This window comes from Nothoprocta perdicaria, unplaced genomic scaffold, assembly GCF_003342845.1.
Source record: "Nothoprocta perdicaria isolate Ctin4 unplaced genomic scaffold, notPer1 scaffold_195, whole genome shotgun sequence".
In the NCBI taxonomy this organism is placed as follows: Eukaryota; Metazoa; Chordata; class Aves; order Tinamiformes; family Tinamidae; genus Nothoprocta; species Nothoprocta perdicaria.
In genome coordinates, this window is record NW_020455149.1 from 424,855 (window position 1) to 496,943 (window position 72,089).

A 72,089-nucleotide genomic window follows, 5' to 3' on the forward strand; every position below is an offset into this window, starting at 1 on the left:
AGACATCCAGAGTACTTCCTGAAGGAAAARAWAAAAAAAAAAAAAAAAAAGAAAATCAATTATTTACAAACCAAATTTACTCCAAAGTTTTGCATGGGGATTAAGAGGGACCTCTGAAAGACAAACACACGTTACTACAGCTAGCGGAGGGCAACAAACAAAGTGAAAGCCAGTAGAAACACATCCTGAAAGGATTTCTCTAAACAGCAGCCAAACAACTTGCACATTCCTCAGGGAAAAAAAAAAGAAAAAAAAAAAGAAAAAAATACAGAGAAACTAAATAACCAAACAAACCAACCTCAGTAAAAACAAAACCCCAAAGATCACGTGTTACTCATAAAGTGCTTTGCATGGACAAGGAGAGCAGTTTTCCTTGTGCTTTTCCTATGGGCTCAAGAAGCATACTGTAGACTAATGGGTAAGGAACCATCCCAAAAAAAAAAAGGGGATTTAAGCAAAGAAAGAATGAAAGAATGTTTTAAGCAAAGAAAGAATGAATTTCCTAACGGTTATATTTAACAGTTACATTTTAGCAGAACAGTTTTCTGCTAGGGCGACCTTGTGGAACAAAACTAAGGATTTTAAACAAGCTCTGCAAGACGAGTTGCTCTTGAACCGCGTGTACAAGCCCTGGCAACAGTTTCTTCCAAAAGAAAACCCAACAAACCTCCCCAATCCGCCGTTTCCCGCCTGCGCTCCGTGCACAGCCGGGGCGGAAGCCCCCGCGCGCGGGTGGCGGCACGCAGGGAACGAGGCGGGAGCGAGCGGGCTCTCCCGGAGCAGACATCCGTCCCCGTTCTCCCCGCGTGCCGCCTTCCCCCTGGGCCGGGATGGCTCCGGCCGCTGCTGCGCTCCGGCACCGCTGCCCAGCGCCAACGCGCCGCGCAGGGGCTGTCGCTGCCGCGCGGAGCCCCGCCAGCCTCCGGAGGAAACAACGTACAAAGAGACGAACACAAAACCCCTACAGCATCTGAAGACCCACAGCAGACAAGAAAAAAGTTGTGCTTTTTTTTAACGCATCCTGTACACAAAATCAGCTCAATTCATGTTCCAACATGAATCACTTCATTCTCCCCGTGACTCTCAAGTCACTCGCTATTGCTGTCTTGCTCGTGTTCGTGGAACCCACACGAATACACAGTATTTCAGTGGCGATTCCCACGGATCCTCAGGCGAGGCCGCGGCACGGCCGGGCTCCTCCGCGACACCCCGGCACGGACACCCCTCTTGCCCCGTGCGTTTGCCTCCCTCCTTTACTGGCCACCCTTCCATTTGCCGCCCTCGTGTTGTGCAGAGACCGCCCAGGCCCGGCCTGGCCAGCGCCGACCCGCTTCTCCGAGCCGGGATCCGTCCCTCACGTGGTCTGACTTGCCTCCGCACACGTGAGGTACATTTAATGCCACACACCAGAGAACGTGGCAGACAGAGCACATCACCACATATCCTACCAGAGGTAAACCACGTGGTGGTTCCTACCAGAGGTGAGCCACGTGGTGGCTTTTTTTTAACTTTTCTTTTTCTTCCCTGACTGGGTAACTTGTCAGAAAGCTACCGACCACTTGGAAACCAGGACCGGAGAACAGGGAAAGAAAGCACTTGATTGCAGACACCGCCACCTTCATCCCAGTTTGCGAAGGGTACAAAGGGGAAGGACGCACGTAAAGGGAGGAAGAGCTCACAGGGAGGAAAGCGATGAGAGGAGGAGCAGGAGTCGGCGTGGATCCAGCAAGTACCGTTTGGTTTTGTTTTAATCCGACAACTTGCCGTCAGGACAAGGTGCTCCACACGTATGCACGCACTGAGCGGAGGACGTCGAGCTAACAGGATAAAAATCCTTTTWAAAAAAAGAAAAAGCTCTCAAAAGTACCAAAACATAATTTTTGGAATGTCTAATTCTAGGGGGGGTTTGTATTTGTATTCAATTCAACCTGAGAACTTTTTTTCCCCAGTTACGAAAACATTACATATTGGTAAGGTACCTGGCATTAACCTGCACCCTCTTTTAAAATAAAACTTTTAAAGTAGGTACATACACCATTCACAGTCTGTATCGGGAATTGTACAGACTTCAGATGCCACAGCAGCATCTCTGATAAATACATTGTATCAGAAGATACAAAAAGAAAAATGAAAAAAAAAAAAAAGAGGACAATCTCTCCATTTTTTTTTTTTGTTAACTTCAGTTTGTTGCTGGACCAACAAAAGAAGGATTTACCTAATCCTTCTAAAAGATGCCATATATGCACACACCAAGAAAATACTGGAAAAGGAACAAGGTTAAGGTTGGTGGTTGTTTTTTGTTTTTCGTTGTTTTTTCGAAAAAGTGATAAAAGGAGATCCAAGAGAAAAAAAAAATGAAGGTGCAGCAGCATCCCCTTTTCCTTTGGATTAACCGCTTGGCCTTTAGCCGAGTGTCTTCTCCAGCTCCATGCCCCCGCAATTTTACTTTCCCGCCAGCGCCAGCCCGAACCAGAGGCAGGTGTGGATGCGCGAGCCTGCAGCGCACCGAAAAGGGGATGCTGCGTTGTCCGTGAGCCAGCGAGCACACACCGGGGGGAGGAGAGCAGAACGGAGGGTGATCCTTTCCATTAGCGCTCGTCAGACAGTCAGCCTCTGAGGACACGTGGTTAGAGGGAGGAAGCCCCGGCAGAGCATCCCAGCAAGGCTCCCGACGTGCAGCAGCAGCAGCAGCAGCTCCGTGCCCTCGCGCCCGAGCACCGAAGTCGAACCGCGAGGGCCCTCTCCTCTCTCCGGGGAATGATGCCAAGGGCACAGGCAGCCACTGCGGGTCTCCGATTGCATGTGGTGTTTTGTGTTGGAGGAGAAACACTGGCAGCAGGGTGTTCTGGTTCCTAAAAAGGTACTTGGGTTTGGTTGGGTTTGGTTTCCCATTGTGTTGGCCTGGCAGTTCCATTCTGCTCCGCTTTTAAGCTTATGGATATCTTTTCTAGATTACTTTAGGTGCTGAGGAGCAGAATAGAGTTTGGATGTTAAGAAACTGTAGGAACACAAGACTTAAATAACAGAGTGGGTGCTGCCATGGTGCTGTGGCTACTTGAATGCTGCAAATTCTCCTGTAGAGGGAGGACAAGAGCTTGGTTTAAAAAGGTGATTTCAATTAATTAGTGGTCAAAGATTCTCTCCAGACTAGTTGAACATTAGGTTAAACACAAAAGAAGTTAAAAAATGCAAACTGTTAAAAATAAAGCATAAAAGACTACGTAGTGAAAGAACATTAAATACAGAGCCAGCACATCTTACTGAAAAAAAGAATTTCTTACAAGCAAGCTGTACCCATTTGTCCCAGGACAGAGGTCTGAAAGTTCAAGCCATGTCTAATTCATCGTGGATTTAGAAATAAAATGTGCCTGTTTAATTGGACTGTAAAACCCCTTTTGCACATACAACTGTCCAAAAAAGTGACAGCTGCACTAAAGGTGTCAGCTGCCAATGGATCTGCGGCGCGGTGGGAAGACGGATTGTTACAAAGAACTGCTCTGCACACACGGGAACCTTCAAGGACTGCATGCAGAAAGGTGCCTGAGTATTAAACTGCTATTAAGAGTATTTGAGCCTGGCTCACACACCAACAGAGCGCCCTAATGCGAGGAGGGAAAACCAGGGGGAAAATAAAGCAAAAAATAAGGGGGGAAAAAAATTACAAGACAGTCTATTCATGGAGCAGAAGGCAGGGATCACTAACGTGGAGCTCAACCCTCTGCTTGCTTCGGAATCAGTGAATAAGYAGCAACTCTGCGCGGTTGCTTTCCCGTGCTGCCATCTCACTCAGCACCATTTATTCAGGTGTGTTAATCAAAAGGACACAAAGTGGTGGGAAATGCTATGCACCCATTCCGTCCCGTTGGCCCYGGAGCGCAGGCACTGTGCGGAGCGGGCGGCGAAGCCGGGGCAGGGGCTGCAGCACAGACCTGCGAGCGGCGGCTGCGGAGCGGGGCTGGTCAGTCCGCAGGAGGCCCGGGGAGACCTCGTCGCCCTCTACAACTACCTGAAGGGAGGCGGCAGYGAGGCTGGGATCGATCCCTCCTCCACAATAGCTACYGACAGGACAAGAGGAAATGGCCTCGAGCTGGACAGGGGAGGTTCAGGCTGGATAACAGGAAGAATTCCTGCATGGAAAGAGTGGTGAAGCACTGGGACAGGCTGCCCAGGGAAGCGGTGGGGTCACCATTCCTCCTGGCAGTGTTCAAGGCCATGTGGATGAGGCACTCGGGGACAGGGTTTAGCAGGCAGGGTGCTGAAGGGCTTATGGTTCGACTCAATGATCCTGAAGGTCCTTCCCAACCATAATGGTTCTGTGGTTCCGTACAAGGGAGCAGGAAGAAAATCAGCAAGCAGGGCCGAGAGGGGGCTGTGAGCGAGAGGAAGCAGGCCGGGAGCGAGGCTGAGGCCTGGGCTGCGGCGGCCCCACGGGGAGCCTGAGGCCTGGGCTGTACTGTGTTATTTCTTCCTGTTCCTCTCTCTCTTCTAAACCCCTTTTTAAGAGGGGAAGGGCAAAAGATCATCAGATATTGCCATGGGGGGCTTTATTTTCTCTTTTCTTAAGAATGACATTCATGCTTAACTTCGCTTTCAAAACATGCCCTACTTAATTTATTTTTCAGCGTGCTTTCCTAAACTGCTGATTAAAGATCAATTTATAAACAAGAGATCGCTCCCTCATTACTCATCTTGTCCTTCAGCCCATTTCTGCTAATAGTTTGGCTTTTAATAGTTGCCCAGGGATTTCAGAAGATAAAAGACGAACCATTAATTATGAAAGGGCAATGGAAAAACAAGACCAAAAGTCAAGAAGTATTTCAAATGGTGCAGTAGCTATAAAGAGGTGATTTTCAGACTTTTTTTTTYCCATTTCATTTTAGCAGAGAGKTTTTTTTTTGTGATAAGATCGTGCTAAGTCTCCCACTTCAAAGTCCAGATGCTGATCTGGTCTCAAAGCAAGTAGGTGACCAAGATAAGTCACATGTTTATCTAACAGGGGAATTACGTTGACTGCACATGTGGTTACCAGCAACAGCTTTCCTTCCATGAGGAATGTAGATGGCTCTGACCGTCTACGTTACAGGAGCCCTCTATCCTGCTAGGTTTTAACAGAACTTTTTGAGGACTAGCTGAAAAGTATTTTATGTCATCCATTCTGTTTTGGAGATGTAAAATATCTGTAGCTGGTCCCTCATCCTCCGTAGGACACCCCATCGGGCAAGCACAGGTAGGCTGCTCCTGAGATGCAGGATGCCCACAACCAAGCGACAATCGAACCACAAATTCACTGCTTTCTAGTTGGACAGGAAGATCTTGCCTGAGAGCAATGAACGGATGAAATGATGACAGTTTTGAGAATACATCTGACCTACCTTGTCCTGCATGAATAGGATCATCCCAATTCTGTCCTGCAATTTTTTGGATGCTGTTCTACAGCAGCCAGTGCCAACCCAAGATGCAGAGACCTTCCCTCCTGGCCTGAGCAGCTCCTCCCTGCAGTGCCACCCTGGAGCTCACCTGGCAAACGCCAAGCGGGGGGACTTCTCTAATGATGTTTGAAGAACTGCTCTCTTCGCTGTGGTGGSAAACCCGTGCACCCTGTGCGGAACTGACTCGTTATGGGATCAGAGAGGATGTGCCAGYGCAAGGCTGGGAGCCAGCCCGTGCTCACTCTGTCAGCTTGCTGTGCTATAAAGACACCTATCTGAAAATCTGGGAAGTGAAAAGACATGAGGCTATTTTATCGATTGAGACGGGCATGTGACAGACACCCCTTTTTTGCTTTTTCCCTTCCACCATGCAGAACTCCTGAAATTTGCTTTCAATGACAACGAGAAATTCATTTCCACATGCTGTAGAGCATTTAAAAATCTACATTTCTTACAGACGGCTTTTGAGTTAGTTGCTACAGTCTTTTCATGTTTGTCGTATGCGAAGCAAGTGGACACTATTTCAAATGCAATCACTCAAAAATCTACTAAAAGATTAAGTTATCTCATGAGCCCAAATGATATACTGTAAGGGCATGTTCGGAGTGGAACAAGTTGCCCCTTATCCCTGGAAGGATTTAAAATGCAGTTTACAAGTGTCCCTTCTGAGAAATTTATAAGTTACGTGGGCTCCTGAGGTCACTAAGGGATATATACCTGACATCTGAATTGCACCCCTTATCAAAGAGCAGATGTCATGCTTTTTCAGAAGGATCCCAGTGAGAAGATGCCCTTCTAGGTCCATGCCAGTTGTGTCCACTGGAGTAGAGAGCAACCGACCTAGCAAAGGGACAGTATTTCTACAATTAATCTGCTACTTTGCCTGGATTACACTCACAGACACAGAAAAAAAAAGTTTGGAGAAAAAAATATAGTTTTCCTTCAGTTCTTGTAGCAATCTTCCACACGGCTACTTTCCATTGACTAAATAAAAACTTGGAACATACTCTGATGTGGATAGCTGGTATCCTCAGGCCAGGAGCAGACATTTTTTTGTTTCTCTACTCACATTACCCAGATGAAGAGATGTAAAGATAAAATGAATCTCACATGGTATAAACTGCCTCTCCCCAGAAGCCTGGGTCCTTACAGACCAGTTTAAGACCTACAGGCATCTGCTCCTGAATTATACAGCTGGGCTGCAGTCTTTTTTTATGAATCCTGACCAAATCTACAGGTAAATTTAGGCATTTTCTGCCTATACATGTTCCAAAATTCTACTGAAACTGCAATTATAAGCTACATTAGTTCAATGCCCAAATGCCTTTTATGTCTGATAAGGGCAATGATCATCAAAAAATAGCCTCATTTTAGGATTCATGAATGCATTTTTTTACGAAGCAAAGACAATGTTCTTGTCAAGGATGCAAGAATAGCACTCATTATCCAAAAAAACCCCTCAAGTCACAAAAGAAAAATTCCAACACTCTGACAACAGATGCAGCAGGAAACGGGGCCAAATATATCTAAGGATGGCAGCATTCTTTTCCATAACGTAGTTCCTATAACTCTGAAGAATAACCTTAACAACAGCAAGGAAAACACTACTCCTGGGAATATCTTGCTTGAACTTCCCGGGCAGACCCTAGAAAGAGCGGGACAGGGCCGGGCAGTGCTGATGCTTCTGCACTTTCCTGAAGCCCCGGGGAGCCTTTTCCGCAGGCGCTTCCACCTCCTGCTCCGCCTCGGCACAGGGATGGGCTCTGCAACCCACACTGAGCGCCGACCCCAAGGCCTACAAGTCACTTCTCTCAGCTCTCTGAAATGGAAAACTTAATGGATAAAAGGAAAAAAAAMCCACCTAAGTCCTGTTTTCATTTTAAGATAGGCCTGCCAGGATGAGGTAGAAGTATCAGAAAGACAGGAAATAGATTTCTTAAGACAATAATAACTTTCATCTTCAATAACTGTTTCCATAGAGCTGGATTTCTACAGCTGAATTTTCTTGCACAACATAATGAAATAAAGAAAGCTTACTTCCAAAATTGTTCCAACAATAGAAGCCAAAAAAGCCATTAAAACCAGGTTAGAAAAACGTAGAAATTACCTATCTCTCCCTAAATGAATTCCACCTCCTGCTTTAAAAGACTTAGTAGCCAGGAAGAGAGCAGAAAACTTTTTTTTTCCTTAACTTCTCATCTAATATAAAAGCCTAGTGCTAGTAGAAGTGCAAAGAACTCTATAATAGCCATTAAGGGCACTTCTGGCCCTTGAAGGCCTAGCAAAACTGCAATAGCTTGTTTCTGGTGCAGAATAATCTGTGAAAATGAAAGGCCTAACAGTTTGAAACACTTGATTGCATAAAGGTGTAACACCACAGTTGTTACTATTTTCCTGTTTGACTCCCAAGATTGGGAGTCACATAACCTGAACCACTGTTCCAAATTACCAGTTCCAGAAAACAGGTCCAGCGAAAAAGCGCCTTTCAAGCAAGCTGAYAAGATCTCGCTGGGTTTTCTCGCTTTCTCAGGTCGGTTCCTAGTCTGACCGACTCTCTTCCAGTCAAACTAGCAGCTTTTGTATGATCCCTCACTGAACAGTGTGTGCTCAGCAGTATTAATAATATGGAAGTTACTAAAATGTTTCATTTTAAYGGAGTTCATGGAATAATATTGATTTCTGTGAAAACAGCTGTGTTTTCAAATGGTCTTTTTCTTTCTATTGGGGCGCTAGCAGTGTATTTCTTTTRAAGAATTTGGTACTGCTTCAGACTTTTTTCTGACATCCTTGCTAAATGATGGTTATGTGGATCATTATAAGCAACAGCAATTCAGCAAAATAGAGATTCGGAATTCCTTCTATGTTGCCTTGTAGGAAAACCCTGCGATACCTAAACTATAGCACATCAGAACATTTAGGCAAAACCCCTAAACAAATAAAACCCAAAGCACCACTCTGCAGGAGGAGATATTCTCTAAGCAGCACTATTTTAAACCTCAACTTTCAGAAAGTCACTAATGTCTTTCTTTGCATTCCGTGTTGTATCTGCTAACTTCTGTTGACCACAAGAAGTTTTCACTGGTTTATTTCTCCACCTCGTTTCCCACAGATGAGACARTTAGTAAGTGAATAATCTAACGTCTATTGCTCAAATATCATGTCCTCAACTGGAAAAAAAAAATGAAGGCAGCTTGTGCAGATGAAACTTAAATACATCACTGAGTAACTAACTCCAATCAGTAAACCTGCCAAAATATGACACAACAAGCAAAAATGAAAACCTGTGACCTCAGGATGACTTTTGCTTCTTTTGAAGTGACTTTTCCCATTTCTCCTAAGTGACCTTACAGTTCTTCTTGTGCCAGCTGGTCCCAAGGCATCCCTCACCGGCACGAACTTTGTGCTTTGGACACCTGATGTTGGACACTGCATTAGGCAGTGCATTTTCATTCCCTCAGCCCACCTTCACGAACAGCTGGTAGGAACCGAGCCCCTCCATGTGTTGCCCCCGTGGGCACGCAGCAGCACACAGACACACAGGCACACGCTTTCACACGTCGTYTCAGTGCACTGGAAACCCACCGTATCCCCCTGCCTGGATGGGCGTTTTGGGAGAAGCACAAGCATAGAGACTAAAATCCTCCGTCTGGAAGCCAGCCCGGTTTAAGGAGGGCTCAGATGCACTGCGGTGAATTTTTGGCAATGACCGGGCCAGAAGCTCAATGGAGGCAAGAATCTGAAACGGGGAGAAAATCAGCGATCAGAGCTCGGGTTCCAAAACTGTGAGCAGTCTCATTCCGGCAATGGCAGAACACCAATTACTTACAGATAAATATTTATACACACATTCAAATAGAAACACTTAAAAACAGACTAATACTTTGCACTCTGATATTTAYATATTCTCATAAGCCTGAAAAGGACATTTTGGAAGGCACATTTTCCCCTTTAGAAAGACATACTAATTTCTCTCTGTGAGCTTCATGACTATCTTTACCCCCTTGCTTAYAGTACCTACATCATCCCTGCAAATAAAAGTTGGAAGTGGTTTGCTTAACATTTAACTACTATGAGGCCAGTAGGGGGAGCTCTGTATTTTTGACATTGATTCTGAATATTTATTTTTTTTTAAAAAAGCCATTAAATAAATAATTTTGATTAAATAATGAAAAATAAGCCAGCTCTTAGAATCCATGCCTTTTCTTAGCAGGGATAATAAATCCAGTTTTGTGGCAAAGTTATCACAAATCTAACTCTGAAATATTAGTGCCTTACTACAATTATTAATTCCACTATTGCTCAGTATAATTTTCTCCAACACATAAACGCTTTTCCAATTATACAAGAAATTTTAATACCTGCTTTTAAGCTTGAATATGAACATTTCTAACTAAGTAGCATTAACCAAACAGTTAGCTACCAAAACAGGACTCTTATGAAGCCCTGTCAGAACACTCAATTGATAAAGAAACAAAAAACCCCTTGACCTGGCTAACAAGCTCATAATTGACCTTTATTTTTTTCCTATTTGGGATGTAAAATCAACTAAGAACATTTCCCACCTGTGGAAAAAGGGGTCTCTCATCTCTTTTCTTTTTTAAGCATTCTGCCATTAGTCTCTTCATAGCTTTTGGACAGTTGCTCCGTACTTTGCTGAGATCTGGAGATAGGTATCCTCGTCCCACCATAAATATTATCTGCATTTTAGGGGAAGAGATGAGGGGAGATGAGTGCATTAAACAGTGTAACAAGTAAGAAACATGATGAATCTTACTGGATTTTTCTAGGCTATTTTATTTCTACCAGCAAGTTTTCTACTCCTAGAAAGTAGTATCTGCTGCTGCAGTCACCAAGTTCCTGGGAGCAATGCTGGCTGACCTGCCTAGTGCAGTGCAGAGAAAAATGCAGAGAAAAAGTTACAATTCTCCTCCTTTCCTTTTTAATTAACCAAAAAAAAAAAAAAAAAAAAAAAGAGAGAGAGAGATTTAGGTGAATTTAGGTGAAGCCTAAATGCTCATAAACAGTTGCCATTTATAGGAATAGCCATCTGAGGCACAGTTCCTGGGTGACAGAAACAGTTTAAAAAAAGGCAACTCCATAACAGGAACAAATACCTAAAAATAAAATACTAACTTGCCTCATATTATAGAAGTTGACAGCAAGTTCATACCTAGTAGCATTTTAGGAAACATATGGACTCTAAATATCTAAAATGCCCTTACCTTTTGAATACAACCCCCTTATTCTTTTTCACCAGAGAAGCTTCTTTCCATCCCACACTTCCCCAAATCCCAAACAAACTAAAAGAAAGCAACAACAAGGGAGAGCCTGGCTCTTCTTTGTGGAAACTACTCCAAGTCAGGTTTGGTAGTGCATTTAGAAAGACAGTATTTTCTTTTTACAGCAAAAACTTTAAAACTGAGAGTTTGCTTTAGGCCTGGGGCTAAAACTTTAGCACAGACCTGATGTCACTTAACAGAAAGTACGAAAATGAAGTGTTAAACCTGGTTTGTCTTTGGGGTTTTTTTTTGCMTATATGAAGAATATGAAAAAAGTCAGCAAACATGGTCACGTCAAGGCAAGGTCAGAGGCAGAGCAGCTTCAGTTCAGCAGCCCCCTGACACCAACTCGTCCTCCCAGGGGAGCCAAGCCGAGCCCCACTGCAGCTGCAGCAGGGGTACGACGCCTCACTGGTTAATGAAATGGACCCATTTCATATCTCGACACAARGGCAAAACAGCACATAGAAGAGTAGTTTGCCTGAGATGTTATTTATACCCATGTAATTCTGGTCTTTTCTGAACTTTTGAACTTATTTGCATCTGGATTTGCATGGAGAGGGAGCATGAAACTCCCACATGGTTTATCTAGAAGTTCCAAAGTRCCACAGCAATGTTTCATAGTAAAGACTATTTTATCTTATCCCTTACTACTTCTGCAAATACATCTAGCAGCATGTTAAGAGTTAGTTTTYACTCTAAAGCTACAGTATTTTACTGGGAACTACTCCAAATTCTTTAATATTTTTGATTCCGTTTTTTTTATTAATACAGAGCAACTTTAAATACCTAAGGAGAATGCCACCACAAGACCAGCCCTAGTCATTCTATGGAAATCTCTTCAGGTCAGAGACATCATGATGTGCAATGAAAATGGCACTTTGCTCCCCGGGATGTCTGCTGCGAGGCAGCAGTTACTGTGGACGCTCAGCACCTGCTCTGTGGAAAGCTGGGGCTGATAAAACCCAACACATCAGGTCACGTTCGGTATCTAGGCCTCACTTGTGATCTAAAACCTGTCTCAGTACTTGGTTCTGGGCACCCACATCTCTAGGGCTYGTGATGCAAATCTCATAAGGTGAAAATAAAACAGATACTGCTTTTAAAAGGCTGCAGCCATCTGGCCAGGAATCTGGACATTTCCTTTCCTTCAAAAGAAATGAAGTGGAGAGAAAACAAGTTGCTCCACATTTGATGAATCGGGATGAAGYGCTCTGACGCGCAGGGAAGCAGCCTTACAAAATGGCATTCTCACATGAACGTTGCTATGGTTGCAGTTCTCAAGTACTGACACCATCAAAAAAAAAAAGAACAAAACAAAACCCGAGGGAGGCGAATCCAAATACAACGTAAATACATCATCACTACCYAGACATGGAATACTTTGCACCAAAGGCCTTGTCGCATACATCTCGTTTCCAGACTAGAAAACTGAAATGAGACAAGCCTTCCTGAAGATGGCTCTCATATAGCAACACACAGGTGTGGGGTATCTCTAGACTTATGGAATATTTGTTSACAAGTAATTGTCCTACAGGACAGACACACACTGAAAAGTCAGACACTTTATCAAGCAGTATTTGAGAGGTGCTGGAATCCTCAATACCCATTAGATGGTGCAGGCGTTTTTGGAGACTGAAATAAATACAAGACACTCAGTGAAATGACTGCTGCTCYGTTTTGCTGCTCCTATTCCTGAGCTATTACTCTGTGCAGTTCAGGAGGGAAAAAGAAAACGGGGGGGATGTGGGGAGGGGAGGGTACTGTGAACATATGGAAAATCACTTCTCCTTTGCAGAACTGTTCTAAACCAGATTACTATTAAGAAATATGTTCTCTCCCTAATAAGTATCCTGGCAACCGGCTCAGAATGTGAAAACCTATATTTGAGGTAAAAAGAACAAAAAATAACTCAAGAAAAGTAGGTGTACTGGTGCTATGGGGCTGAGGCAGAGGTAAAAAAATGTACAAGTGTCATCTCCAAAGCACCAGCATGTGCACAAGGCTAAATCATTCTCTGCGTGAGACCACAGTTGGCCTACAGTAATAGACCAAGAAATTAAAGTCAAACCATCCCCAAACCCCCTGCCCCCTTTACCTGGTCCCTGTTGTTGATGTTTGAGTATGGTAACTGTCCAGTCATCAACTCGTACAGAACGATGCCAAACGCATAGACATCCGACTGAAAGCTATAGGGGTTTTTATCTTGCATCCTGATAACCTCTGGTGCCTGTACCATAGAAGAAAAGAAGCAGGTTTTGTTTCACCTTGTCACGCTGCATCTCACACATCAGGTACAAAATACAGACTGGTCCAAGGTGCAAGGGCTRCTCTTGGCTTCAGACGTTACTGGGTCCTGGCACAGAGGGCGCTTGGACACGAATCCTAAGATCCACTGGTTCTCTTTAGCTTGGTGCCTTTGTCCGGATGRGTTCTCTTTAGCTTGATCCCTTTACGGTTATATGATATAGAGGCTAAGAAACTATCCTGAAACTTGAATTATAACAACATTGAAAAATACTGAAAAAAAMCCCACATTCTTCAGGGATAAAAAAAGAGGAAGTTGAGTTGTACAACAGATCACAAAAATTCTTTTCATGAAGAGTTGCTCTTCACTGTAACTATGCTTGGATACTTAAAATGTTAACAGCAYGTTACTTTTGGCTGTTTCCCCCAAAAAATCCCTTTTTGGGTGTTTTTAGATGATTCCCCTGCTCCTTCGTAAGGAAGCTTTTCATGGCTTTTCTCATCTTCTCCTCAGCTCTTGATTAATCAGATTCTTTTTCCTCAGCTACAATTTTCCTTCAAGTTTTAACCCTCAAAACAGAGCATAATATCATCTAAGTTTTTTGCTGACTCCTGGAAAACATGTGCTTAAAGAAGAACTGAAAAGCATCTATTCATTTCATCATTACTGCCTGGCCTTTCCAGCTGAAGATGTGTCCATGTGCTGGTAGTTGAATTGCTTAAAACAAAAAGCCATTTCCCCACGACTTACCATCCATAGAATGGATCCAGATAGTTGTTCAAACTGATGGGACCCACTCCATCGTGATTTCACTGTAGCTAGACCAAAGTCACCTATTTTAACTGTGAGGTCTTCATGAAGAAAAATATCTGAAGAGGAAACGTTAAGGAAAAACGAACACACTGTACTGATGCTAAAGATCAGCACAGGAGCTCTACACAGCTATGGAACTGCAGCATTATACCTACGTTTCCAACATGTACCACCATTAAAGGAAGTTATAATTCCTCATGTRATACACATTCTAAGCAATCAGCACCCTGAATTAGTCCTTTAGGATTATAGATGTAATGACTGGACTAGGACTCAGCAGACTACGGCCCAGATGACTTTCTTGATAGGCATAAAGGGTATTCCTTACTTTGCTAAATGATTTTACTCCTTCTCAGTCAAATTTTCATACATGAACAGGTTTTCACATTAGTAAGCTCATTTCTGGCAGACAAAAAGAAAGAAGATTGATGTCATGTTCCAAGTCACTTTGGTGGGAAAGGATACTATTACTCTTGAGGTCTCTGTGGATGATTGACTTGGCATGCAAATAACTGAAAAGGAACATCACAGACTGGGTGAGTTAAATGATATTTCACTAACCAACAGCTCAAAGTTTACCATATTACTGAAACACAAACTTCACACATTCAAAACGCACACGTTTGTCAAGGTGGTAGAACCTGTTACCCATGACGGTTCCTCCTACAGTCAAGAATAACAACAACAACAAATTGTATTTCCAGCTCAAACCTGGTGCTACTGAACAATTAAATCAAAACAAAACAGAAAAATACCTATTACACAGTGATGTTTTTTGAGCAATATTCGAACCAAAATCAGAGCATTTCAGTGGGTTTTGACATGCCATTCAGGCTTGGAGGCTCTGCGCCCCAGGCTTTGTGGTGACYGTCAGACACCTGGAAGAAAACTCACAGCTGCAGGCGAGCTGTTTTTAAGCTGTGGGATACAAAGTGCTTCTCGGTTCCCAGAGTGCACCCCACAAATACACTGACCTCTCTTTATCAGCACGGGGCTGGAAAGAGATTTCCTTGTTGGCGACGGGATAAAGAGGCTGCAGGGAGTACGGAGGAGCGTCCCTGCCGCACGACACAGGCTTAGCCTAGGCCAGGCAACCAGAGAGCCTCCTGTGGCCCTGGTCTGCTCAGTGAGAGGGGCACAGTCCGGCCAGAGGAGCCCCAGCTCAGTGGCCACTTCGATTCCCGCTTACAGAAGGGCTGCTGCATCGTCTCTGCCTGCACAAGGAGCCTGGGCACACTGGCGGGCCAGCAGGAGCTGCAGGGCAGTTGCTGGAAGCCCCTTCCCATCCCCTCACACACCCACACAAAAACACAGTATTTGGGTTATCCTGTTTTTGAAATGGCACTATTAATTTCAATCATTTTACTAKTTTTCTTGCTGGAGGGTAATTTCTCTGATCTTACACCAGTGGTCTGATTTTGACACAGAATATCAGTTTAGTTCTGCAAATTTTTACTCTGTATTGTTTATGGGAGTAATGATTACTCCAAAAAGCATCTTAGAATAAAATAAACGTTTTCTCCAAATGCTGAAATCTATTATTTTATTCAACAGAGAGCTACAATACTTAAATGAGAGGAACTAACTATAAATTGATTCTTTTCACTAGTAGGGCTAAATTTTTCTAAAAAGCTGTATTTTACCTTCTACTATCTACTATAAGACTATCTGCCTTGAGATTAATATATGCTACAGTTTTAAACAGGAAAATTATTAAAGGGAAAATATAGGCTCTAAGGAGGTAATGAAGGTAATGCAAACTCCAGATTCACTCTTGTTTTACATAATTCATCACTTTTCAATTTAACAGATGTTTAATATTCAATAGATGTTTACTCATATATAAATAACAAAAAAACTTTATTCACAAAGTAATTAATAGCTTATTCACTACTTTAAAGTTAATGACTTGGTTCTTTGGAAAGGATTCTTAAATAAGCTATTGGTAACAATGGCTGTTCCCATTAAAGATAAAAATGATTTCTTGCTACCATTTTGTTTGTCCTGGAAGCAGAAGACACACGATTTCACAGCTTACAACACAACTTCAGAACCTTAAGCTTAAGTTTAAGCATCGTCGCAGCCTTCATTTGCAAGCAAAGAGCATGATACTTACTCCATGCCTTGTGCAGTCTGTCGTGCAATATCAATTAGCTTGATCATTTCAAATTTGGTCTCAATGATGTGTAGATGGTGATATAAGCTGGACCCCTCACACCATTGTGTAACAATAGCCAACTGGGGCTTTGTTGAGTAACCCATGAAAAGCAGGATATTCACATGTCGCGTTTTCCTGTTGGGAAAAGAAAATGTGGAGGAAATCACTGAAAAAAAAAATAGGTGGAGCTATCACAGCCTAAATGAATTTATTCTAAATAGAAGTTCTTTAGTAGAGCTCAGCTTTCCCTAAAATAACATGGCAACTAATTATTGCTGAGTTATCTGCTGAGTTATTGSAGCCTTTGGTCTTCCTTACAGTGGTAACAAGGAACAGCTATTGTGGAGCAAGCCCTGCTGCCTCTTGCATCTGCAGGCGACCCAGCAGGCGACTGATAGAAGACACTGCTACTGCTGGGTCCATGTGGGCACAGCAGTGGTTTGAAACCAGGCCCGCTCCTGCGTAACCTCCTTCCAGCTAAGAGATGCTGCCACTCACACAGAGGACATCTAAAACCAAATTGCAGTCTTGGAGGCTTCCAGAAAGGACAACCTTTTCCTTCAGAAAACAAYGGTACATTTTCCTGACAAGGTTTCAGGTTTTTCTTAGCACTTTGTTTGATATGAACATATGTGGAGCCACCATGAAAGCGAGGATGGAAATGAAAACTGAGGATATGAAAAATGGATATTCTTGTACTCCAGTAGGATACAATATTCTGTAAGAACTTGGTTCCAAGCAGCACTGGAAGAAGCAGTAAAGCCTGAATCAAACTTCTGTCATAGAAGAAGTTACTCCAGGCATAAAAAGTTCAAAAAGAACAGTCTAGAGGGGGTTATATCAGCGGTTTCAAAGCCCGAAAGAATCTACTGATACCTTGTGAAATATGAAAGATCCTCCTGACTATCCAATGACAGCCTTAGTGTTGTCAAATGGGACTGGGGAGGAACTATTATTCTCTAAACAAGCCAAATAAAGATTACCAAGACGACACACTTCTGGATGCTGGGGTATTTCCTAACTTGCTCAGTGTMTGAGGAAAAAGAAAGGTATTTTTCTTTCAAAACAGTTCGGCACTAGTACCTTTTTCAGGTTCAAGGATTTGTCAAGTGGTGGTGAGAGTAACTGCAGAGTCAATAGAAATCAGCACTTTCTCACAAATTCAACCTCAAAGCACAAAAAAATACTGTTAAAGTGTAAAGGAAAAGGGACACTTCTAAAAAAAATCTAGCTTGCTTGGGTTGAAGGACAGGACAGCTGACTACCATAAGTGCAGAAATGATCATCAGCAGGGAAAGGCTGGAGTGCAGCTAGGAGGTCTCCAGAAGACATTTGGACTAGGAATGAAACGCAAGATTTCTGACATGAAACTTTGGTTTCCAGTAACTTCTCCTGAACAGATATGGCAAAAACTACGCCCAGGTATTGGTTACAGCACAGCCCTTTCAGCCCCTCCTCTTGCAGCTACAGGTTTTGAGCTTTTACAACATTTCTACAGGGAAGGGGCTGACTGTCCCCTTTTCACCATGCATCTGACTGCAGATGCTCTTTCAGAAGTGGCACCAGGCTCAAAACACCAGTTTCCCAGAGACAACAGGTTTCTTTTTAYTTTGTTTCCTAAAGCAGAGTTAGTGCCAAGACAGTAACTGGGCAACAATTGTCTTCTCCAATAAATATTCTACTGTATTGTGTGGACGGATCTTTAAGGAACTGAACCCAAGACAAATACTTTCTCTGAGAAAGTACAAGCAGGAAACATGAATGAAAAATCAAGGAGTTACTTCATGAGAAATACATTTAAAAAACAAAATAAAACAAGAAGAGTCACTTCCTGAAAAGAAATAATTAAACAGTGGAATCTATGAGCAGCGGTGCTGCTGGAAAACAACAGTTAATCACGCTTGCCTTCAATGCCAAAGTGTACACAAAGAAGAAAGAAGGGCCTTACAGCACACACTTAGGCGTGACTGCGCCCTGTGAATACTGTAATACCAAAAAATTGGTGCACTCACAACATGACTGTACAAACACACGCAGGGGAAGGAAGAATTAGCAGTGAATACAAAGAAACATTTAAAAATTGCGAGTCATATTTTCTGTTCAAGGTGTCGTCACAAAAAAGGAGTAACACCAATATGTTCTAACAGAAATACAAAATGTAATGTTACTGAAGTGTAACTTATGGTTATAAGCCATTAAAAATATTCTTACCTGAGCACTCCTACTTCATTTTTGAAAGCCTGTAACTGTTGAGGTGTAGGTGCTGTAACATTCAACATTTTCACTGCCACATCACCTTAAAAAAGCAAATTTTAAAAAGTGCTGTTGGTACAGAATCTTAAGTTGTGAAAATGCTACACAGAGCAAATACTGAGATACCCTCTTTTCTAGCAGTGCTGAAATCAACCACCGTAATGGAAAAATGAGCCTCCCCCTSCACCTCCCGGCCCTCTTGGGATTCTAATTCAGTGAGCTGGATACTTCAGCTTCACTCGTAACTGTGTTTCATCCTTACCCTGAATATTACATCATTCATCAGGATATACAGAGTTTAGAATTGAACACACTGCAGTTAATTTAGAAAACATTCAGATAATGTCACTTTCTTGAGCCTAACCCTTCGCCAAGACAGCCACATACCATGCCACTTTCCTTTGTAGACCGTTCCAAAGGATCCAGACCCTATCCTTTGTCCAACTGTGATCTGGCCATCTGGTATCTCCCAATCATCACTTGAATCTCGCCGACCAAGGGTTTTCTTGGCACAAACAAAAAAAGAAAGGAAACATTTTAAGGTCTGCCATTCTAAACTCTTTGCTAAAGACCAGTATTTTATCAGTATCAGTATTATATATCATRAAAATCTTGAAATAGCTTTTCTTTCAAATATTGCATTTAACTGCAAAGTAAGTATTTAAATGCTTGAATTACAACTCAATCTTTATTCTTTTCAAGCTAGGCATGTAAGAGTACATACTAAACAATCTCCTGACGTGAAATATCTTTCATAGACTTTTGGCAATGTCAAAATTAGCAAAAAATGAGAAACTCTTAATAAAAAAGATGTTTCATCACTGAGTAAGAATTAAAAAATTAACAAAGTTAAATGTGAACTTTAAAATACGGCAATTTTTAGGTACAGCTACATTTGAGAATCACTACAGAATATTCCCTGTTTGTGAAATACGGTGGGAGAAGTTAAAACTTAGCTAGCTTAGCTAGCTAGCACTAAGCAAGAAGCACAGCAAGGCTTTGGGGTGCAACGCGGTTACTGGTGAGCAGTGCCATAGGTGCTTACCATTCTATTCCTGTCTTCCGAGGATGAGGACGACTTCCTCTCCCGCTGGGGTCCTGGGGATTTCTGTAACGCTTTCACATTGGTGAGTGACCCAGGCAAGGAGGCGGGAGGCGTTGCAGACAAACCTGCAGCTGAACCTAGATTTCAGAAACAGCACAACTTTATCTGTGCTTATAAGAAGGCGGTTTGTAAGAACTTACTGAGTGCAAGAATCRTGTTTAAGATGCATCTCCAAACATCAATGTAAATGTTAAGGGGGAACAAATACATACTTCAGGAATGTTGTGCTAACACTAAATCAGCACTGAAGTCTCACTCGGGCAACAGGAAGAGGCAAAGTCTATAGCAAACATCCCTATATACCAGATAGTCCTCAGTCTCTTGTTTGCGAACTATCAGAAAGACAATGTTTCTTTAAGTAAAAAGTATGTATTTTTTAATCCCACCAGTTTCTTTGAGAAGAAAAATAGTAGTAGCATTTCAGTTAACAGCAGCTGCTTCTCAGGACTTTTAGTAGCTAACCTTCTGGGAGCTCAAGAAATAGCTGAGATACTCTACTTTGGAATTAAAATAGACTTAATGCAAAATATATAAATGTTTTCTAGCTGAGTCTCCAAGTGCCACCTCAGAAATAAATTGGCTGTTTTAAAGTTCTGTTAGCAGAGAGCTCTTACAAATAAAGGATTGTAGAAAAGATTTTTTTAAGAACAAATGCTTTGGTTAGCTATTTGAAGCATATTCTGTAAAATACAAAGAATACAGTACATCTGTAGCATGCATGTTTTATAAGCAAAGCTATGTAGGAAAATGTCACTCATAGGGGCTGTGCTTCACAGCTCCAATGCCTCTTTCCAAATAGAAAAATTCAGTTGTGCTGCCGCTGCTTTTAGAAACACACTACAGTTATTAACAACAAGATTATGCTGACAGTCCCAACGCAAAGGACATTGAATAGGGGCAGCTGTTAATTACATTTATGCTGCTCTGCCAAACAGAGTTTGTGACCCTATGAAGCCCCCAGTGCCTTCTCCGAGCCCAGCCCGGTGGCAGAGGGCCCAGGTGGTGCAGACTGCTCCTCCTCACACTCCTCCACAAGCTCCTTCCTACCTGCAGAGTCTCCCGGGGCCAACCCGAATTCAGATTCTGCTTTAACTTTTATAACTTGAGTTCAGTCACTCTGGGGGAACTGATTCATCAGACTACACTAATCATCATCTCTCCTTATTTAGCTAAAATCCATACATGTGGAAGTGCTCAATGACAACAGAGCAACACGTGCAACCCATAAAATTTGATCCCCAGGCTAACGTAGCAATAAAAATGCATGTTGGGCATAATGACAACATTTATATGTTGGGCATAATAACAACATTTACAAGTTCTTGGGAGCCAGCAGGTTAAAGAATGGTTAAAGAAAGCTTAAAGGACTTTTTCCCAAGCTTACTCTGTTACAGCTTTGCTCTGTAGTGTCAAAGCTCTACTAGAACAGAGTTTCAGTACAGGTAAATAGAGGATCCTATTATATTTTTAAATACAAATAAATACTAGCACAGTATTCACCCTTCACATAGCACATGGTGAAAAAATTACAGTTTTCTGTTCATAGTAGTATCAGGAGGCTTGTTTTCCAGGATAATCCTGGACTTAAGTTATTACTTAGAGCTTTGATGCTACGTTTAACCCACTCCGTTCCACAGTCAGTTTGAGTGTTGGGAACACCTATCTTCCTCCAAAAATAAATCTGGAAAAAATTTTGAAAGTTCATAAAGTGAACATCTCTTGATACACTCTGAAACAAAAGTCTTTGAAACAGCCAAGGTGGTAGCATTTGAAAACCACACACTACATGCACTGAATTACCCACTCCTGCATGTGTGCAGACACGAAAAATTCAGATTCCATGCTATTATACAAGAGTCATTTTTCTTCCAGTATATGAAATTGTCAGATTTCTGGGATTTTGTGAAATACAACCGATCCATTGACAGCTTTAGGTCTGAATTATTTCCAAGTCAATAATGTGAAAAACAGAAGTTGTATTTTCTGCAGTTCAGGACACAAATATTTCACTGGAACTTTACTGAATAAGAAGTAATAAGAGGCTGATCTAAATCATCCTGTGTTCCAGTGCAGTAATAATAAACCTCTCAAAAAAGTATATACTAGAATCTGGCATTACTTGAAAAGCTTGAGACCTAACAAGATATCAATGGAGATGTCTGTAATTCACATTTTATTTCCTAGATTCCTTTTCAAAACAAGGACTATTGCATATAGAAAACTGCACTCAGTGCTAAAGCACTGAACTGACTTAAAATGAACAGTCAAGGAAATTCTAAGTTAAGGATGCCACTTTAAAACCATTCCAACGAAGTCCAAGAACTTTTGTTTAGAAAAATGATGCTAAGGACCGTACAAAAACCTCAACTACGAAATTCCTTGCTTTAGAAGATTTAAGTCAGATTTTGTATTTACAGTCATTTTCAAGCATGAAAAGGTGAACGTGAGTATGTGTGAAAAGCACATTCAAAGCATTCCAGCCAGGCCAAGCAGAAAAACAAAACAGAGGTGTTCCGATAAACTCACACACTTACATACACACGGTGTGAGGGTGAGGCACAAACAGCATCTGTGGTTTTACTTATTTTGTTTTGGGTGAAAACAAGAAAGAAGAGCCCAACTACCTCTGAACACTGGGCCAGGCTCAAAATCAAACACTATTTCACTGGGGACAGAATGAAGGAGGGGACTGGGAGTCCGGGATTGGTATTTCCGAAGACAGCGCATCAGCTGGTTCAAAGGGGCTGTTAGAGAGAAAGAGACGGGCAGGCAGAGACAGAAAGACAGACACATAGAAGAAATGAAAGAAGTCATGGGAAATAACTAGGATGCTTTGACTCCTATTCATAGATTGCTTCTGTACTTTGAAGGAGGGGGGGGAAAAAAAGGTCAATTGTTGAAAACACTGCTTCAGGAATGGGCACAGCCAATTGTTCTGAGATGCCAAGCAGACAGTTTATGACCAAGAGTTAAAACCAACATGCTAGCACAACATTTAAATGCTGGACAAAATGGGCAAAACTGCGGAGCGCCAAACCTATCAAGACATATGACACAGTTAAAACTGGCACCTTTAAACTCATGTGGCTGAAGGGGTAAAGGACTTTGGGTTKAAAAGTGTTCTGTTGCTGGCACTAGAAAATAAAAATACGGCTCTCCCCACACAAACCAGTAGGTCGGGACTATCCTACTGGCTAGCAGGCTCCGATGGGAGAAGGAAAAACTGTGATAGCTCATGCTACAAAACCCTGGAGATRAGGAGGGAGTGCATCACGGTAATTCCAGCTTTGCTTATGGCTGAAGCACATCGTAGGTAATAGGAGGTAACTGTGTTAATAATTTGGGGGTAGAGAAACTGTCACATGTCTACCCTTTTTACTGGATACTGCTGTATCATTTCAAAGGAATAAACAGGGCAGGAGAAGCCCTCACAAGACCTGTGTCCTGTGGGAGAACTTTGCAAAACAGACCTGTGCACAGCACGTGAAGAATAACACATCTACCTTCTGGCACCAGCTCTGCCTTTGGGGTGAATTAAGGCTGCGTGCAGCAGTGTTGCCGCAGGGGACACGAGGGGACCCGATGGTAACTGAAGGCCCTAACAGAGCCTGGTTCCTGGCCAGCACAGGCATGCACGAGAGCAAAGCAGCATCCTCAGCGCGGGCAGAGGGGGAGAAGAAGCGGAGTATCTCACGCTGCTCTAGGAGGCAGCAGTTCATAAGGCAGGCCCATCTGCTGTGCCAACGGGCTTCAAAGCAAAGCCCCTCTTGTGCCCGTGGGTGGAAGGGCAGCAACAGGCATTAAAATCTTTAAGAAAGAGTCGGGAGTCACAGCATATCTGCGTGCAGTCGTGTGAGCGAGACACTGTGTGCGAGCAAAAACATCCTGAAGTGGAAGTCAATTTTAAAGCTAAGCCGCTTTCAAACTTCTTCTCCTTCTGTCTCCCCCACTCCCAGAATGACTGGCAAATGACTCGAACCTTTCTCAGACAGCTACTAAGATTATGGACAAGCAAACGGAAATTCACTTTTTGTTCTAGTCATATTCCCCCTTGTGTCTGTGTTTTGCAGAAGGAAGGAGACAAAGGGAAGGGATAAAGCAACTGCGGAATTAAATACAGCACAGGAGCTAGTTTAAATACTACTTACCTCCTTCTCCTCGCAAACCCTGGTCTCTAATCAAGTCCTATAAATAAGGAAAAAAAAAACTGTTTCCAAACCCCATATTCTTACTTACATTTCAGAATAAAGAGGGAAACTGGGGAAATTAGAATCCAAGACTATTTACACTGTCCAGCAAATAAAAGTTGTTTCTTATCTGGACTTACTAACAACAGCAACTCAAAGAACTAGCCATAAGAAGTATTACGTTTTTCAAAACTGTTTAATWTAAGACAGACTCTCCCAGCAGCAAACTGAAAGGCACACAACAGACGCTGGCAAGAAAATGATGATTTAATCATGCAGTTGGCCCAAATGCAAGAAGAAATATTGAACCAAGCTTTCTAGTTACACTGCTGGTCACACAAAATAGCTGAACTTGYATATTGGAAGTTGGGGCATCTATTCCCTCTATTGAGCTATTGAGGTAAATAAATGAGTTCTGCTTTTTTTTTTTTTTTTAGTAATAAAGTATGTCATTTACATACTCAGATGTACGTGGTTCTTTTCAGAAATGACTAATTGCCCTTCACTTGCTGTCCACTGTTAACYGAATCTTTCACAAACTACTCACAGTGCAAGTAAACCACACTAAAAATAGCAGTTTTCTCAACAGAAAACAATTCCAGCAAATTCCATCTGTAGGTCCATTTTCATCATTAAGCTTTTTGTTTGTCTGCTGTTTATTTTTTACATCCGAGTACCTAGGCAATGGCCACACGAGTATTTTTTTCCTTCACAGGCTCGCTGTGTCGCTGAACTCACCGGTCCTGCCTCTCAGCTGCACCCAGTGCCACGCACCACATGCAAATGACTGTGCAGCCAACTCTGAATAGGCAGCTAACTTATCAGCTTTCACTCAAAGCAAAAGCAGCTTTGTGCTCTGCAGTGTCCAAGGGAGCTTCAAGACTGCTCACTTGACAAGTGAATAATTTCTAAAAAGTGGACTTGGGGGTAAAAAAACAAATCCTATATGTGAGCTAAATTGCAATGAGAATGCCATAACCAACATTTCGAAAGGTGCTGGCTGGCATTATACCTAATATCAATGGTTATGAAGTATTACAATTCAGCACCCAGAAATTTCAAAAATGAGACAAACACATTAACTGTAGTAGTTTCTGGATGCTTTATAAATCATAAAAAACCTCGTTCCTGAAATCCAAAGCAACACTCAGTAAATCTGAATCCCGCTTACAGCAATAAACACATCTCTTTCCATGTCAGGGAAACTACTCTTAAGCCCAAATATTTWWWAAAAAAAAAAGATTATCTCATATAATCAGATATATAAAGGCATAGAAAAGCTCTATAAGATTGGCTACTGGCTTTTAGATTCTTAATATAGAGGTACAGCTAGCAGTACAAGTCTTGGGACTATTCTTAAGAAATAAGCAATGGATTACGATAGTGTGGCTCTGAAAAAACAAGGAGAGCATTGGCAAAATATAGTTTCTGGTCTTGGAGAAAGGGTTATTTTCACTCTTACAGCTCTGACCAGCAAAAGCTGTCCTATCTGGTATCTATGAAGAGCCTTAACAGGCCACAAAGAATTAGCTTAAAAATTCACTACTTTTGTGTGCATATTAAAAATTAATGCACTGCTATGGGCAGGAAAAATAAAATCCACCATTTCTGACCCAAACTTTTCATGAATACTTACATCAATATTGACTGGCTCGATTGTATTGATGTGAACATTGGGGGCTGAAGAGGATCTGTCGCGTTGCCCAAATTGATTCCGATGGTCTTCATCTGCTGGTCGGAAGGGCTGTGGGATTGGAATGGATTTTGAAGGAGAAGGACTAGGGAGAATTGGTGGTCTGAGAAACAAAGTCAAGGAAAAAGAGGATTTAGGTCTACAAACGGCTTCAAATACTTCATAGTGGGTGTGGTAAATCCTTTTCAACTACAATAACACATACACAAAAAAGCTGGTCTAAAAGCCTGCATAAAAACATTTGATAACGAATGATCTCTATTTCCCATAGGAGAAACTGCAACAACCCTCTGCTGCATAAGCTACCCAATTACATGGCTGTGAAAGTGCTCTRAGTTTCCAGAAACAAAATCAAAAACAAAAAAGCCTAACAAATCCACATCGTATCTAGCGAGTAATATTAAATCCTCATGTAAAAAAATAATATGGTCCAACATGCACAGCAGGCATTGAGATGCTCTGCAGTTTATTAAAATCATACACTTTTTAATAGCACCCATACAGATCTAAGACTGCTTAACATTTTACATCAATATTACAGTCAAAATATTTAACAAAATAAACTTTAAGGATGGGAATACTGTGCAGTAAAGACAGACTAAAAACAAAATATCGGTCAATCAACAAAGTTAATATTATGTCCTATGTAATATGAATTATTAATATCAAAGTAAATATGAACATATTACCTTTTAACCTCAACCTTCAGAAAATAATTTTGAGTAGTGGGACATTTGAAACATTATTTACAATGTTACAGCTAATCAATGCAAGAGAGTTGACTTGAAAGGTAGCGTTCAGACGATATAGATGAGTTTTTTGAAGAAACGCAATTGCCGCAGGTCACAGGTCTAGCTACAGTATTTAATTTATAGGACCATGAATCACGTTTAAAAGGTAAAACACCTGAAAAACCTGCTTTTCATTTGTAAGAAGGCAGAATGTCACTTATTTGGTTATCCTGCTCTTTTGGTAAAGTGCAGTAAATCAGCATTCATCTCTCACTCAAGTCAAGGTCAATCGCTGTTAAGTCTAATGATTCAATTTAACGGATGTAAGGCAAAAGTTCAATGAGAAACGTGTGTCGCCTTGTTGAAAGGGATCTTTATGCTTAAAATATCCTCGAGAGCTGACACCGACGTTTTCAGGAGGTAGAGARAACACAACTCCCAGGGGAGCAGCCAAGTCCTCTAGCCATTAAACTCCTCCATGGGCTCCCATGCCCACACAGGCAATGCCCACAGGGAGCAGCTACGCACACAACCCATGCAACAGCCTAGGGCTGCAAGGGGGTTTTGGCAGCGTCTGCTGTAAGCAAACGCTCCCCGGCCTCTCCAAAGATATTTAAGGGCTACTAACACTCTCAATAACATACCGGAGGCTTTTCTCAGGAATGGATCTGCTTAAAAGGAGACTACAACCCTTTCATGACAGATTTTAAGCTGTTTGGTACAGATCCTCAATACAATCAGTACCCCAGAAGTATCTCCTGTCTTTTCCTTCCTGGCCAGGCCTCTTATAATGAAGCACAGGGCGCTTACCAATGAATCCAAATAACAGTCCAGGAAGTCCTATCAAAAAAAMCTGCTTAGATTATATTTCTGGAGCAGAACAGCGGACAGGGGGAAGGTAGGGGCTTAACTCTTCTTTTTTGTTGTCTTGTTCTTGAAAGATAGCACTCTGTTTTCAAATGACAGAATATGCATATTTCTATCCTGGGAAGTGATGAACTGAAATTGCCACTAGACCAATTTTAGAGGAAATGCCTTCAACAGTCAAGCACTAGGCTTGGAAGACGTTCAGAATTTCAGAAATGTCTTTAAAAAAGGCAATAAGTGTAAATATGTAAATATAAATGTATATGCAAATATATTAAAATTTTCCTACAATGCAAACGAGTGCAAACAAGGAAGTTTTTAAAAACATTCAGGAGTTTGAAAAAAAAGCACAACTAGAACCAACCTCTGGAGATGGGACACGGAACAGATATGAATGTGAGACTTCATAAAGGCTGATGCTTAAAGACCACACTTTCACACAAAAACCAGTGTATCAGAAGCCGCATAGAGAGTTTTCAGAAGCATTCAGATTGCCCTGGACAGACAAGGACTATCGTTGCTGGAATAGCTGGCTCCTGCTTAAACTTCCTGGGACTTCTTGCCAGCAATGAAGTCTAAGGAAACGTSCAGCGAGGGCCACCAGGCCCAGCGCTGGGTGACTGCGAGCGCACGTTCAGGCTCGGCCACGCAACTATAGCAGAAGCAACTAGACCTTCTGCAATCATGAGTAAGCCAAGGGAGAAAAAAAAATAAATTCAATTAGCGAAACATGGCTTCAATTGCATTTGCCTTTAAGAGTCCTACGTGGTGAGCTGCTAAGCGAAATCACTTGCATTTCTGATCACAGGTCATCAAATGCAGCATGCTGCTATCAGAGGGCATGCTATGTATGCCGTGTCGTATTTTAAAACCATTTAAATGGCTTTCACTGCTCATTAGGTTTAACTCAGAGAAGCTCAGCATCTTTAAGAAAAAAACTTCCACTTGACAAAATAGGCTCTTTTGAGGACTTCTAAACCGTTATTGTGAGGGCTTCTGGATTTTAGATGCAGAATGATCCAGGGAAAGAAACCTCACAGGCAKTTAGCCCCGCGTTCTCCCTGCACAACAGGATTTTGTTGGGTTATTTTTGCCGCAGGGGAGCTTCATTTCCAAGAGGTCACAGGGAGGCAGCATGGGGAGCAGCGCGCTAGGCCCGCAGGCTGCTGAGGGCACAAGCTCAGCAAGGCCTCAGCTGGCCGCAGGCGCCAAACCTTCCCCAAGAACACAGCGACCCTCCTCACCTGCAGAAAGCCCCTCCTTGCAGCACGTTAAGCACTCCAGGAGAGAGGGAGAGGGGACACCAGGGCAAAAAAGAGCAGTCAGCACAGTTTGGGAGGTGGCACTGTGTGTTCTAGGGCACTGTTACAAAACCAGCCCTCTGGGCTACGCAGCACGTTCGGGCCGGCACCGGGAAGGCAATAGTAAGTGCCAGCAAATGCACTGCCAAAAATTCCAGAGGACCAGAACACAGCTGCTGCARAGAGGTGTTTACTGTGGCATCCACGTGGAAGGCTGGAGCTCAGAGCAGTTTAAGCAGCAGGACTTGAGTGGGCCGCTCCTGCAGCCCTTGGGAGCATTTAGCAGCCAAGCTGCTTGCTAAAAGAAACCTTCTACAAAACAAGGGCAACATTCAGATCGCTTTGCATGTGTTCTTCAAGCTTTCCAGGTGGGTATTACCAAAATTCTCAGCTTTCCAAGCAAACAACCTGATGGAGTTATCAAATCTAAGGTTGAATGTGCTAGAAGCAAACTGCTTTGGAGCACGCCAGCACATGCTTTCCTTGGACCATGTACTTGTTATAAAACATGTTACTCCCACCCCTGTTACCAAAACCAAAGAGAAAGTGCTCATCTCAGAAGGCAGAAAAGAAATCCARGAAAGGGGAAATACTTAGTGTGCTACAAAAGTGCTACAAAACTACTGTGCTCCACAGCTCTACTCAATTTGTAAGTGACATTATGGTATCATACCTCCTTCAATAACACACATATTACAACTTGCAGTGATTGAAGCTAGGTCCCCAACATAAAATATTCTCAGTTGCCTTGAACTCACTAACATAACTTATCATGTATTTAAGAATTGGTCTAATCAGGAAAGATTTTTCTTAACAAAAACTTGTTTGGAGTTTAGCCTTTTTTTTCAATTTTTTTTCACTTATATAAATATCTAAAGTGAAAATGTCCATTCACACAGCTTCCGTTACAGCACATGGTATTTTTCTTTTAAATGAAAGTATTGCTACTGGACCGAGATTTGTTCTTCTCCCCCAGCACATACACAACACGRAGCCCTACTGAACGAGTGTGTCTGAGTGTGACGGGCAGCCACAGGCCTCCATGGTAGCACATGCTGTTTATGAGAAATTCYTGTGAACAAAAAACTTGTATCAAACTACCCAAACCTCCCTCTGGAGCTGAATGGGCTTTGATGGCTGATGCTGCCATCAGCCAGGGGCAGGGTGACACTTTCATTTTGAATGTTTTTTGAAACCGTTGAGCAGCCTGGGGGCAGAGCTACAGGGTATTGCAGCTGCAGAAGCAATGAGGCAATCCCCACATTGGGGAGGTCAAGTATCCTATAATTATCATGGTACCCCGATCTAGTACTAAATGTAATTGTCTAAGATTTTCTTTCATGGGCTTTTCTGAACTTTTTGCAGACATTTAAATATCTTCCTCTGAGTCAGATACAGCAGTGAACATTTTTAAGACTGAAAGTAAAGCAGAGGTGTTCAATGGTAGGGTGCAGGTTATTGTCAGACAGGGTCTGGCAAGGTCCTCAAATTGTGGCACAGACCATCCTCCCTTCTTCCTCAAGTCAGAAATTAGGCATGTCAGGAAACACAGCTCTTCTCAACGTCCCCAGCCTACTTGTGGCAGGATCCTGCCTCAAGCAAAGTAGAGGCTTTAAGTTCCTACCAAGTCCAGACTGCCTCTGTGCTATCCTAATATCTGCCCCTGTGCCCTCCTCTAGCCCCTTCCGTAGGTGACTTACCCTGTCATAACATCTGCCTCATGAGTTTGCTGAGCTTTGCCCTACCTAATCTGAGAGAATTGATGCAAATAGAAAAAAAACTTTGGAATATTATGAAAAGSTAGTCCCTCTCCTTGGCATACTTGTGTAAGATCTGGGAAACTGGGCTCAGAGAAGTTCACTGCTCACAGCTGTTGGGCAAAGATACACAAGAACCTTTATGCAATAAATAATGTGCAATGAATAAATATATGCAACATATGTGCAATGAATAAAATGAATACAATGTATTATATACAGTTGGTGTATTTCAACTTTATTACAAATGGCTATTATAAGGGAGACCTACAATTTAATAACTCTTTCCAGTTAAATGCAAATGATAAAGAAAACTACTGCTTTAGCACAAAAGAAGAGTGCAAATTGTAAGAATTAAAGAGGGACAAAAGAACTAACGTGGAGGCTGAACACATTTGTGTTGGGGGTTCAGAAAGGTGCACGTGGGACCACATGTGCTCCCTTATCTCAGGGTGGAAAGGTTGGAGGGGCTGTCTGCTCCTTGCACTTGGAAGGATGGAAGACTAAAGGCTGGGCTCGTTTAGGATGTTACACATGAGCAAAGTGCACAGTTCTCCAGCATGCGTGTCAGCTTTGGCATCACGTCCCATGTTCTTTTTCTGCATGTCCCTTTCTTTCCAATTGCTCCATAGGATCCCTTGACAATTTCTCAGCATGTCACATACGACTTTGCTCTCGAGTTTGTCTTGCAGCACGAACTCTTCCCTTCATTCTTTGGGTATTTTGCCTGCTGCTGGAATACCTTCACAAGGCTAATGATGAAGAAGGATGTTTGCCTTCTCTTTCCTCAGGTTTATCAACCAATTAGTAACATCCCTTCCTCTGTAGTCTGTGCAATGCTAAGAGAACAGAGAAACCAAAGGATCAATTATTAAACTATCATAATTATCACTGTTGGTATACAGTGGCTAAGTTAATTCTTCATGATTTCAAATCTCCTTTCCCAAAGCTAAWTTTTTTCCCTTCATGCTTCTCCAGTCAAAATCATCTGAACTACCAGATTTGTCTCCATTTGGGCCTTTCCCCATACCTTTCATAGTACCCTTTAAGAGAACTGTGTCTAAAAGTAATTGTTCCTATAGAGGTCATTAATTTTATTTATTTAAAAAAAAAATCAGAGAAATCAGCATTTCCACAATTGTATCTTGAAGAAGATGAGAAATATTTTAAAAAGGCAAAAAAGTAACTGGAAGTTTTGCTAGTTTGATAGTGTCTGTACTACTTTTGTCATGGAAATATCACCAAGAGGTGTTCAAGGAAAACTGCATGATTTTGTACACATGCATACTAGTTATGAAGATCAGTTGGTAATCATAAAATATGTTCCAAAATTAGAAGAATTCTGATGGCATGATATCAGCCTTAGTTTTGTTTAATAATGAAACTACGGTSAAGTAAAGAAAGCAAAAAATAGAAAGCTCAAAAAAACCTTTTATGGGTCATGCAACCACAAGCCTTTACAGTTGCAAGCGTCGAARAAGTTTCCTAACCTCAACTCTTAAGATTATTTTTAACTTCACATGTATGAAAATGATAACATTTAAAATTTTAGCATATTAATAAATTCCCATTTTTTTTCCTTAGTATTTTTACTTTATGTAAACAAGAGTGCCTGATGTACTGCATGCAGCTAAAATCATCTACCCTTGGCATGTTCRAACTGCTAAGAAACCACAAAAGTGTGAGGGTAGAGGCAGTTGAAAAGTAAGGAARTTTAGCACATAACAGCATTAGGATTGGGGCTACATAATGCCTTCTCTTTTTCATAGGTATGTAACACATTTGGTACAAGCCAGTTCCAGCAAAGATTAATAGCTTTGGCTCAGTTATAATTTCAGATGCATTTTGAGATCGCTAGAGTCTTCTCAGCTTAAGATGATCACAGCTAGCACAGCAACAGACTTGTTACTAAAGCAGACAGTGGACACCTGTAGGATGTAAAAGCATATGCACTACCTGGAGAAAGCACTTCTGGATTTGCCTGAAGCAACGTAGGAAAAGTACAAATAATACTATCATCTCCCTTTTTACTTACCAAAGGAGGTTCCTTCTGCAGCACTGCCAATCTACTTCCTGGGAGGTATCAAATTTTATCTTTCATGGAAAAAGAAGCTTTCATGGCTGTCCAGGGATTTTTTCTTCCACTCAGAGTCCATGGGTGCCTGTGTAGTTCCAGCAGTGCTTCGGCTTTTATTTTGGGCACAATGTTCATTATTTTGAGWCTCATTTTTGGCCCCAAATCAGCACATCTCCACCTAGTACGCACACATCCTAGGAGCACCTTCCRAAGGCTTTTGCCTTTGGTGTTTTTAGCAAGTCTGGATCAGGTTTCTTGACTTTGATGCACATTCTTGAGTTACCCTTTCCTAGATTTTCTTGCTCAACTACCTAGTGCTAGATACCAGCAACCTGTTAACTACCAGGAGCATAATCTAAATATAATCAACTATTTGTTCACAGAGCAAAGAATCCAGAATCTTGGTTGGAAATGCAGGACATGGAAGGCTGTGGTGGATTTTAGAAGTCTGATTTTAGAAAAGCTGGATCTGCAAACRGATGCTCTTTGTGTATGCCAACGTTTACAGGAGGAAGGCAGCTGGTCAGGAGGATCCCAAAGCAGTGTGGACGTGGAAAAGCTACTAAGGCAGTATTAAGAACCTAAAATTGGCATCTGTTCACACCAACCTTACAGTGCTGTGGCTTATCCAGGAACCGAGGTATGTCACCTCAAAACAAATAAACCAGTTTGATAAGACATAAAACAATTTGTGATTATATAGGTTTGGTTTACTTTTAAGTATAAAAATCTTTCCAGTTTAGACCAGGTCTCAGCTACCATAGTAAAGAAGGCAGTTTAACAGGTAAGGCCCCRGTTCTACAGACATTTATGCACATGCTTAACTGTTAGAGCTCACTGCTAATCTAAATCATTCACGGGAATGAAAACATCCACTTCTTTAAAGTTAAGCACAGGTGGAAGTATTTGCATGACAAGCCCGATTACAAAGATGAGTGGGTTGCAAAGCAGTATTTAGAGTGTTTCTAAGCATATAGTACTGAAGTGTTATATGTTAAACAGCAGGAATAAGGTCATACCCAACAGAATCTGAGGGAGGCAATGAAGAGTATGATCCAGATGCTGGGGTCTCTCCTAGGGAGGTCTCCTCCTGTGGTATGGGGTGATGTTCAAAGAACTTGGAAACAAATAGCAAACTGCAAGGCAAAAACAAAACGAAAACAACCTAACTTGTGTAAAACTCAGAAGCTTCACAACTCTGTTAAATATTAAAAAAAAAACAAACAACAGCAAAGAAAAAAAAAACACAGATCAAATTCTAGTTTTAAAACAAAGATCATCCTAATGCATCAACCCACAAGTTGTTAGAAATATTGTTTAATTCACAGCGGATCAAAATGTCACACTTTTGTGTGACACACCTTTGTGGAAAGTAATTCTTGACTCTTCTACTGAAAGGTTTAAACATCTTGTTCCTCAAGAATCCAACATATTCTTTAAGTTGTGTATCACAGGAACTTAAATGAATGCCTGCACTGATGTAACACCGAAGCAAACTGTCAGATGGATAAAGTCATTTGATCTGCAACCCTAACCACATAGCCTAGAGGTACTCAAGCAAATACAATTACAAACAACAACATAAGCAGAAATTAAGTTTATTCCTGGAGGAAGAAAAGGAACATTAAGAGATTCAAGGTGCGTGTGTGTGGCGGGGATGGTCGGTCTCTTCTCCAGAATAGCTACTGATAGGACAAGAGCAAATGGCCTCAAGTTGGACCAGGGGAGGTTCAGGTTAGACACTAGGAAGAATTTCTCCATGGACAAAGTGGTGAAGCACTGGAACAGGCTGCTCAGGGAAGTGGTGGGGTCACCATCCCTGGACATGGTTCAAGATGTGTGGATGAGGCGGTTAGGGACAGGGTTTAACAGGGAAGGTACTGAAGGTCTTTTAGAAGACCTAATAACCTCTGTTCAAACCAATCACATGTAACAGAGCAAGTTCACCACAGCTCCTTAACCRATAGTATAAAGAGCTGCACAGATGAATCAATACTTAAAGTCTAGAAGCCAGGAATGTTTGGGACATGCTCTTCTAGCTTCCTTACCTAGACTTTTAAAACTCACTAATGGATTTATTTTCAACCATTGCAAAACCCAGTGCAACTTAACCTTATGAAACTAATGTCTCTTAACAATTTTTTTTCCCTCAAGTCAGAATAGATTCACGTCTAAACATTTAAACAAGGACTTTGCCATTACATAATAAAGAACCAGTTCTGGTCAAGAATGCCATCTGAGAACAATGAGAAGCTTGGCTGATACAGTCAAGTGTCCAGCCRCTCCATTCGCCCTACAAAGAAAGCAGTTCATAGTCCAGAGAAAACAGGAACTGCTTGTCTGAGCCACCAGAGAGACAATATGAATTAAACAGTCTCACAAGAACAGTTGAGCTCCTATATTTTTTCAGGCATTTCCCCCGACTTCCTGAATTGCAGTTGTCAGGGATTCCTTTTGTTCAATATGTAAGCTTAATAGAAGTCTCCATTTAAAAACAAACTAGGATTACTTACTCAAGTTGGTCATAATTAACACACATCAGTGGCACTTCTGTGCTACAGCGCTGGTGAAATTTATAGCCACAAGTCTGGCACCGGAATCCCTGGAAAAGCAGCTTCCGACAGAAGTCGCAGAACGCTAACGTGAAGAACGTCTTCCGCACCTACGGCGTTCAAAAGGAGCATAGTGAATAAGGGGGTTCTTTAACCTAAGGGGTACTACTTGATTTCACCTCCCTCAAACAAACTTCTAAGRCTTTTTTGAAACTGCAATTCTGGTTTTAAATACTAATCAGATTTACAAAAAAAAAAAAAAGCTTGTCTTAATTCAAGTAGTCTAAGCAATAAAATATACTTTCAATAGTTTATTGGAATTAATGCTTCACTTCGTTACCAGCAAGAAAATCRGCAACAATTTTAAGCAAAACAGCATGCTACTATCAGGCTAAAGACAAATAAGACATTTAGAATTTAATCAATAGGATTTATAAAAATGAAAACAGCTGAAAATTTGTCTGATCTTCTAATTCTTCCAGTAGTGAAATAACATTTTTATTCAGCATTCACAGGACTGAGTATATACGAATGATTTATATAWTGTTTGCATATATAGTTAACATATGTAGTTTTAATTCTGATTGCTGAAACTAAACATTGCAATCATGAGAAAAATAGACATCTGTATCTTTGGGCAGAGGAAAAAAAAAATCTTGTTTAAGTGTAGCAATACTTGCCAGAAAGAAATAATTACAAAAGTACTACTACACGTAATAATTAAAATCTTAAAAGAATGATACACAAAAATGTTTCCAAATTTACTATACTTTCATCTAACTAGCCATAGCCAAATTAGCTTGTTCAAGTAAAACAGTTTAAAAGCTTGAAATTAGATTTATTTTTGCTAAATAAAAGTTTTTTTTCTCCATGTGACGAATGTCATTTCCAGGATTTTGTATGGAGCTGGAAGGGTTTGGATAAATTCCATTTAGCAGCTTCCATTTATGTGGTGCCTTATCAGGTCAAAACATATTTGTGCACTAGCATCACTGATGATGTCAGCACCACTCTGGGAATAGTTAGTTCATTAGTTAATTGCTGCTGCAGAGGCAGCAGGGAGGCACAGAATACATTTTATAGATACAACACCACAAAAATAGTAGTTTATTATTACAGCTCTGCTGCTCAGCAGTGCAGTGCTCATTTAAAACTTGTATATTTTTAAATTTAGATAGMGGGTGTATTCCAGCCAAATGTGAAAGCTGGAGAAATCAAGTTCCCTTTGACATCATTTATTTCATTTACAGTATCTAATTCACTTTAAGCTACTGCCATCAAAACTTCTTTGGTAACCCCTCCACATGCTCCAGGTACAAAATGTTGTTCACTTTGAAACGGAAAGCGCCAAGTTGACTTCACTCTAGTTAAGGGTTCAGGAAAAGCAGTACATACAAAATTGTGTGTCGTGAGCGGCACGTTCTCCAGCACCTCCACGTGCAGCTCCTCGCCCGTGAGCCAGGATATGTCCGTGTCCCAGCCAATTGGCTTCTTCTCTCTGAAGTGCAAATAAACCTTTCATTAGTGCATAAGCCCTCGCAGTTCTCTCCTGGAAGAGGTGAGAAGCTCAGATAAGGCAGCAAGTTGCACTGGGAAGGTTTCTTCACATCTGGAAGCTTTGATGACCAGACACTGAACTCAGCACACACTTAGGAAGGCAGATCTCCCTAAACAAGGGCCATAAAAGAACTGCACGTTTTTCAAATCAGTTCCAGGGGGAGCTGACACTTTGTCCCCAAGGTGACAGACACCTTTCTAATCAAAAAGTGCTTGTGAAACTATCTGTTCCTTAAAGAGCTTCAAAGGACTCACTAGTTTTGTCCAGTCTTATAACCTCTAAGCTTTTTAAAGTTGGAAACTCAATTTAAAGGTTTTTTTTTCCCCACAAGAAATCTAAATTCAGTTATGACTGCAGCACTATAACCAGCTCAAAGAAAACCAAAATGTTAAAATAAAATAAACCTCTTAAATATTTGTTTGGTTATTATAAGTTTCGATAATATGTATTTTTATATATATTTATATATTTTTAAGCATTCTATACACACATATTACGCTATATTATAACTATTCTCAAAGTGGCAAAAATTAAGCCTTTTCCTAGGAGTTTGCCACATATTCTAGGTATATCTTTATGGGAATTCCAGGCAATCTTTGGGGCACCACACATCTTCCTGCACACTCTCCTATTATCCTTAACTTTGCCAGTGACTTCCCCAAGGTTAGACAGGCTTGGCCATGCTGGTTAACTCGAGGAAGAAGCCGGGGGCGCAGGAGCRGCGCGCGCGCAGTCCGTACCCATCCTGTATCCTGTAAACAGCGCAGCACTCCGGAATGAGCCCTCTCATCATCAGAGCTTTCTTCAGGCTGTCTCGGACCGTCACCCCACATCGTGCCGGGACCTAGAGGTCAAAAGTAAAATGGAGGGGTTAGAAAAAGTTCCAAGGGAGCCCCGAAATAGGTGCAAATGGTCTTGAGCCTCAAGTGCTAACACCAGCACAGCTTGCAATTTCGTGATACTTCACAGAGTTCTAGGCAAGAATTTAATATTTTTTTCTTCCCTCAAACTGTGGAAAACATCACTGGTGAAAAGCCCAGAAGGGATCTCTCCTGGCTGCAAGTGAGAACCAGCTCGACCTTTCTGTGGACATTCTGAACAAAACCACGACTCAGCTCCAGGAGTGACCTTCTACTCTCCTCAGCTTGAATAAAGTGGGGAGACAGCACAGGCAACTATCCATATCCATCAAAGTGCAGGTCAAGCACTGCACTTTGTTAAGCGGGGCAATGTGCCAAGGGGAATTAAAATAGTTAATAGCTTGGATTGCCCTCAAAAATTATTCTGATAGAAAAATAAAATGTAAACATTTTAATAACCTAAGATAGATATGAAACTAGTCAAATAAAACAAACCGAGTCAGGTAGACCATCATCTCTGACTTCAACCTGTATTTGCAACTTCACAGGCATTTTTTCTAATTTGAAAAACAGTAGCAAAAAAATAAACAAAAACCACCCTTTTTGAAAATGTTAAAACATCTGACAGGACTGGATGAACAGAAGAAATGCACACTGAAGAAACCCATCTGTTCTAGCTGTAAAACAGGCAAATTGTCTCTAGATACACCTATGATTTAATGTAACRTAGCGTTAATTAACCCACAAAGACACAACAATATATAACCCGGTAATTAAGGGCAGTTACCCACTCCATGTAGAACTATTCCCTGCAAGTACCTTCCACTCGAGCTGCCACACACATTCCTTACGCTCACATACAGCATTTCACATGAGCCACAAGCTCGAGTTAAACAAAACACCAGAAACCCCCACTCTAATATTTAACTAACTCCAAAGTCTGCACAAACACCTGAGACAATTATAGTTTACTAGAGGCCTAATCCAGAGGCTTCCATAGTCAAAAGRAGTCTCTTAATCAGCTTCAGCTGGCTTTAGCTCACGGTCCCATTTCTGCTCCTTGCGTTGAAGTTTCCGGGCGTATTCAGGGACCCACGTCCTAATTTGGGACAGCTATGGAAAGCAGCAGCCTATTTTAAGGAGCTTTGTGAACTGCCCTTGCTGTTAGGCTATACGCTGCATTTCGGGCACTCACATGCACTCTCTCAGACACGTCAAGGCATCGCTCTTCACAAGGCACCTCCCATTAGCACACAGCACATYGTACAGGATATTTTCTGTTTTTCACCTATTCAATGTGTGAACATTTAAAAAGACAATTTCTACCAATTCCTGGGGGAAAAGGAACAATCATGTTATAGTGCTGATATTTACTGTTAACCGGGTTTTATGCACTCTGCTACTTCCAAAAGCATCTTTTCGTTATTCTTAGTAACCCCTTCCCAYACTCGAAGTCCACCTGGTGGTGTTCCATCGCTTGGAGCATTGGGTCACTCCTCCAGTGTGAAACCACTTTGCCTGCTCCTTAGCACGGCTGTTACAGGGAGGCCGGTAACAGTTATTCCTACAACTACTGCCAACAGATTCCCGCGGCAGCCTTCAGCTCTGCCGCCTACCGCGCGACCAAACCGGCCGCCTGCACTGGAAGGAGCTGCTCCCCTGCATCCCGCATACACCCGTCTGCAAACACAGAGCAAAGGGGTTTGTTCTCTTGGTAAGATTTGATTCAAATCCCTAGGTAGGATTTCAGTCGTGCGCTTAGGAACGGGCAAGGGAAAGCACATAGTTCTGTTACAGTTGCCTCTGTCACGTTGTGCAGAATGGGATGGAGGGAGGCTCGACCGGGGAACCTACGAGTTCCCAGGACTTGGGAAGTGGCAGAATGCAGGTCACCTCTAGCTGAGCAGGTCCAGGTATGAAGAAGGAGCGTCAATTTAAGTTCCCTTCCCCACTCGTCGCTCCTGGCTCCCCGGGACTCCTTCCCCAGGTGCCTTACACTAAAAYCTGAACTGTATTTATGCAATTTGCAATGTGAAGCATGGACCAAACATTTGTTCTCTTCACTGTCTTTTGCAACAAGATAACACTAAAAAAAAAATAATAAAAAAAAAATGCAGTTAGGGAACTGTTTTGGTTCCTCTTCAAGCCATCAGGCTCCTGAATCAGCATAACACGTTGAACGTGCTTCTGCAGATCACAAGCAAGAAACCAGAAGGTTTAATTAAAAGGAGCTAAGCGCTCGGCTAAATCCCCCCCGTACCGATTAATCATGTTCCCACCCGGGCACACGGCGCCCCGGCACCATCTGCCCGCGCCAGGCCCTGCCGGCGCCCGGGAGCTGCCCCTGCACCCAATCCCACGCGCCAGGACTGCTTTGGGGCGCACAAAGAAGATGGGGAGCATAGGGCAGAACTGCACGGCGTGCAAGAAAAACACAGCAAGAAACTTCTGCTGGCAGAAAGTAATTTTGAGAGTATTTCGGTCTGATGAAAAACCAAGATGTCTTTCTGCCAAGGAGTGGGTTTCTGTGAGCACCTTTGGCACCAACTCTGTCACCCCTGTAATGGAGCGAGGTGCCGGCCGCCGAGCTAGTTTCCACGTTAGCTACTAGGCATTTGTTTGCAAGCTACTTATACAGCTGGTATTTGTAGGGCAGAAAAGGTTCGGATGTTTGTAAAATTCTCAATTACTCATCAAGTAATTTTCTGAAACAAACAGCACTGAAGAACAAGGGCTACACAAAACTAAGAACAAGGCACAAGTTCCCAGGGCAGACTAGGTCGTGTTAAGAGCATTTTTAAATAATATGCCCAAGAAAGTACTTGTGCATCTTGAACCAAGTTCAGGAAGACGCTGAAACACCCGCCTAACTTTGCAAATGTGAACTTCCAAGGAAATGAATGAAAATGATTCCAGTGCCTCTAAACATTCTCAAACAACCACAGCCTCAGTATCTAAACAGATTAAACACAACTATGTCACTTAATTTCCTCATTTCTCTTACTCATGTAAACTATTTCTAYGGACACCAAGTATTCATAGCAATATTGCTGATTTATATTTAGGATTGCAACCACAGGCATTTAAGGAATGCATAATAAAAYGTCTGCCTGTAAATCAGGGCATTTCTGATCTGGTAAGAAATCAGGGCTGCATCCCTACACAAATCTCACAGTAGTAGTCTATAATCAGAGCAGAAACCGTGCCATAACATGAATCAATTAAAAGTGACACCCATGCAGTCTGCAGAGCTCTATAGCAGCCTGTGGAGACGGCCCAGCGCTCRCAGGTGTCACCGCAAAGGGCTCCCCGAGCAGGGCACGCTGGCCAGCTCGGGACACCCAGCAGCACCATTCCCCGAAAGGCTCCGGCAGCCCAGCCCTTTCCTGCTCCAGTCAGCTGCTCCGCTCACTTCTGTCAAGTTTTATGTGTTTAACTGCCTCGGAGCTTCAGCAGAATTACCAGTGATTCCAATTACAGTTGGAATAGTCTAATAGGTTTTGAGATACCGCTTCAAAGTGCTGCTTTGCTTTTSTTAATGCATTCAATACCTTAAAAGAGCACACACACACTGTACCTACAGAACTGAAGGCACCAGCCATGTGCTCACAACACTCAACTGTGCTGGGAGAGAAATAAGCCAAGCTATTCCTCTTTTAAATGCTAGAGTTCGCCTTCTAGTTTGTCAGGATTTCTGGTAAAAATCCAAATTGGAGATCCACATTTAGTTTGTCATCAGGAGGGTGAAGGGCAGAGGTTTAGCCACACTGGCCAGCCACTTTGCCAAACACTAACAGATATGGACAGCCCCTCTCTGRCAAAAGGGACATACAATGACACTGAACATAATACTGAACATAATGAAAACCCACAGATTTCAGTAGCACACATGGCATGCTGCTTTACCAATTTCCAGAGAAGGCAGCGTTTAAATAGACATTTGTAATAGTGCACATTAATAAGACAAATTGAAGACAACTCCAAGGCACGGAAAGCTGTTTCTCAAGGAAGCTGAACAGACCATATACACTGGATTATTCCATGAAATGCATCCTGTCCAACTTGCAAGGACATAAGTTACCAGCACTCAAAACTTTAACATGATTAAATTATTCCACAAATAAATACTTCTTATGTTAGTGGTATAAAAAAGCCTAAGTAGCTCATTCTAAAGTACATACCATCCTTAAATTGTGTGGGATCAAACCTGTGTTCAGTCGCCAGCAGTGCACATTGCCATTTTTCAAGCTTTCAAGGAATAGCTCCCAACGTGTACTCAGAAAAAAAAACAGTGATTTCTCGTAAAATTATGGCAGACAGTTCAATTTGTTAAGGGCGACTATTAGTGCAAGGAGTAAAGGTTGACAGTGATTCRCTATCAAAAAAAAGGGTTTTAGGCTTGAGACTTGAAAGACGCTCATCTTCAGAAACATCCATGGTCACTATATGGGAATAAAAACCCAAGGCTTGAACACATCTGCTTTCTAAATGACAACATGAAGTTGGTTGGCTGCTCTCAAAGTCAGGCTCTGAAGGCACCAGAAGGCTAAGTTATACAATGGGTGCGCTAAGTCTTTCTACTAGGTCAGATCCAGCATCCACTTGGCACAGCTTCTTGCCTCACACACCAATCCTGAAATGCTATAAAGATAGCCTGGAATTCGTACCTTTTCTCCAAATTCTTGACTGCTCCTAAAAAGGTAACGGAGTATTCTTATACAGATAATCCAGGTAATATACAGATTTGCTGCCGCTATCAAGGCTTCGGTCAGTTAGTCTACCTCAACGACACAAAGGAATTTTAGTTACAAAGAGCAAAATAAAACATTTATTTTTGTTATTAGCACATTATGAGAGACTCCAAATCGTACCTCCTCTACCTTTATTTACTTTACATAGACAGGTWTTCCATCTCTCAATGTAAGAGATCACACTGCCAGAAACACCTTTTCACTCAGCCGTCCCTGCCCTTTCCAAGCTCTCCTCACTTGAGGATTACTCCTCCAAAGCAATGACTAATCCTACACGAAGCAACGCAGATGGCAAGCAATCTATTCCATAATGGCCAGTTTTCAATATTTCTAGACTTTGCAATTTAAGACTGTGTGCCAATAAAATTAAAATGGATTAAATCATTTTCCTTTCAACACGTATTACTTTGAATTTATCGAGCACTGGGATTAGCCTACTGTAGCACTGCTCTTCACTGTGCTTCTCTAAACATTTCCAACATTGAATTTCAGACTTCCTTAGATATGAAGGAGATAAATATGGCAACTGTGAAGTCCATTTTCAGTGCAGTATCCACTAGCAAAGGCCACAAACTCCACGTTCAGCACATGCTTGATAGGACTTGGGAATTTTAAAATTATTTTTGATTAGGGAGGACCTAATCATGTTAAGCCAGGTGTGTAATTAAAAGCAAAGGAACTAGTTTATGCAGCTGCCTGAAAATCCTTCCTTGAAATTTTCCCTCTACTTGGCAGGTAGAACTGGTAGGACTTGAATGCCTATAGAAATCCAGGGCTTAGTCCAGCGTAAGCTTGGGGCACAAACTCACAGCCCAAACTGCAGAGGGAGAAAGAGAGAGGGGCAAATCTCAAGTCAAAAGACATGTACTGAGTGCCACGTTTAAAAACAGAACATTTGAAGGACCCAAGCGGTGCCCGCGTGATGAGCCAATTTAAKCTAAAATTCAGGTAGGGTAAAAATAGCCCATTCCTCCAGCCCGCAGAGGAGAGGACCACAGGATTGCTTGTCTAATTAATAGGCAGATGTGCCAATTAGCAAAGGTGTGACACGAGTAAGAAGACTGAAATACRAGGAGCTGTCTTCAGGCATAGCATTCACAATCCCATTTAGTTTTGCTAATTATTAACATTACGATTTTTCCCTAAAGAAAAGAAAACCACACGCAGTCTCACATTTGCATTAAGAACTTCTGTACACACGAACACCTTCAGCACTTTCATATGCCAGCACAGTAAAGAACCTTACTGGTCCAAATATACACTGAATTTCTATACAAACCCTGAATTTCTGGTAAACAGTTTTTTACTGACTCTGTAGTTGAACATGTAAGATAGTGAAAGACTAAAGTAATAGAGTTTTGGAGCTGTCAGGGAAAGTTTCTAGACCTTACAATTGGCAAAAATACACAATGATTTAATCCTAGCCAGAATCTGCACACAGCTGAAGTACTCGGAGGCCTCTAAGCTTTCCTAAAGCAAGAACAGCATCTGCTGCTCCTCTTGCCTCCCCCCGACAACTAGAAACAGAAACGAAGTTCAAAYCAACTAGAAACAGAAACGAAGTTCAAACCAACCGAATCCACTGCCTGCTGATGCTCACGGCAAGGGCAGGTCCTGGACAACCCATGGACTCACCGAGCAGAGCAGCCCTTTCCGCACCAGCACCAAGACGCTCACAGGAAGGGCAGCAAGTGTTTTCCCTGGAAGCCCAAAGAGTTCGGGGCAGAGAGCAGAGGCTACCTTTAGATTAAGAGAAGAAACCATCACCAGTCTTTCAATTGCCCTTCATTACAGCTGAATACCTATTTTCCTCRGTTTCCATGTGCCAGTGTACCAGCACGTATGACTGCTCATTTGCTTTCAGGCTGTTTCTTCCCACACTAGAAGAACTTGTCTGGAAGACATTTCTTGGTAATCATCCGAGCTCCTAATATAAGGATGTTATATAATCTTTTTCACAAAGCTAGAAAAGTTGAATTAGAACTTCCCCCCCGCCTTCCCTTCATTCCTACCAGAGTGCACTACATTGCCAGAAGCCTCCTCACACTGGTYCTAATTGCATTTAGGCCTAGTTTTGGCTCTCTATTGCACCAGGGCCTTGTACAAAGGGGCTCGTCAGACTCTCACATCCTTTGAAACAGGGCTGGCATGCAGCAGGTCCAGCCTCCAACACAGAGTATGGTTCTTCACACTACATGTAATTATGTCTGGGGAATTCCTTACCACAAGACACAAACTTCCTSCATCGGTAGCATGGGCTTCACAGAGACTAGACTGAAGGTTACTAACCCAGGAACTTGAATTTGAGTTTGAACTCTAACTTCTGTGTCACAAATGGCACAAATCTGGAAGAATATCCAAGGAAAACATCATAGATGCCTAGCCTGTTCTTGTACTCTTCTCTAGGCATCCACCTGCAAGTACYGACAGAGGAAATGGAGCTTGAGACACCTTCGGTCTGACCCAGCAGAGCCACTCTCAAAGTACTTACACACTGTCCAGTTCTATTTCCTTTGCATGGAGATGGGCCATGTACCTCTGGGCCTGTAACAACCTTCACTCTAAAAACCTCCTCCTGTGACAAGGCCCATAAGGACACAGCGTTGGCCTGGGGCAGCCGTGGGGCAGAGGGGACAGCGCACAGGCCGAGGGCAGCACAGGCCCGTTCTTCACCATGGAGCAAGGCCGGCCGAGGCGGCCAGTCCTGGCTCAGCTCTGAGTTTTGGCCTCTGTGGCCTGYCCTGAGCACACGTCCTCCCCCAGGCAGCGACACAAGGGCAGACCTACCCTGACCTCCGCTCGGTTGCTGCCGACGCGCCAGCAACTCGGAGCRCGAACCGGAGCTACCGACGCGTCTCCCCACGGCCCCAGCTACCTCTGTAGCTGCTCTATGGCCCTCACAGAGGGGCACGTTGGTCACCCTTCTAGGGTCCCAGCAATTACCAACACCCGCSTGACAGAGACACGCTCCCCACGCGTCCACAGGACATCTTCTCCATCCAACTCACAGCAGACTTTCCTGCAAGGTACTAAACACATCTATGAGGAGCTACAGAAACCAGAAGCAGCCCAAAGTCTAACAGTAACCGAGCAATCTATCAGGTGCAGGTCCTGCCTAAATCTGCTGCAGTGCATGTTGTTGGTTTCAAAAAAATGAAGGAAAAAAAATGCTAAAGTCCTCACAAGGGAGAAGATTTTTCCTCATCCCAGATTTACCAGCTTAAAATTGGCATTCTGAAGGACACCTGAAAGATGCACTACCCAGGTAGCTCAGCCCCTGCTGCCACAATTAGAAAAAGCAAACACCCAACACACACAAATAAATGCAAGCCCAGAAACTGCTTAAAATCTTTTCCTAATCAGCAGCCAATCTTCAAAGCAAACACCGTATTTCTTTAATCTTTACACTCATTTAAAGCTGTTTATGATCACTGCCCGGAATTCCTCTTCATCAATTTATTTTAAATCTTATCGCTCTGTCTTCTGCCTCTTAAACTAAAATTACCTTATTGGCATCTTTAACAACAACTTTCCCCATCTCTGCATCAGGTGTTTACCCTCATCCTCCTTGATTGCTAACCATCCTCGACAACCAGCTGCGTCTCTTCTCCACTTCATTTGTATGAGTGTCTTTTGTTTTGTTTCTTTTTTCTATCCCTACTTTCACCTTCAATCATATAGTCATATAATGTAAAAAAAACCCTTCTAATCCACAATACAATTATCCCATAACACTCCATGTTCTTCCGGCTCTTTGCATTCTCACAGGAACCTCATCTACAAATGTAGCCTCTATTTTTATGCTGAAACCCACCTCCCACTTAGGATTATCTCCTGCCACCACCACCAGGTCTCAGCATCTTCCCAGGAGCTCATCTCAACGTGCAGCAGCCAGGTCAAGGGCAGAGCTCTCAATGCCCTCTCCCACACAAAAGCTCTCTCRTAATTAGCAGCTTTCTTACAATCCACCTCCTACCCATTTAGCTCCCTAACCTAAARAAATTTGGTCCCATTTTTTCCATCTCCAGTTTGGATAAACCTCTCTGACTCGTCCTACAGAATAYATAACAGTGCAGCCTTCCCAGGCCATCCTCACAAGTCCCAGACAGACTCTTACCATCTTTCACCTCAATTATTTAAACACTTTCCACCTGGCCTAGAACAACAACAACAAAACAAGCAAGCAAACCCACAGCAGTTTTACCTGGCCATATTTATGCAGAACAGCAGCCCGAAGGACATTTAAGCTTACTAACTGAACCTTGCCCTTGAGGGGAAAGGAAGCAGGTGTTTCTTCCATTCAGTTATTTATCCCACCGCACTACCAGCATGAGATGTTTCTTTCCAGAAAACAGCAAACCATCTGTTGGCCCTTCTAGGAGGTTGTTCAGAGGGGGAAACTTCTCCTTAGGCCCTCCTAAGCCTATGTGAGAAAACTTAATCTTCTGATGCTTTTATGTTCCTCAGTCTAACAGTCTAGCCCCTCCTCTAACTTCTCTGCTCACTTCTGTTTTCAGGAGCGCTGCTGAACCCTGCTTGTCGCAGGCTGTATYGGGACGCCGCCTTCAACCGCTGACCAGGGAGCAGCAGCCGCTCCATCGCTTAGGGCTGGCCACCAGGGAAGCGCCCGCACGCCCCTTCCTACAGCACGGGGGCATTTCTGCTAAACACTCCTCTTTATCACAACATCTATAAAGAAACTTGGCATCAGCCATGCTACCAGTGCACTGAARTTACATATGCTGACCATCACAGGCTTATTTCCTTTGTAGCCCTCCGGTTCCTCTTGTCCTACTTGTAGCCTGAGCCAACTCCAAGAGGGATCCATTTGCCAGATCCAACGCATGAAYAGCGCTACCCATAAAACAAACAAACAGAACAGGCTCATCCATGTGCCAGGGAGCTCCTAACCATAGGTCCTCCCACTACTGTTTCCTCCCTTTCTAGCAACTGAAGAGTGGAAGGCTGTTCCAGTAAGTGGAAAACACTTTGAAGATTGATAAAGAAGTTGGCTCTCCATTACCAACACAACCCAGCTTGGACTGACTTGGAAGGCAGTTCAAGAATCCCCACTGCATCCCGGGATAGTAAGTAAAGACTCTCCTGCATCCAACAGGGTTCCCAAACTCTAGAAGGGGGTCTGCAGTTCAAGAATTACTCATTTGGAGGCAGAGAGTGAAAAATATGACTGTGATATTAGGAAAGACTTCTTTTATAGGTAAATATTAACTAAAAMTAACTGAAGTGAGCAAAGTTAAAGCATGTTACAAAATTGCAACTTCAAGAGTACCTCTCCTCTTTGGGATACTCACTCTGCTGCAGGCACATCTTAGCCTTACTGTAACTGCCATATGGCACATACCCCAATAGGTACTGCATGTTTTCATGGGGAATCTCCTTCCTACTTTAGATCACTGCCTCTTGAACTATAGTGTGTCCTGGAAACCTTAAATTACTAACCTGGCTACAAAAACAAATGTTTTAGTTGATGAGCACAAGTGAAGCATGACAGTTTTGGTTTTGAAGCCTGAGATCCTGATTAAAGTTTACTGTCATGSAAGGAGATTACAAAGTGCACAACATTTCTTTACCATTCAGAGAATGAAGAAAGTGTACCACAACAAGTAACTTCTATATGTCTGCTCTCTATCATCGGACAGTTTACAATGCAAACCATAATTCTGGCTGAATTATATTTCCTTACGGAATTTGAAATGTTCAAGGTGAGCATAGAAGCAATAAATATTAAAAAAAAWGAAATAACCACATTAAGACTTCCAAATTTCTCAACAGCAAGAACACCATTCAAGCAGGAAAGTGAATTTCATTTTGCCCAATCACACCAAGTTCCTATAAACACCAATTCCCAGCTCTACAACAGATCATTTTCCAAGACTAAAGGAAAAAAGAAAGTTCAAGTTAATGATACAACTAGACCCAAGCAGCAAAACTGCGTAATAAAAATAAATAAGACTGCTCTTTCCCTGAGAAAAAGCTGAATCATTAATTTGTAGTAGCTGCTGAACAACATCTAACCATATTTCAAATGGCCTATTTAGAATAACGATTTTAACCAGAAATGAGTCTCTCCTTGGAGTGCTGGAGCTGATCTCTGCCAGAACAGTAAGAGTAATCTTGTGGAGTAAGAATAATCTTCTGCCCTGGAGACACCCAACAGGAGCAGTTCAGCAGCTATCCCACCTCCCCAGAGTGGGGATTGGATGGAGACTGCTCCCAGCAGAGAACTGGTGGGATTGTCCAGGTCTAGCCTCCTTCTGTTGGCCCTATCCTTTAAGCATTTGCCAAAAACCATCACCTGATCTTCCTGCCCACAGCCCCTTACGTGTGTCATGACTGCACACACCCGCAAGTGTCTCTGTTCCAACCTCACCAGACTAGAGACTGAAAGGATTTAGACCTTCCCTCTGGCACCAGCCTGTCTCCTACCAGGTTCTCGGCACCACCTTCCATCCTCCACCACAGCTTAAGACCATAGATTTTCTGAAGCTCCATCATCATCCGTTCCACAAGGAGCAAGCTGGAAACAAGCTGCAGGGCTACACGGGGAAGGCAAATGATGTTCAGACACCAGCAAAAAGCAGGASATTGTGCCAGGACCCTACAGGTAGGGACTTAAACCACATTTGTCTCCCATTGCCACCAAGAGCACCCAGCTTCAGAGTTCAGAGCAAGAGTATCCCGTTGCCTCCCGTGAGCCACCGAGCACTACAGCTAAATTCTGGTTGCAGGTCCTTGAACAAGTGCCAGGACGTCGTGGAGCTRCAAAGGTGCTGCTCAGCCCGACGTGGCGGCAGAGGATGCTGTTCTCGAACCTCCTCGCTAAACCCCTCGTTAGGTCTGCAACGAGCACGACCGATACTGCAGAATCACAATCCCCACCCACAGAGCCGAGCTTAGGGACAAAAGCCAGAAATATTGATCAGCAAGAGTACAGTCGCACATGTGTTTTTAAGTATACTAAGCTAATCTGATACAGGTCCTCAAGGACTTAAAGATACACTGGTTTAAAAGAACCCRTTTTACTTTGATTAGAAGATACCAGCAACACGCAGAAAGCCATAGCTCAGATCAGACAGRGCAATTTGTACTGGCCCAAAACTGCCTTTTACATCACCTGGCTCGCACTGAAATTCAGCTGCCTCTTATTCCTAACGTGCAATCAAATTTACATATTCAGAAAATGATTAGACTTGCTTTTGCATGTAGGACCCCTAAAAGTTCTCAAGTTTCATGTAATTTATCTCAGGATTACAAACTATTCTTCATATTAAAATGATTCCTTTAAAAGCAAAACAGAGCTCAGACTTGATAAAAGCCTTGCTATATCTCTGGGGGGGAGAAAAAAAAAGAATGATGAAGTAGTAAAAAGAAAAGGCGCAGAAGAGGAAGAGGAGGAATATTACCTCTGAGGAGAGAGGAGTCAGAGTAGAAACACACTACATGGTTTAAGGGGAAGTGATAACATGTAGGAGACGCTGGAAAGGAAGTGAAGAGAACACAGCAGGAAGCAACAGACCATGCCCATGATCTAGCAAGGTCAGGAAGAAACGAATGGTACAGCCCTGTCTACCGTGGCACAGCAAAGGTGCCCCAGCCCAGCTGAACGCAAACCTGTTTTTTGGAGGTTTGCAGATGATGCTTCTTGCTCCCACCAAGAGCAACTCTACCCCTCCTCTGGCCAGTTTGCCCTGCCTAKGCCCTGACACCATCAGGGACCCAGGAAGAAGCTCTTGCCACAGGGAATGTGGAGGAAAGAGCCCAAGTGGCTTTTGCAAAGCTCCTCTCCTCAGCTGCRGGAAGTTGGTACTTGCAGCAGAGCATCCACTGTTGCTAGTAACTTTGAGAATAAGCAAACCAATTACTTCTCCAAGCTTGTCCTGCTAAGTTACTGAATAACCTTGCTAAAAACTAAACAGAAAAGGAGCTTGTTTTTTCCTACTCCCTCCTGCACATTGTTAAATGGTAGATTACAATTTAAGAGGTGATTTTAGAAAACAATTTATCCAGYTGTTTTCATTTCGACAAAACTCTTGAAAAATGTTTCAAGTTTTTTTTTATTATACCAAAAACATGAGCAACATTACTGTTGTTCATACTACAGGATGTTTGCCACAGAAAACATCCAGCAACCCCAAACAACTGAGTTTGGCAGAGCCCAAAAAGCAATCTGGCTTCYACACATGTATGGACAGGTATGGTTTCAGCTCCTAACTTAACTTTCACTTAGAGACAGAGAGATAAACAGGAATATTGAGGTAACACACACGCAAAAAGCAAYTGACTCACCACAGTCCTCTGCTTGTTGGGGAGGAAGACTCTGACAATAGGCTTCTGTGGAGACTTTGGGTTATTCCKTGACATATCAGTGGGGTTTTGATAAACTGAAAGGGATGAAGGTGCTACGGAGAGGCTAGAGGAGGAAGATGATGCAACCGTGTCTGTTGAAGCCGAACTGGAGACAGAGAAATCAGTTCCGTTCCCCATGGACTCCAGTAACTGCTGTTCCCTCTGTTGTAGGGCATCTAGTTTGCTGGTATACTCTTCATAGGCCTGGGAAGGGAGAAAAACTATTTTAATGACGTAAAAACTTCTTTTTTTTTTTTTTTTTCCTAAATCTAAATTCAGAATGAACATACACAAAAAAAATCAGAAGCTAATTCAAGTTTTTCACAAATACCAAATTCAGTTGTTTGTCTTTTTTTCGACAGAAGAGAAACGAAGTAGTGACTTTGAACTCAATATGTTAAACCCCCTCAATTGACAACTAATTTTTCAGTTAATAGGGATTAAAAATAAAGAAAACATAAACCAGTTTGAAAACACCTGCACTAATGTCTAATTCAACACTTCAAAAAAAAAAAAAAACAGCAGCAATCCTTACCATATGTTTTTCACCTACACTCCTGAATTCTTAGGCTACAGCTAGATTTATCATTCTCGTGGAACCACGGCTAAATACATCCAATGCAACAAATAAGAGAAAGCAGAAACTTGTACTTCTTAGCATCTGTAGCTGACAACCCAACTCACTGTTCATGAGCCCCCACTTCTACCACTCTGCCAGCACTCCAGACACTACACAAAACTTTACTTCAGTTTGTAACAGAGCACAACCAGGTTTGTTCTAAGTCACACAAAAATACACTGAAAAGATCATGTGGAAGGGTTTCATATTTGAGATTAATTTGATTTTTTACCAACTAAAGGTTACACAAATCACAGTTCCAGAGCTCCTTCACAAATCAACTCTGGTAACACTATCTTCCCTATAAAGTCCAGTCCCTATCTATAGTCAAGAAAAAGTTCAAACACAGAGGCAAGTTCCAGAATACAAACAGACAATCTATACATTTTGATTTGAAGTTTCTTTCCAACAACACATCTTTATTTGTATCAAGAACATTTAATTCTAGATGCAGAAAGATTAGCAGCATTCATACGGGTTGGGAAAATCTTCCAAGCCTGAATTAAGGAGCCTGTTTTTCAGGCTACCTCAGCATTACTAGGCTCCCCCAAAAGATTGGGATCTGTGACATGCTACATGCCTTTTGAATAATAACAATAATTAAAAAAAACAGCAAGGAAAGGGACATTTATTTACTTGCCAAGTAACTGAGGATTGTCCCTTYCATTTTTCCAGCGGGTTAGCAATTCTCCCAGGATGGACATATGCTACAAATGTGTGTCAAGAACACAATTTGAGCACCGACGTCAGTCCTCACAGTAGGGAATGAGGCAGAAATAACATTGTAGATGGTAGGTGGTCGTGATAAACATCACTGAGTTTCAGACTGCATATTTTGTGTGTTCGTTCTTTAATRAAAGGACATAACTTGCAGAAAACTAAGAACTTATTAGCATTTCTTTTAAAAACTGAAAAAGTCTCATGTTTCATGAACTAGCCCTCAAGCTGACTGCACTAAAACCAAAACATTTTCACTCTAGTATAATTCYAGTGTCAGAAGTGAATAATTTATATATCAGTTCTAAATAATGGCACAATTTGGCTGTACAGTAACACAAGTGCCTCCTACTTCCAGGAACAACTTTCATGTAAATTCCAGTAAGAGATCCCTGTGTCAAGAACTATTTTCTGTAAACAAATGGTAAGAATCATAAGCTGTTACCATTTCACCAAGGCTTTTCTAAATACTTACTTCCTTTTCTCATGAACATTGCAAAATATTATTTGTGCACGAGCAACATTACATTGCTTCAGGATACTTGCGGGCTTAGTTCCTTCATGAAGYTACACACATCTTTCAAAATACTCAATCCTACAGTGTTTACGCTGGCAGCTTAACCTGTCACTAACACAAACTCAAAGCCAAATGACTTCTCTTAAGAGCACAAGCAGCAAGCACGAAAAGTTGGGAGCTGTTGCTAACTGGGGATATTTTCCCACTAAATTCAGCATAAACCCCTCAATTTTTAATGGAGATTGGAGCTCTTAAATGTTACGCTGCTGCTCAATGCGATTATAGAGGATGCGGTAATAAAACATTTTGAAACCAGAATCGTGACTAGACTTTAAATATGTTTTTTATTTAAAAAAATCAAATTATTCTTTTTCTACAGAAGGAGCTATAGTTTATGCAGCAGAAATTGCATAGCTGTGCTGAAGTCTTACTTCAGAAAGATTAAGTACTTTGGTGAGACATGAATTTCAGTTGATAACCAACACACATAGCCCTTCACCCTTAACACAATAACTGCCAAAACATCGAATTATAACATAGAGTTAAAATTTAGACTATTACAACAGCAAAGCTGTCCTGTAGTGAAGTATTTTTAGCTAACAGATTATGCCACAGGGCTGGCCAGGCTACAAGGGAGCCCTGCAGTGTGGCTCTATTAGTAGCTAGATATCAATGGCCCCAAAAACCTTTTGGTCTGCAAAGACTCTTGGCTAAACACTCCTTTTATTAGTTTTTCAAAATAAAATGACATTAAATAACTTTCTATCCACAACATGATAAAGATTTAACTGAATATCAATCTCTCTCAATGCAGTGCATGAAATTAGAAGATTTTAAGGGTGTTTCCAGAGTAGATACAGCACTAGCCCAATTTCCTACTAAATAAACATAGGGATCATTTCTAAGCTCGATGAGGCTGGCCACGGCCTCATGAAAGGAAGTTTGGGAAACGTGAATGGAAGGAGATTCCACAGCRTCCATGCAGCCCGTGGTGGGACCGAGGCCCCTGCAGCGGGGCCGAGCRAGGCGGTTCGGCCGCCTTTCCCTCCGGAAATCCCGGCCGGCATCCCGGCCTGCGCTCCAGGAAGGGGCATTCCCAGCCCCGGGGCAGCTCCACGCGAGCCGCATTCCTGCTCCTCCAGCTTGCTTATTCATGGCTACCAATACCCTGCCTGTACTCGGAGCGGCCTCGCCAAGGCCGTTTGCTCCCGCTGTCCCCACAGGGCTCCGGGTCGCGAGCGGCTGCCACGCTAACACAGCRCGTACGCACGCCCTGATGCGGCTGCTACCCACGCACAGGCACGAGAGCTCAGAGAAAGTCACCTCTTAAGTGCTGCAGCCTAGCGACAAAATAAAAGCTGTTCGCAGAAATAACAACAATTGCATGAGCTTACAGCAGAGTGCCAATAGAGCTCTGCTGAGATGATGGTAATAGGTATTTTTAAGAATATCTGCATTTCTGTATTATAAATTATTTATATTCAATTGGAGATTTGTTTTCTTGTACCATAACTAAGCTATACATTCTATTAATAACATTCAGAAAGCCAGAAGCAAATGAAGCAGCTTAAAAACCAACCGAACAAAAAACTCCCTGAATTAAATCAAACAGCAAAAGTGTCACCTCTCACTCTTTTTCTCTGCTCCCAACAACCTTTGGTGAGAAACGAGGCCTGATCTCAAGCAGACCAAATAGTTTTGTCACGATCTCCCCTCTACCTTTGCTCAAGAATTTTTTTGGATAATGCCCATATATTGCAAAGCTCTYAAAAACCTAAAAAGTTCCCTGGTCTTTTAAGTTGAGATTGTGTTTCCATTTAAAAGATGCCTGACCCTTCGGTGTGCTGATCAAATGCAAATCCCACTAAGTTAAAGGGGTTAAACTGAAGAAAGCCAGTACAGTAAATTAGCATTTCTTCATTTAGCAAGGCTCCTTTCATTTAGCAATGCCCAACTTTGGACATTCTAGTTTTGGTCCAACACACTTAGCATCTCTTACAAGTCTGGTTAAAAACAACAATAATCTGCATCTTTAGCTTTTTACAACACCCAGTGAATTTCCCAGCACCTGTACCTAGATTTACTATTTCCTGGGAGTCCCAAGAGCAGCTTGAGACACTCTGAGAGTCCAGCCTGAAGATGCGCTTGGGACTTGGCTTGCGGGCCGCCACGGCACGCTCGCCTTAGAGCCACAAGCAGGGCAGCGTCTTTAACCAACCTGTCCTGCTGCACGAGGTCTTCAGCCCCACAGGAACGGGCAATTAAACACCCTCCTCGAGCCTCCCAAATACAGAAAGAGCAAGGCTTTCCAACTAGACAAGTTTAAGAGTCCCAGAAAAGAGAAAGCTAGAAAATTATACTAGTTAGACACAAACCCATTTATATCCTCACTGTTCTTATCTTAGATTGCTTCCAACGAGAGACCAGGAAAGATAATGATTCCTTCCAGACTCCTAAAAAGCAAACCGAGTTGTGTAACTCATTTTAATATACCACTGTCATTCTGCCTCATATACATGTATACATTTGTATATTATTTCATTTTGCTGAGACTCTGCATAGAAACGCCGGAGAGCTCRCTCGTTGTTCCTGCTGTCCGCAGCACCCAAGCTACAGGTGGCACAAGGAAGCACGCACCAGGCCCAGACCTGCTTACATCCCGACACACTACCGCTGCTAAGGAAGCTCTCGTGGAGGGAGGGCTCAGAGATAATCCTCTACTCACCTACTGCATGGGAGGGACACACAACACATTTTGGAAAATTAAAGAGATCAGGCTTCGTGCTTGAGCCTTTGAGTAAGAGCCTAGAAGGGTTAACAAATCTGATTATGTTATTTAAGTATGACCTCTCCTTTAAAAGTTTGAGCTGACTGCTTTTGACCTGTCTAGATCCGTAAAATCCTTTTCCAGCTTGTAACAGCATTGGCTCCCAATGCTAAAATCAAATACACAAATGCATTGTCCTTTCCCTAACTCAAGTTAAATTTTTCATCAATGCCTAGTTGGTAGAGACGTAAAGGTTTAATTCTGATGGCCCCTAAAGAAGAATACTCAACTGCAGTTTTATAACTGTTCTCACTTACTAAATTCCAGGTTTTCCCAGTATCATAATCCTGTGCTTTCTTGCAATAAAGTTCTCCCACATTTAGAATGCTTAGACAAATCTTTAAGAAAAGGGGTTTTCCACAATGAATCACAAACTGTGTGTTTTTGAAAACAGCACTTCAGGGACAGCTATAATGTATGGAGGAATTAATGTGGGAAGACAAAAGTCACTGACGTTTTCAGCTGCTGTGATATACAATGCTGCCAAAAGGCATGTTAAAAAAATCAAACAGAAAAAAAAAGAAAAGAAAAAGAAAAAATACTGCATATTCTCTTTTAAAGGAAAAGGGAAAACAAACAAACAAGAACTATTACTGATATTTCTGGATCTGTTGAGTCAACAAGTCATTTCAAGTATCTGACACTGATTTCCAGRGGCGCCTTAGATCTGAGATGCCGCCTCTCGCGCAGAGGCTGGAAGCTCAGCTGCAGCACAGAAGCCATATTTAGATTTACTACAGCAGACACGCTGCGTTAGCTATTTCTTCTAGTCTGGATAAACACAAAAGGCTCTATTGCAATCATATTAGAGAATCTTGATAGATCTCCAAGGCCATTACTACTTGCAATCATTAAAAAATATGGTTAATAGTACTTCTTTCTTCTATTCATCTAATTTCTAGCCCTGCTGTCTCCTACACATACTCACAAGTTTCTCCGCAGCTCAGTTTTCTTTCATCAAYCCTTGTTTTTCTGTCCTGAGGGAGGCAAGTTAGACTCTATCACAAAGTTTCACACTATTTTYCCCCCACTAGACACTAGCAGCCAGCACAGGCTTTCAAGGCCCTATTGCAGGTGCCACCTACAGCCACCTCYAACACCGTCATCGAGGAGGGGCAGATCAGGGCAGGGAGACACCCTTGCATCAGGGCACGCCATCCCATACAGTAATGCAACATACAGTACGTACACCGGAGTGCAACTCGGTTACATTTGCTATTTCAAGAAGCCCCTTCCTCCTTCACRGGCAGTTGCTGCATCCTGCAGTGCTGGCTGCACCCCCAGCTGTTGGTACTAACCTTCCTCTGGGGCAAAACCTCTCCAGCCTGCTCTTAGACTTGAATAGAAAACTCTTTCGCTTTTGTTTTCACTGCCTCAGAGGAGCGCAGAAACAAAAGCTGGCTGGCTTCTATTTCCWAGGCGCGAACTCATCTTCTATTATTAAAATCATATATCGTATATTCACTACAAAACAATTTCTGCAAATGCTCTGAATGCTCGATTCTCAGAATTAATTTCGTTGTTCAATCCTTCAGCTTTCCTATGATGTGAAGTGTTTTTTATAGATGTATCTTTGTTTTTACCCTTTTTAAATGAAATGATGTTTTACTACTAGCTTCAACCACAACTTTACAAGACCTGTCTACGGAGGCACTTCCATCATAGGCCAGGAATCAATGTACTGGATACTATCCATTCTGTGAACCTAAGTGTAAGACACGTAGGAAACAAGAGATACAAAGCCAGACAAAGAGTACAAGAGAACTGAACAAATCCTATTATAGGGAAAAGTCTACACAGGAGGAAGATGGACAGCTGCCAAGCTTTCTGCAGGCATCAGAAAGCCATGGTTTTGCAGAAAGTGCTACAAAAGTAAAGCAGATGTTTACCACAGTGAAAGGTGAAGGCAAAAGTGTTCATTTGCTGGTATTTATCTAGCCATTAGCTATGTGTAACTCCATCTCTTGCTAGCAGCAGCAGACAGCAGGCTTGCCCATAACACTCACAGGGTGATCAACATGCACAATCCAGAGAAGTCCTTAAAGGCATCTCACATTTCAGGAAAGATAGAAAAGGCACCACAGCAGYGGAAAGAAACCCAGGGAATGGTGACATGGCCCAATCATGAACTAGCAAAACAGACCCTGCAGCAGAGGCTCATAAAGGCAGTTCAACACTGCCCCTGTCCTCCTGCCACCGCCAGGAATGAGACTTGAACAAAACCCTGAAAAATAAAGAGGAGGAGGTTGGATGGAGCTTAAAGTTACCTTGCCTTGCGGTTCAGGCACACGGTGGGGATGCTACACACACCGTGAAGTGTCAAAACCCTGATATAAACCAGGTGAGCGGCCCCAGGGCAGCACAGAAGTGGGTGATGCTGCTCGGGCACAGAGCTCAAGCAGCSGGTTCAGCGCTTCACCCACAGCCCTCTCCAAGGGCAGCTGCTCCCATCAGAGGGCACAAGCAAAGGGTATCAAACGGCCCGAGTCACCAGATGCACCCTGCATCACTTCACSTTCTTCCTATTCATGGCAAAGAATTAGTTTCACGTGTGTCTTCTAGAAGCAAACATGCTCCTCTCCCTCACCTTCCACCACTACTTTTTACATACCGCTTGGTCCTTCCAAACCTGTAACCARGTTTGTTCTGGCTCCTTTCCTGTCAGGAAAGAGGGGGAAGAAAGRCGACCCACTCGCTCTAGCACTAGCAGATGAGATTCAGCTACGTTGCTGCAAAGCAGGCTCCCACAAGAGAAAGCTACTGATGCTCTTGGCCAAGCCAAAAAGCAGCCAAAGYGGTGGGGAGGGCTGAGAGGGGACATGGCAGACAACTGTGCTGGGTTAAAAATAAAGATAATGAAAAGAAAAATCAAGAGTCAAGGGAAGACAGCAGTCTTGCTTCTTAAGTCCTGCTCCAAGAAATTACACACCTAAATGACTGTTTTGCAGCATCAAATCCTAAGGACTCCATCAGTCCATCTCAGTGTAGTTACATTCAGGCTAAAGACCACCCAAAAGGGAAGGACCTTTTCCCTCACCCCACTTTCTAGGCTCTTAGCTCCCAGCTGCAAACTCTTCYCCTTCCCTTGTCTTGGCCTCAGCTCTGTGGCTCTCCGATCTTCATCACGACCAAGTTCAACGTCCTAGCCAGAGGGCAAACTAGTCCAACAAAAGAGTATTTTTCTTATGGATTAAGGGATCCAAGTGGCTTAGCCAGCACTGGTGCTACAAAYACCATAGTAAAGGAAGTAAAGAAGCAAAGAGGTGAGAAAAACCATGACTTTTCTTTTCAGTGAAGGAGATCTCTTTCTTACAGGTCTCACCAGGTTCTCACAGGTCTCATGGAATAATTAAATAAAAAGAAAAAAGCAGAAAAGGAGAATCCAAGTCCCTCCTCCTTCCTGTGTGGCTGCCACCTAGGCTGTACAGCACCAGCTGCCGTGAAAGGGGCTTCAAGACGCAGAGAACTCCCTGCTGCGGGTGCCAGGGACTGCCCTGTTGCTCCTGCAGCACCCACAGAGCTCGGTCTCAGCCGAGCTCTGATCTCTCCAGCTCATGGCTCTGCTCTATGCTTGATGTCCTTGTAGAATCATAGAATGCTTAAGGTTGGAAGGGATCTCCTGAGGTCATCTAATCCAACCCCCCGGCACACGCAGGGTCACCTAGAGCACCTGGCAGAGGGCAAAATGGTCACTGACCAATTCAAACCTCAGCTCCTTATTCCATTTAAACCATATCCTAGTGCATGTTTTCCACCATAAATGCCCTCTTTCCTGTCAGTGAGCTTCACAGTAACCTAAAGGCTTCCCACGTAGAGATAAGTTTTAATTTTGATACAAACAAGTGACAAATGGTTGTAATGAGCTAACAGTTTCTGAAACCATTTTATACTTTAAATCCAAACTTAGAAAAAAAATAAGCTCATTATTACCGTATTATGATACACAATCTAATAAAACCAACATACTTATGGTGATATGAAGTAGAGAGGTACGAAAGGTATCAGCTCACATGTAAACAAAGGTGTGTCTGCATGCCACTGAGYGGCTAAAATAGTGATTAGTGCTCACTTAATATCTCCCTTCTACACCACCAAAAGTTAAGCAACTATGGAGGGCCTCCTTTGTCCTTAACAGTTAAGGATATTATGTCAACATTTGTTGAATCAAGCTAGTGCCCTAGCTAACATATTAAGATATAAGCTAGAAGTACCTCAACTAATAATATCTATTTATAACTGCCTAGTGCGTTAGGCTACTACTAAAAAGACTGAAAAAGARTCCGATTGACCTGCAGTTATTTCTATACTTCAAGGGGCGAAGAAAAGGTCAGGGTTTGGATCAAGCTGATATCAATTTAATTCCTAACAGTTGTAACTTATGGTCCTTTAATATGCCCATAATGACCCTGTGTCAATGCAATTTCACAAACCCAGAACGATGGAAGAATTAAAAGGATTTATGAGTTGACAACTAATTTAGCTTTAAATGTGACTCTCCTTTTTATTACTTTGCATTTTTACAAGTTTGTCAGAAAGGTCCCTTCTCCCTAAAACAACTGCTAGATTCTATGTGAATGTTTTTTTCTCCCACTGGAAAAAAAAGTAGTCACCTGCTATAAGRGCAAATTTAGCCTTAGAGATGTTTTCATTCACACATATTAAACAAACACATACCTAAGAATTTACATTCACGTACAGAAATACAGCATGCATTTTTGTATTATACAATTCTTTTATACACGACCTCTGTATTACACACCACCTTTTGCCCCTTCAACACAAAGGATGGAAGAGAGCAGCAAATTAAGTGCTGCCCATTTCCACTGCACACACCTAAGTACAAGAACGTGCCACTGATCCTCCCCAGTTGATGTGTACATTGCAGTCCTGCACAGTCGTTTTCTGTCTTCAGGGAAAAATGCTACACCTCTAACACAAGGAATATATACTCTAACTATATGTACTGTCAGCTTTAACATTGTGTTCTTTTAGGTAGTGCTAACAAAGCATACAAGCAATCCAACCACATGCATTTGAAAGCAGACTTACCTCTAAGTATATTGATGGTGGGTTATGCTCTCCTCCAAACTTGTCTAGCAGTGCTTCTATATGTTCTTGTGTTAATTTAATCATCTGCTTGATATTCCACACCTAAATCAAAAAATAAATATATTTTTGTAATCACAAGAAGCCCRTCCTACAACAAAATTAATTACATTTTCTAGACAAGCTTTAATACGTGAATTCCATAATAAAAATATTTCAGTATCAGTAAAAGTGTGCAGAGTTTCCAYTGTTAGTAACACATAGGTTTCTTCAGAGCTAAACGGAAAAGTTCAATTTGGTTTTGAAATTCTGTAGCCATTGAGTAAACAGTCTTTTAATAGATATTAAAAATACGCTTTTAAAAAATGCATCAGGACTTCTTCTGGAGAGACTCTGCAACCTGATTTCTACAATTACTTCAAAGTTTAATGAAGGACTTCTATCCAACCGTGAACATCTGTGGCAAACTAGTCAACAACATCCACATCATCCCCATCTCATCCATTGATATGGTAATGGCATGCAATGATCTTCAGCAGTTTCTATACCTTGGGTTCTATGCTCCTTTCCCTTACAAGTTTTCTTACAGACCTTGCACATGATCTGAAAGTGGCATTAACTTCGACAGCACAGAGAAGACTTACAGCATTGTATCAGGAAACAAGGGAGCTATTCTTCACAGTAGCTTGAAAGAGTCAATTTGAGTAATTTGACACTATTGTAGGTGAACAGTATTATGAGTCCTAATTTACAACTCAAAAGACATCGATTCACAAATTCAAATCACTTAAAATAATAATACTGCACTGATGCAAGAAACTGTGTTAGTCCAATCAAAGTCAGAAGTTTAAAAGGGATGTAAATAGGAAGCACAGAAGGAGGCAGGAAAATCTCTTCTTAACAGGTATTCTTATTCACAGAGTTTGTGAGGAAAAACTGATTGTCAGAGTTATTAAATCTAGGATGGGAAAAATAGAGCATGCTTCTTCAAAAAGGTTTTTGAGAATTCCTGTTACCTCCTTTRGTTTACTTTGTAACTATTTCATGCATTATCATACAAACCCATTTTTGAAGCTCTGTAAAAGTTGGTACAATTTCTCTCTTAAAAGAGAGGTGACAAATAACAGAGGATCTAATCCCATCTGGAAAACAGCCTTAGCATAAAAACTGCAGAAGCATCTCAAGATCAATTTTAGGAAGAAGGTTTCATTAGGATTTATTGCAATCTTTATCACTGGGTCATTCAAGCAAATTTACCCATCAGAAAGATTTCCAGGGAAGGGTCCACACGTGCGTATCTGACTAGCAGGAGTGAGAGAAGATGCTTTGCTGAATCACCTCTATTTCCAATTAATTTTCTTTTTCTCTCCAAGACAAGTGACTAAATTCTTTGTTACTGGACTATTGCCTGGTTTTCATCCGTAACCACAACTTTGCTTGTTAGAAACAGACATAAAACTAAACAAACACAACATGCAGAACAGCACAACAGCACCATGCAATTCCAGAGATGGTAGAAAGAGAATAAAAGAGCAGTCTGCAAAATTCATATCATGGCAAGAGAAAAAGCAACTTTTGCATCTTAGAGTTTTTTCATAAGCGAATCCTGCAGAAAATTTGACATAGGTTTCTATTGTTTTAGAAAGGATATTCACACACTGAAGCAGTACACTGAAGACAAAGAAACTCTAAGTCAACCACAGCAGCAGCAAATTGGTATTAATTAAAAAGAGAAATAGAAAAAAAAAGTTTTAAAAAAGATTATCTCATTTTCCATAAATATTTTATGTGTGTATAAATACATACACACACACACACACACACACAAATATATCTATATACAAAATGTATTCCAGACGAGCAGGAAAGCACTAACACCAGAGAGAGCAAAACTGTTAAGAACATAGTGTTTAACAAACAGCTCTGGACTAAAGAGTCTTCTTCTAGAAGCCACAAATTAAAAAAAAAAAAAAAATTATATTCACATTATTCTCACTTTCTCTAGAACTAGAAGAAAACCGCAGAAGCCTCCTGGGCTTTTAGCAAGGTAGGGACCTTTTTCCCCCTCATTATTTTGTAGGTGCTGTCCTAAGCGCGCTGCTCTTGCAGTGGAGCTGCACTTGTATGAAACTTTATGGTCACCACTGCCAGGTATCTTGCAGAGAGACCAAACCCAGGGACCACCAGCTGCTGGTGACAGCAATGGGTGCTGGAATGGAACTGCATCTTAACCAGTATTCTCCATACTCAAATCCTGCCATTTTCCATGGAAAACAGCATGTCTTGAGACTATAATGCTTTATTCAATTCCCACAGAAAAAAAGTAGTCAGTCCTTTGCATCTGGGAAGACCTTACCCATTTTTAAAAAGGTTTCACTGAAGAAGTTATTCTGTTTTATCTGATGGCATTAGGTTAAGGCTGTTCTCTGAAACAAGAGGTTAAATATGATCCTCCTTTCAATGCTTCTGGAGCAAGGAATATGACACAGGCTAACACGGACACAGATCGCCACACGACTTGAGATAGTCCGGCTATACCAGAATATATCCGGTCATATCTGCACACAGTGGGTAATTGTGCATTAATTTTGCAAATCAGCACTCCCTTGCAATGCAATAAAGACGATGATCTGGTTTAAGCCAGAGGCAAGTGAAATACAGCAGGTGCCTCTATCARTCCTACGCAGTGAAGACCATGGCTCTGCAACTCACAAGACCCCAAACTCCAAAGTAACATCAGCATCGTTCCCTGTTTGTCAAGGACACGCTGCCTGAGGCAGGGCAAAATAAACTTTTTTCACCTGGTTTTATACCCCAAATCATGCAGCACCTTCCAACTTTAAAGCTCTACAACTCACATTGGATGGAATCACTTGCGGAGCTTGACTCTGCTCTAAAAATTCACTAGTTTTCATTATCAAATAGCTCCAAGATGGAGAAGACTTAAATTGAACCAACCAGGTAAAGTAATTTAACAATGTGATTTGGTAACTGCTTTATAAGGAGGAGAAAAAGGGAAACAACAACAACGCAGTATCAATCCAATACTCTTCTAATCAGTCCCTTCAGGCTTTTTTTTCCTCCTTAGATTTGGTCGGCTGAGTTGGCATCCACTTTGTCAGAAAGCACTTGAGCAAGCTGACACACAGGAGCTCTTCCTGGGTTCAGCTCACATTTTATCTAACTGTACCGGAGTGAAAGGGAAGAAAGGCGACCTGTGAACGGGGCTAACAGCACCTCACCCCAGGGTTTGCAGGTCAAGATGCAGGACCTGCRTCTCCCCAGTGTTGCTGCCACAAACAGCTGCCCCAACTTCCTCGTGTTTTGATGCCTTCCCAAATCTCTTCTCTCCTCCACCTTGGATGGGGCTAGTCCTTGACCTGTCCCTTTCCAGCAGCACTTCCATTTTCCRCAGGCCCACACAACAACCCACGTAATTCAGCCATGATGGGCATACTGAGCCCATACAGTGGGAAGGATGCTCCTACCCTCCTTCCCGTCCTTCAGACTACAACTTCACCTCCATCGCTGAAGTACCCCTCAATTCCCACTCCCTCTGCAGTCAGCCTAGCATTTTTCCTAGATCCTACTGACTCCTCATGCTTATCACATTGTCAACAGTGTAGTAAAATTTTGTACCAAGGAAGCATTATGAAAAACACTAACACCTGAAAAACTTCACTGGGCTGAAAACCAGCTTGCAAGAGGCGTCACGTAAGAGTTTACAAAAGTGACATAAACGTCAACATGGAGGCCGCCTCTTCTTCAGTTTCTCTCACCCATCTTTTCATTAACCTTGTCAAATCACTTTCCCACAGCTCCTTTAAAATGTCTGAGCCACAAAGAACGAGAGCACACTCTCACTGTGGCCGGCTACGCAACTCAGAGTGAGTCAGTTGAGTTTTCCACTCACAGGAAAGCAAACAAGTTCCACACASCAGCACATACAGAAGTTACTGCAAGCAAGGGAAAGGGAGAGGAAGGATCTCTTTCCACAGAAGTTTAAAGGCAGCAAACATCCCTTTAGACTGATGATAAAGAACAACTTTGATGAAGATACAGAACAACGGGACCTCAGGAAGAGATACAACTTACACCACACCATCTAGTCTGATGAYTGATGGTAACTAAGTCAGCCAGCGCAGTGATATGACTGGCATTTGACAGCAAATATAAAGMTATGAGAAAGGCCTCAAGATGAAAATTCCCTTGCACTAGCTTTCCTTCTATTTAACAGCTAGCACTTTTAGAAGACAGGCCAATTCTTATCCACCTGTAACTGAAAATGCAGGTTAACTGTCCTGAAAGTGACACTGTTCCCTCTAAGCAAAGAAAAGGCACACAACAACCCAAGTCACAGCACAAGAACAACCCTTCCCTCCAAAAAGCTACGAAACACGGGACAAAGTTAATGCATCATTACATTACATCAGAGTAAGACCTTGTTGGAGGTAACATCAGAAATCCTATTGGCAAAAAAATATGGGAAAGATTAACTCTGGGATTAACTCTGGACTTGTCTCCTTCACCAAAAGATTTTTCCACTGCAAATCTTAGTATTTATGTGAAAACTAAGTTTGAATTTAATATTTTAGGCAACTCAAATTTATTTGCAAGCAATCGCCTTTTCTCTTATTTAAATCTAAAGGCAAAYCAGACTGCTCATCACTGAGCTGTGCCCTTAAAACATAACAAATAACCTTTAGTCTGACTGGTCCTTGCCCCTAGGTTGCCTCCTTTCTAACAAAAGGATTTCACACTTGAAGTGTTCCTTGTTTCTTATAATTACTTCAAAATAGAGAAATAATTTGAAATAGTGTGATAAATCGTCAAGGAAGAAGCATGGTAAAGCTAACCCTTGAAATACAACTCAAGAGATTTCTCTGTATGAAGTTGCCACCAAGCACCTCCGACTGTGGTTCCTTGGTAGCTGGCAAGGACCTACAAGGTGGCTGCAGTCACCATCACACGACACTGGCCACTTTATCCCAGCTCCCTCCCTTGCATGGGCTCCCGAACTCAAGTCTTTGGCTGGAGCTTTTCAGCCAAGTGCTAAAGGAGCAGAAAATTATTCTCTTGGCCAAGGTTATTTTTCTGACAACTGAGCATGCTGAAATTGCCTGGCGAAGAAGCCAGTGACCAGTGCGAGAGGAGCCACCTTTCCTTTCTACAGCCCACATTAAACAGCTTCAGTTCACTCTCACTCCTCAGTTTTTCCATCACCTGCCATCTCTGTTGCTTGCTGGTAAAGCAGAATTTGCCTTCAAGCACCAKAAAAAGGAGAGTGACAAGTGTTTACTACCACAGTTGAAGAGTGTAAAAATAGGAGATGCCTGTATCCTTCATTTAAATCATTAACCACCAGCTGAAGGGCGTTCTTTGATCTGCTAAATCTATTCTTCCATGTTCCTTAGGGCTCTTGTGTCGCAACAGACCCATTTATTCACTTTGGTATTAATCAGTAGTCAGAAGGCTCATGTGTAGATCAAGTGCTACTACAAGTCATTATAATTACATGTATTTATTTAGGAACTTCTCCCTGTGAAAGGCAGGAAGGAGGAACAGGAGGAAAAAGTTATTCAAATTTCCGAACTTGAGGATTTCCTAACTAAAATGCTTGCTCTAGTGCAGTTACATCCGTGGAGCACCACACACAACTCCAAAGAGTCCTAGTTTTGCCAGGCTGTTTCTCCCCACACCTGAAACTGAAGCCGAACCCTATTTTGGAGGGAAAGCAAGTAGCCCAACAGCTAATTACAGTAATTGCATGTAAGCAGCAGGCACTAGTCAAGCAGAGCTCTTACACAGCTCAGGTCATGTTAATTAAAGTGACAAAACAAATTCAGTCCCTCTCGAACTGAAGAGGCTACTTGGCTCTCCCCTTCCCAGGGCACACAAAATATTAAGAAAACACAACCAGCACCTATCTAACAGCCAATGCTATCAACCCCTGAATTAGTTATATCCTTTGATATCCATGTGAGGAAGAAGTTCTCTCCTGTGAGGGTGACAGAATCCTAGGACAGGCTGCCCAGGGAGGCTGTGGAATCTCCTTCCCTGGGGATCTTCCCAACCCACCTGGATGCCGCCCTGTGCCCCGCGGACTAGACGATCTCTAGAGGTCCCTTCCAACCTCAACCATTTTGGGATTCTGTGATTTTTTGCAATATCCCACTGCTGAATTATTATTACAGCATGCCCATGTTTCCTACCAAGTAGCACACAGAACATCAAACAGCCAGTTGCAACTAATAGCACACGGCCTAAATCATCTTTGTTTCTGTTGTCTGGGATCCAATAGAGTAATTAAAGTACCCTATTTTTATCACAAATAGACCTCAAAAGCTGAAATCACGAGGCACACAAGTTTTGCACATAAAAAAACAGGTATGAGAAAAATAACTTGCCCACAATCACCAAAAAACCACAAGCAGACCCTGCCATAAGAATCACATTTTCCTATCTGGATTCCACTCAGCAGACCCTGATGCCTGCTCACCCTAACTGCAAGATGAAAAACGAAATCATTTAAAAGGTAGTTTCTTGCCACTCCTTTTAGACACTGTTAGGAAGAAAAGAAAGSAAAGCAAGATGCAACCACCCTGTGTTCCTCCTTTATTTCATGAAAGGATTTAGAATATAACTCACTAATTTTTGCTTCGACCCATTCCAGGAACTCAGAGGGGTGAAAAGAGCAGCTCATTTAAGAAAACTGAAAGCCAAACAAAGTGCTGAAAAAGACATTCTCATTTCACACCATTACCAAACTGGTAAACTGTTTAGCACAGAGAAGCTATGGCAAGACTAGTAACTATGTAGTTTAGAAAATGGAAAAAAGCTGTATCTAATTTTAGCTATAATACTTAAAAAAAAAAATAAAATTGTACTCCAAGAAACTCTGAAGAATGTTGAAAGAAATCCTTTCTGAAAACTACCTCAGATGATGCTGAAGACTCACATTTAATTCTATATCGCTCACAACTAGAGAGAACATCTGACCTATTAAGATCTAATGAATTAATTTACAAAACCAGTTCAAAAACAGAGTCACTAACACAAAACCACTGAGATTTTTCACACACTTAGTATCTACCCTCAACCTTTTAAAGTCAAAGGAAAAAAAGTTTATTTCATGTTGATTTTACAATGTCTTTCAAGCATCGCCAGTGTATAACTTGCCCTAAAGAGATAAGGATATTATGCATGCTACTCAAACTTCAGAAATGCCTACTCTCAAAATAATCCCCTTATCAGAGATAAAGCTTTAAAAAGTTACCAACTCTGGGCTCCAAAGGGTCAGAAAATGTTGACTAAACACAATGCAATGCAACCAAAAGTATGTACGACTTATCAGTGCACTAAATGACAGTGCTACTAGTGACTGTGCTGCTTGAGGGGCCTCCCTGTAGCACAGCTGGAGGAATTACAGCTGGTATCTCTGCTTGTATTATAACAATCCTAACAACATAATTATGCAGCAGATTTTTAAACAGTAAGTACATCTTGCTCACTAACAAACTTGCCTTTCTCCTGAATGCAAGGCTGAAGGGAGTTGGTACCTTCCACGTAGAACTACACCCTTTTTACAATACTTTCGCAGAAAGTCTACTCGGAGGAAATTTTAAACACATTATACTTGCTCAGAAAGTTGCAACATTAAATGTGCCCCCCCACACACATACACACCCTCCCCAAACAGGTCCCCATGATATCTTAAATGCAATATGGACAATTTGGAGCAGTCATTTGATACTGTATCCACACTGCACAAGCTGCATTTTGACAAGCACACCGGTTCTCATTTCTGATCTTTAACGCTAATGCTGGACTGGAGTTTCAAGGGGGGATGATCCAGTGCAGCACTGCTCCTGCAGAATTATCCCTCACTTGAGAGCACTTTTGGACACCAGGGATGGTTGAAAATTAGACACTTTCTTATGGTTTTCTGCTAGGGTCCACATTCACACAATATCATCAGAAAGAGAATAAGGAAAGGCACTGTTGCAACTCCTCACAAATGCAATTGTTAAAAAGGTGGAGTAACGTGTCAAACACTTGCAACAAGGAGTTTAAACAGGAAAAAAAGAAAAGGCATGCAATTCTGTAGCAAGGAGTCTTGTATAATTTGAGAGCTGGTCACAGTAGAGGAAACCAGTTGCACAAAACACATATTTCATCACGCTGAAAAGAAGCTGTGGGCAGGAGGAAAGGCTCCGAGCTCCAGAGGATTCCATTACATGCCCCAAAAGCTCAACAGCAATGGGGATCAGAGAAATGAAGAAACATCTACAGTACTGACTGGCTCCTGTGTCATTCCTGCACTAGCTGTGGGAAAGCAGTTGTGCTCACAGAGGTGCGGACAGAGGAAAGTTATGAAAGCCACCTCACACCTCCAAAACAAAATGCGGTGCTGGGAGCAACACGTGGCCGAAGCTTTGGGGCAAGCAAATGTTGGGCACAAGCGGCTCGCGCCCCGGCGCGCTGCCGGAGCTACGGCATTATAATCATATTTCTGTAAAACACACGCTCAGAAGCACCCCACACAAACTACAAAACACCGCTGCAGCCTAGTGAAGGAAGCTCAAGACCACAAAGATCTAACGTGTCGTGACCTAAACCTAACAAGTCCAGCTGAGGGCATTTCAGTTATACAAGACTCCCAATTCACCTAAAAAGCAAAGGCCAATGCACTTTCCTGGATGGAGATATATAAACACAATCAAGGGAGAAAAAAKAAAACCACACTAGCACTGCTGTCCCTAACCACGTACTACTGCCAGACACCTTGCAACCGCTCTGGAGGACATTCAGTTCACTAATCTCGCAGACAAGCAGCCCAACWAAACGAAAGCTAAGAGCTTCCCTCTCGCATTAGCGAGCTGAACTAACTTGGGAAAGGATCCCAAGCAGCAGCATGGGCACGCGGCAGCAGGTAGGGCAGAGTGGCCCAAAGCAGGTCCGGGAGGCAGCGAGACTTCCCCCTCTTGGCGGCAGAGCAGTTTGATKAACTTCAAGGTAACCGCAGGGACAGGGAGCAGCATTAATCATTAATGGCTACTGTTACAACAGAGCATGTCTACCAAATTGCACATTACATTTGCCTTCATAAGGGAATTGTTCAAACTGAAAATATACTACAGAAAACTTGCACTTTGGTGGAAAGTCCCTACAAAGGACTCAAACTTCAAGCAGCTCCTGCTAAGGATGGACTGGAAGAGCATTTTCAATATGGTCACAGTAATTTGAAACCTGTTTTGCTTCCTCGGGGAATGCAAATAAAATTATTAAATTTCCTACCAACTGAAATTCTCTCCAAAACCTCTCATGCAGTCAAGTTGCCTATAGATAGGCATTAATAAAGCTTAGCTGTAAAGATTTCACAAAATAACAAGCAGTGGAATATTGGAGTTTGCTTTTTCAGTTTACTTAAAAAAAAACAGCTGTCATCAAAAATAATAATAAAAAAAATCTGTTTGCATCTGTGGTACTTTTAATTGCACACAGTAAAGCAATTGTTTTTCCTGGCTAAAACAAGCATCAAGAAAGATATCAGAATAACTTTAAAAATAGATGTCTTTGAGCTTACAGCCCTTACAGTCCACAYGGAAATAATGCCAGTGGCTTAGGTATCAAAATAAATTCACAGAAAACTCTGTATCTAGCATTTGTATCCAATCAATTTGAGGATATCAATACAGATAAAAGCAAAGCCTTCAAGACATAAAAAGTTTCCAGAAAGCCCTACAAGCTGCTCATGTAAACTTGTTGTAATGAGGCAGGCTGGTAGGGAACACTGCTGTTAATCCTATTGCCTTTTGGGATAAACAACGTAAGAAGGAATCTTTTTAATCCTCCCCATGGAACCCCGGTATTTCAAGGTTGGGTTCCAAAGGCCCGATCCACCTGGCCAAACATCACAAAAAGCCTAAAGGGGGAGGAGGAAAAAAAAAAAAAAGTTATTATCAAACCGACCATCTTTTCTAGGCCCGGATCATCTTTCCAGGCCTGCCATCGCTCCTGGCAAACCTTTACCTGGGGAGATGACAGACTCTATTAAGGCACATGTTGTGAAAGAGTTCAGAAAAACCTGTTCTCATGCTTTGCCACCTCTAGCTATTAATAGATAAACACATAAATAAGTCTTAATAGTGACCTGAAACTATCTTCTCTGTTACTATTTAAACTCACTATTCCCGGCAATGACCACAACCAGTTATTTGCATTCTTTGCTTCAAATTTGACAATTTTTTTTTTTTTTTTAATAACCTCAATTCTGTCATCCTTTCCTGAAGGCCCTGATCTTCAAGGCTTGTGGTCGTCCTTGTTATTTGACTGTCCCCAACCAGTTCACATATTTCTTGAAGTAGCGGCACAAASTCTTTTTTAACTAAAAGTTAAAGCCTTTCCTATGCTGAGCAGRATAAAAGAATTTTCTTATCTTTTTAGATATACTTCTGCAGAATATTAGCTAGCTATGAAATATCTTGCAGGTAAGGCTTACGTTTTCCACATAACTAAGTAGCACGCCATATTATAAATCTCAATTTCTGATCACAAAACGCAAGGAAACATCACTGAGATTCAACATAAAATTTATCCCCAATAACACAAAAGCAATGAAGCAAAAATGCCTAATCTCTTCAATTTTTGAAGTGCATAATACGTGTAACTGCGAACTCTTCAGAGAGAAAATAACTTTCCTTATAAATTCCTATAATTACCAGCCTGGTAAGTTGTCTAAATATTATTAAAACAAAACAAAAAACAAACAGAAAACCCTGACTTTCTTTRGGGTACTTGCATTACTTTATGAGGCTCCACCAGTTGCCTGGTGCAGCACTTTCCTTCTGAGGCTTTTTCATTCTGTAGGTTTCAAAAGAACGTATTTTATAATACCACTGTTTCTGAAAAATATAACTAATATTCGTGTGGGACAAATTCCAGCATCGATAGCTAGAAAATAATCAACTGTCCAACAGATCAGAGCCTCACTTCATAAGTTACAAAGTCATTTTTATTTTCCAAAGAATGCTTCAGGGCACACACTGAGTACAGAAAATCCTATTTGAATTATTTAATATTTGTGTAAATAATCTCTAGCAACAAGAACATCCCAGCTGTCACACACTCCTTACTATATCAACAACCACCATAACACTGTGAAAACCTTCCATCCAAACAATTTCTTGTTCCGAGAATTCATCCTATGGTAAAAGTCAATTTAAATGCCTCTGGGGGCTACTTTTCTTGGGCCTTCTAATACCAGAAAAGTGAGTGGAAAAGAACAATTTACACATCTCGCCTCTACTCTCCTCAAATCATTCCATCTCCACGTACCACATCCTTTCTAAATGCGGCCTTTTGTGAATGCAAGTATAACTAAGTATTATTCTTACTAGTCTTGATATTACTGATAAAAATGCTTGAGCACTACACTCTTATGGCATGCCCTTTCTTCACTATTGAGAGGGTTTTTCTGCATCAGAAGTTAGGCTGATGAGGCAACTTCTGAAGCACTAGATTTAATATCTGTTTAAAAACTGGTCAAGAGTTTAACGATAGGGTGTATTTTTTTCTCTTCGAAAAATCCCAAATTTGAATTTACAAGTGATATTGATGTAGTTACAACCACTAGGGAATATATAAATACATAAAGTCCATTCTGAACTTGGTAAGAAGCACCTTCATTACCTGCGGACTTACAAGTTTGCATAAGCCTTTTTYAAGGTCTGTCAAAGGTTCTTGCCGTTCACCAGGAAACATAGCCCCTATTTCCAGGAGAAAAACTKCCAGCTATGCACTTTAACCTTTTCAGTTATCACCTCAAAGTAAGGGAGGTATCGATACGCTCCCTGATGGGCTTCCACAGCACAGGTTATTTTTACAGTTGGATTTACATTGTCTTGAAGGAATAATCCAAAACACTGTAACATGCGCTTCTGTTAGAGCCATGAGTCAGTTACGAGCACTTCAGTATTTTTATCACTTTTGGTCACTTGGAATTTGCCTTACACTTTAAGTTGGCTTGCTTTTAATATTAAGACCAGAGTTTCCATTTTAAGTGTATCAGCAATTTTTCCACATGAACATTATTAAAACTACAGGTTTAGATGAGGTAATAGGTAAACTTATATGGTAAACAAAAGTTAATGACATGAACAAAGTAACTGAAGAACAAAACCACATTAGAAAATAACAAGTCTAACCCTAGCTCTGCTTTAGACGCATGTGCTTCGGTATTGCCAACATATAAAAAGTTTGCATTTTGAGTAACAGAAGAATCCCCACTCACTTCTTAGCAGTAAATACATGCATCTTTGTGCACCAGTCTCCGTGGTTGGCTGCTGCTCCATATACCAGAATGCTTCTCTCCCCTA

The 72,089-nt window shown here is 42.0% G+C and overlaps 1 protein-coding gene across 1 annotated transcript; it reads right to left on the bottom strand.

The window, feature by feature from the left end:
- Positions 1 to 2,413: 2,413 nt before the first annotated feature.
- Positions 2,414 to 59,811, bottom strand: BRAF (B-Raf proto-oncogene, serine/threonine kinase). The gene is made up of 18 exons (XM_026037259.1): positions 59,716 to 59,811; positions 49,927 to 50,190; positions 36,749 to 36,852; positions 35,846 to 35,948; positions 34,412 to 34,560; positions 32,918 to 33,034; positions 25,109 to 25,268; positions 23,434 to 23,470; positions 19,226 to 19,362; positions 18,568 to 18,685; positions 18,139 to 18,223; positions 15,886 to 16,062; positions 14,235 to 14,281; positions 13,707 to 13,825; positions 12,807 to 12,938; positions 9,992 to 10,126; positions 9,012 to 9,165; positions 2,414 to 3,074 (listed from the first exon to the last, which is right to left on the bottom strand). Exons 1-18 carry the CDS (start codon positions 59,797 to 59,799, stop codon positions 3,052 to 3,054), a joined length of 2,145 nt encoding a protein of 714 aa, XP_025893044.1. The 5' UTR covers positions 59,800 to 59,811; the 3' UTR covers positions 2,414 to 3,051.
- Between the last annotated feature and the right edge of the window lie 12,278 nt (positions 59,812 to 72,089).